Source organism: Oncorhynchus clarkii, chromosome 12 (assembly GCF_045791955.1).
Source record: "Oncorhynchus clarkii lewisi isolate Uvic-CL-2024 chromosome 12, UVic_Ocla_1.0, whole genome shotgun sequence".
In the NCBI taxonomy this organism is placed as follows: Eukaryota; Metazoa; Chordata; class Actinopteri; order Salmoniformes; family Salmonidae; genus Oncorhynchus; species Oncorhynchus clarkii.
In genome coordinates, this window is record NC_092158.1 from 60,544,177 (window position 1) to 60,607,128 (window position 62,952).

Here is a 62,952-nt window from a genome sequence, read left to right on the forward strand (position 1 = left end):
AATCCCCGAGCTGACAAGGTACAAATCTGTCGTTCTGCCCCTGAACAGGCAGTTAACCCACTGTTCCTAGGCCGTCATTGAAAATAAGAATTTGTTCTTAACTGACTTGCCTAGTTAAATAAAGGTAAAATAAATCCATTTAAAAAATGTGCTGGCCTGGTGTATCGTTGCCCATGAAAGGAAGTTAGGCTTGCGAGCAAGTATTTTAGCCAGGTAGCCTAGGACAACAAAAATTACAGGTGTGTACTGTGACAGTGTCATAGACAGTTTAGGCAACATGAAAGAGGATAGTACTGGCGTTTCTCTACAAGTAGGGTGAGTCCACATGTTTTTTTTCTACTTGCACGCAAGAAATCAGTACCATATTTAGCTTACGTTGATTGGACAGTAGTTTTTGGTATCTTTTAGTTGTCACTATATTAGACTAGGCATAGGTGATTAGATGGTGCTGGAATAGTGGAGGCAGATCCTGTTTTCTTTGACTTGCGATAACCCTGTGGTTCTAAATCAATAGTTTAGTAGTCCGAAAATGTCTGAAACATTACCTTACTTGACCATGCTATAGGTCATGTAACTGACAAGCAATTGTGGACTTCACCGGAGAGATGTTGCTCTCCGGTTTTGTAATGAAACAAATGTGTGGTTGAATTTATTCTGCCACTGTGTCTAATTGTCTCAGTCTTATATATCACGGTATATGAACTAGCAGGTTATAGAGCAAACAACGCAATTATCACAACACATTGGTTGTAATATGGCAATTTTTTTCCTGGATTGGCTTCCCCAGGGATTTTACCCACGTACCTCTACTGATTACACCCTAGATCAGCTAGATGCAGGCAAAAGTGTTTCTCTCGACCTGTGCACCTACGTTGTCAACATTCATAGGCTAGCTTGTAGCAACCTCATGATGGGTATAGAGAGAATTTGAGTATCATGTAGTAACTTAAACCTACCGATGTTACATTGAACTGGGTGAATGGAATATGAATGACTGTCATCCAATATGCTGTTATAGAAATAAGGCCATGTTCATTTAAAAAACAAAATCATCATCCCTCATCTTAAATGGCACAGACTGCCACTGGTGTATTGTGTGTGTGTGTGTGTGTGTGTGTGTGTGTGTGTGTGTGTGTGTGTGTGTGTGTGTGTGTGTGTGTGTGTAGTATGTGTGTGTGTGTGTAGTATGCAGTGTGTCTGTGTTGGTGTGTAGTATGCATGTGCTTGTGTGTGAATCAGGAACACTGATGCCCATGCACACACACACATCCATGTCGGAGGCCCCAGCAGGCAACGAAGCTTATCAGAGCTGTGTATGTAAATAACTCCTCAGAGGTGTATTTTCATTCTCAGGACACTTCCTCTTGCGATGTTCCCTACTACACTATCTACAGTATCTGCCTCTTTTCCAGGTACAGTATTGGAGCTATTTCCACCTTGACCGTTTTATCCAAGGGATGATATCAAACAAGACGTGTAGTGTGATTTAATTATTTATTTAATGTTGAATGTTTCTATTGACAGAAAATGACAAGTTAGAAATATTTTCTATTATGGCTGATATGGTTAATAATTTTAACAGATTTAGTTATTACACTTCTGAACAGTAAAGTGTAAACACAGAAGCACCCAAACAAGTTCCCATTGAGGGAGGAATTCATAACCAATAAAATAACAATTTACAGTAGATACATGTGACAAATCAAACTAGAGGGAGAATATATACCGTCCTGTATACACATTTAAAGTTCTCAAGGTGAAAATACAATAAATGATAATAATTTCCAAAATATGTAAAGACCTATATGAAGTGTATACATCAGTGCCTTGGTGTTTTAAACACATAGAAATACAGTGTAAGACCAGTTTCTTAAACAATATCACTGTGTTTAGACATCCACCCCAATTATATTTTTCACTAATTGGTATTTTGACCAAACCGTGCTGCTGTGAAAATATCTGATTTGATTGGTCCCCCCAAAACATGGCGGAAATGCAGCTTAAAAGCCCTGGTTTGTTGATAAACTTGTTTGAAACCCTTACCTCCATTCCCTGTCCAATATAACAGAACTAAAAGGAGACTCATTGCCCTCCTGTGAAAGTCTGTCGACTATAACAGGACAGCAGTGATCCCAGAGAGAACAGAAACGAAACACACTAGGCTTAGGGGTCAGGGGTGAAGGTGGATGCTGATAAAACAGGTAAGCGTAAGATAAGAACAGACAACGTGAAAGAATCTATCCTGTCTCTGTCCATGTCTCGCCTTCCCTTTCTCTTCATTATAATTTGATTCTCATAGTCACATTAATTTAACCCCCTAGATGTAATGTTTGCACCCCAAAGGAAATCAAATTAGAATAAAAAAATCCCGAAAAAATCTGTCCGTTTTAAGCTAGAGATATCTTGCATTGGATGTGTCTCAATCCCCCACATCAGCCGATGTCGCACTTGCGGTGAAAGGTGACAGAGTGGTGTTTGTCAGACCATGAGATATCCCGAAACACAACATTGTCTGTAGCATCCAAACGGTTTGGCCTACAAAATATCATGAACACGATGGTGGTCTCCGTTTTGCTCTACGACCCCCACAAGCGTCATGGGACTTATCTGAAGTAGTTACAGCCGATCTGCCAATTTCTGTCTGTAGCGTCCAAAAGGTTTGAGCTACACACTAATAACCCCTCTGTGGAAAGGTGAGTCTCTCACGAACACGTACATGTCAGTCGCACAGTGCCTTGCAAAAGTATTCATCCTCCTTGGCGTTTTTCCTATTTTGTTGCATTATAACCTGTAATTTATTTGGATTTCATGTAATGGACATACACAAAATAGTAAAATAATAAATTGGTGAAGTGAAATTTAAAAAATTACTTGTTTCAAAAAATTCTTACAAATAAAAAATGGAAAAGTGGTGCATGCATATGTATTCACCCCTTTGCTATGAAGCCCCTAAATACGATCTGGTGCAACCAATTACCTCCAGAAGTAATATAATTAGTTAAATAAAGTCCACCTGTGTGCAATCTAAGTGTCACATGATCTGTCACATGATCTCAGAGTATATACACCTGTTCTGAAAGGCCCCAGAGTCTGCAACACCACTAAACAAGGGGCACCACCAAGACCAAGGAGCTCTCTAAACAGGTCAGGGACAAAGTTGTGGAGAAGTACAGATCAGGGTTGGGTTATAAAAAAAAAATATCCGAAACTTTGAACATCCCACTGAGCACCATTAAATCCATTATTAAAAAATGGAAAGAATATGGCACAACAACAAACCTGCCAAGAGAGGGCCGCCCACCAAAACTCACAGACCAGGCAAGGAGGGCATTAATCAGAGAGGCAACAAAGAGACCAAAGATAACCCTGAAGGAGATGCAAAGCGCCACAGTGGAGATTGGGGTATCTGTCCATAGGATCACTTTAAGCCGTACGCTCCACAGAGCTGGGCTTTATAGAAGAGTGGCCAGAAAAAAAGCCATTGATTAAAGAAGAAAAATAAGCAAACACGTTTGGTGTTCGCCAAAAGGTATGTGGGAGACTCCCCAAACATATGGAATAAGTTACTCTGATCAGATGAGACCTAAAATGTAGCTTTTTGTCCATCAAGGAAAACGCTATGTCTGGCACAAACCCAACACCTCTCGTCACCCCAAGAACACCATCCCCACAGTGAAGCATGGTGGTGGCAGCATCATGCTATGGGGATGTTTTTCCATCAGCAGGAACTGGGAAACTGGTCAGAATTGAAGGAATGATGGATGGCGCTAAATACAGGGAAATTCTTGAGGGAAACCTGTTTCAGTCTTCCAGAGATTTGAGACTGGGACAGTGGTTCAGCAGGACAATGACCCTAAGCATACTGCTAAAGCAACACTCAAGTGTTTTAAGGGTTGCATTAAATTTAAATTTAAATTTCAAGACATTTAAATGTCTTGGAATGGCCAAGTCAAAGCCCAGACCGCCATCCAATTGAGAATCTGTGGTATAACTTAAAAATTGCTGTGCACCAGCGGAACCCATCCAACTTGAAGGATCTGGAGCAGTTTTGCATTGAAGAATTGGCAAAAATCCCAGTGCCTAGATGTGCCAAGTTTATAAAGACATACCCCAAGAGACTTGCAGCTGTAATTGTTGCAAAAGGTGGCTCTACAAAGTATTGACTTTTGAATAGTGAATAGTTATGCACGCTCAAGTTCAGTTTTTTTTGTCTTATTTCTTGTTTGTTTCACAATAGAAATGAATTTACATCTTCAAATGTTGTTGTGTAAATCAGATGAAACAAACCCCCGAAAAATCTATTTTAATTCCAGGTTGTAAGGCAATAAAATAGGAAAAATAGGAAAAATCGTGAATACTTCGCAAGCCACTGTACATTTGCTCTAGGATGCCCAGAGGCTTTCACAGGACTCGTCTGAAGGTCCCCCAGTACCAAATGAATGGAAGTATATATGGAGACTGTTTAGTTCCAAAAAATAAGTGGTTAAATACATGTAAAAAAAATGTGTTTAAAATGTATTTCTTATATATAGGACAGACACTTCAGAACAAACTTCCTTTAGATTTTTTACAGGGCTTAGACTGAAAGGTTTTTATGGCTGTGCAACAAATTCCTTTTGAAACTGCCTCGTTGTCCATTCACTCTGGCCACACTGCTGTGTGTTGCTGTGTTGGTTGGATCTCCCATCAGTGCATGGGGTTGTGGCCCGGGGGTGGGGAGTGCTGGCTTGGGAGATGGGTAGGTGGAGGGTGGCTAGTACTGCCACTGGGACAGTCTGGATGAGACACAGGGAGATGAGAGACACACTTGTTCTGGGTGCACAGCACCAAGACTGTGGCCTCTCCTCTGACACTGGCTCCCTCCAGCCCTACTGTATGTACAGAACAGCCTGGCCTCTACAGTGGTCAAAGGCTCTGGGTTTTGGGGCTGCAGGGAAAACTAGGGCACAGAGTAGAATAGGGGGAGAGTGAAGAACAGGAACCAGGTTGTAGTAGCGTAGCATAGATTCACCACAGAGGCTTCTTATACACACCATTTCCCTGAGAAAGACAAGGCAGAATAATTAGATTTTAAATCCTCCACCTTCCACTTATATACTTTTCACATTGTCGTGCCAACCCAAACTGTCCTGTGCAGGCTCAGATATGTTCTTTTCACATTGACTTTTCCAGAAACTATCTTGGATGCATAACCAGGCCAGCATAGTACAGCTCAGCTCGGCTCAGTAGTTTTAAAAAGGGAAAGAAGACAGCAAAAACACAATGGATGCGTATACTGTTGTGTATGATGGCAGTGAAGTGCTTACACTGACTGCCGGGGACAGTCCTGTGGTGGGTAGGGGCACTAGAGAGTGAGGCAGGGAGCTGCTGCTCTGGTTTAGAGGGGGGGCCGTGGCCCTGGGGAGGCCCGTCTCATGGGACTGGTCCCTCTGTAGAGAGGACACGCACACATAGAGAATTAAAAAACGGTTGGTTTCGGTATGTATTTCTTGGAGAATAACACTAGTGTGATAATGATATGAGGGTTTAAGTCAGTGTATTGGGTAAAACCCACTCACATTTGCCAGGCTCTTGGTGATTAGAGCTAGTTCTGTGGGCTGGTACACACAGCTGCGGAGCTGACCACTATAACCACCGTATGGAGATACAGGCTTGTTGGCTGCTAGGGAGAAGAGGGAGAGAAGAATGGAAGAAAGAAAGAAATTAAAATTAATTAAAACTTCAAAACTCAGCTGCAAGTGCTTCAATTGCTTTGGATCGCTGAGGGCTGAATGATCAAATACACACTGGGATTTTATAATAATGGGATTACATTTCTGGCCAGCTCCCTTAAAGTTACAAACTACCAGTTCATTACAAATAATTATAGTTTCAACTCTATCACTTGTGGTAAGTACATGTCACAGACAAAGATAATATAATATTCCATTTGGATATGTCACATACATCATTATCGGATACATCTGACATTATTTTAAGAAAATGCGTGAGCCACCGTCTCTATGGCAACATCATGGTGCGAAATACTGGGGAGCCGGGGGGGGGGGCTCAGCTCCCCCTAAATAATGCTAATTGAACCATGAACCTATTTGTTTAAAATGCAATGGTAAATATTAAAATAAAAGCTTCCAATGAAATGAACACCCCCACCTCTCTGACATGGTTTAAACCATTTATTTCTATGTGGTGGTGCTGTCCACTTAGTAGTGCTGAATTTCGGCTTCAGCTGAGCTCCTTTTATGCATAGATTTTCCTTTGTACTTCCTCATTTTCGCCTTTGTTTGCCATGTGTCTTTGATAAAAAAATAGCATATGCCTTTATTCCAATGCATTCAATTTATCCGTTGATTTTATCATTGTTTGCTTTTGTCAGTCAGCTGTTTAGAGTGCTAATTGTTTTGTTTTTCAGGTACACACGGTTACTGGTGTTCTCCATGCCATCTGTGGCCAGAAGTAGTAGACCACTGATTTTCTATAAATATTTGTTTTCTTTGCTGGTAGCCTAGTGGCTAGAGCGTTTGACTAGTAACCGAAAGGTTGCAAGATCGAATCCTCGAGCTGACAAGGTAAAAATCTGTCATTCTGCCTCTGAACAAGGCAGTTGTTATTCCCAGCAAAGACCAAAAATATCATGACTGGTTGTGTTTATGCCACATTAAAAGGTAATACATTTTTACAATTTAAATGACGTCTTTATTATTAGGCCCGTAAAATAAAATGCAAGAGCATGCCCTCAATACAGAGACCACCCCGAATGGCATGGGTTAATTTGCACTCTGGGCAACAGAAACATAAAAATGTGTGTTTAATTATAGCCGAACAGGACAGTCGATCAGCTCATTGTAACCCATTTACAGTCCACATCAAGCTGGGTATTTCCTTATAATATACTGTAATTTACAGTATTCACACAATCATTACTTCTGTGTTTCAAACTTACACAATCGCCACAACATTTTCATCCTGTTTAATACCGTAACCAAAGAGGTGTGTGTGTGTGTGTGTGTGGTGGTGTTGGGAGGGGGGATTAGGATAGAAGCAGACAATTACTGGGGTGAAAGTTCACAACCCAGCCCGCACATCCCCTCGTCCTGTCAAATGGAACCCCCAGAGCCCCGGTCAAAACTATTACACTATACAGGAAATAAGGTGCCATTTGTTAGGCAGCCAGTCTCTTAAATAACAGGTTATTATGCTATTAGGTACTGTAAAGCTCTACAAACAGAACAAGTAAACCTGACCATAGAATAGGTCAAACTGACCCTAGATGGAGAATAGCTTTTCTGTGTGTTCCATTACCATGTGAATAGTAAAACTGCATCCCAAATGGCACCCTATTTCCTACATAGCATACTACTTTTGACCTGGGCACATAGAGAATAGTGTGCCATTTGAGTCACAGCCTAGATCTCCTATTTGTTCCATTTGAATTTCAAGAGTATAACTGATACTGTACAGCTCAGATCACAAAAGGACTCTCTCCCTCTCTAGCCCAGGTTGGCAAATATACAGTATGAGATCACCCAGGCCAGGCTGTGTAGAGGGGAAAGGTCAAAGGTGATATAAATGTTATTAAAAGCTTTCATGTCTACATACATTAGTAAACAAAGCCAATAATGCTGTTTTCATGCGGTTATAGGTATTCCCTCCTACTGGCCAGAGAGACACCTGTATGTAGTAGGTAGACATGTACAAAAATGGATCCAACCAGTAGAAAATATGGAGAATTCTAGTCCCTACACATTGTTACTTAGAATTCTAGAGCAAATACGCTGAAATCCAACCAACACTAACCCCATTTTCCCAGCAAAGACCAAAATAAATAATGGGAAGAGAAAAAAAGGATACATTGTATGTTTCCCAAATGCCCCCATATTCCCTACATAGGCTGTGTTTTTCAGCCAGCCAAATTCTGATATGTTTTTCACTTTTGACCAATTCCATCAAATGTTTTCTCATCAGTTGATCTGATTGGTCAAAAGACCAATTTGTGAAAAAAATATCAGAATTGGGCTGCCTGTTTAAACGCAGCCCTAGTGTACTTCTTTTGATCAGGGCCCAGGTCAAAAGTACTGCACTATGTATGGAATAGGGTGCAATTTGGGGAACACACCTATGTTGTCTGACGACTGAGATCAGTGGAAAGGCACATGCTCTCCTGTGTGTTTTAGTGGGCAGGTGAACAGGAAACAGAACAGAGTGTTACATCAGAAACCAGAGGCGGTTTAACGTGTCAGTCAGGAGATGGCATCCTCAAACAGGTTAAGCTGCCGTGGGACGACAGAGGGGCACACTTTTCTTACTCCATATCTACTACTGATATACACTGAGTATACCAAACATTAGGAACATTGGTGTGTATTGTTAGATACTATTGCACTGTTGGAGCTAGGAACACACGCATTTCGTTGCACCCACAATAACATCTGCTAAATATGTGTATGTGACCAATAAAATTTGATTAGACATACATAATCCATGTCTCAAGGCTTAAAAAATCCTTCTTTATCCCGTCTCCTCACCTTCATCTACACTGATTAAAGAGGATTTAACAAGTGACATCAGGGATCATATCTTTCACCTGGATCTTTCGCCTGGATTCACCAGTACAGTCTGTCATGGAAAGAGCAGGTGTTCTTAATGTTTTATATACACTCAGTGTCCAGTCTATTAGGTACACCACCCGATTTACGAAAATGGTTCACTCCGAACATTGCGGTCGCTTGCTATATAAAGCAGGCAGACAAGCATCGAGTCGTTCAGTTACTGTTCGATTGAACGTTAGAATAGGCAAAACGAGTGACTGAAGCAACTTTGAGCGTGGTATTATTGTCTGTGCCAGGCACTCCGGTTCCAGTATTTTAGAGACGGGTGGCCTCTTGGGCTTTTCACGCACGACCCGGTACTAGATGGGTGTACTTAATAAATGTATATTTAAGTGATAATGCCTGAGAAGCCGGTGTTTGGAGGATATATTGCCATGTGTGTTGTTAGGCCAGTGCCAATATATCCTCCAAACACTGGCTTCAAGGGCATTATCACTTTTTATACAACGGGTTACCAACATATTCAAATAATGATTGACATATTTTCATTGAAAACGTTATTTTGATTAATGTATTCATTCTATTTCATCCTTCAACAAGATATAGTCCCGACACAAATCTAGACTTGCTAGAGACGCGACCCAGACGTTCAAACTTCTTGTTCTGCATCTATGGACGCGACCCAGTCGTTCGTTCTTAATGTTCCTTTAGTACAGTCGCGTCAAAAAGTGCAGCCAGAATAACAGCAAAGTAGCTGCATTTGCATAAACTGTTTTCTAGTGACATTTATTTGGGATACATCCATAACAATGACATAATGAGTCGCGATTTCGCCTGGAATAGAAAATGTGCTCCCTCGTCAGGAAACTGTTGTTCAGAGGAGCTAGCCAACAACATAGCCACATTAACACAATCACTTTAAACTGAAGCTGCAAAGACTGCAATTTAGCTGTGTTTCGTTTCACCTTTTTTCAACTGACATTTTTTTGTATATATCCATTCAAATTATGCCAGCTGATTCATGATATCGACTGGCTGAGAAACACTGCCTGCATGTCTGTCTCGCCCCAGCTCCTGACACGTTCATTACAATGGGACAGCAGGAAATGTAATTTGAATATTGAAACAATGTTGCAAATGTTGGAGAGATAGACAGCAAGGTTTATACAAATCCCCGCTGTTAAAAAAGAAATGTTGGTCTAAAAGAAATGTGAGATAATGTCTAGATGCTTTTTATAGTGGATATCAAGTGTATAACTTGCCTGTCTGGGTTGATGAGACAGTGGATTACGCAGTCAGATGGAACAGAGTAAATAGGCATTTTAAATCATAGATTTAGCCGTGGCAATTTGTGGAATAGACACTGGCTGGAATGGGGTTTTAACCAATCAGCATTCAGGATTAGACCCATCCGTTGTATAACATAATTGACATTACTGTAGGGTGAGAATGGGCGAATAATTGCTAGGACCAGAACAGATCAAACCTAGAAGAGCGCAAAACTATTTAACCAAGATTCATTGCTTGTCCGCTTTGAGTTGATCTCTGTCCAATCTATACATAATAACACTGTGTTACTGCGTAGACCCGTTATGTAACTTGTCACTCACTATACGAAAGTTGAAATACGGGGAAATCAATAAGATAAGAGCGTGAGAGACTGATACTATTATAGTATTATTAGATAATGATTAAGCCCTGTGATAAATAAACATGGATACCGATGTAACAGAAAATATTCCAGAAAATCAGATGGAACAGATTCAAATGATTAAACCTACATGAAATACATTTCTAGTGGATGGAAAAAATGTATTCATGATGCTATGATGGCACTGGCATTACTCTCTCTCTTTTTTAAAAGTTTGTATATTTTGTTGTTTTTATCCTGACTGCACTACAAATTTCCCAAATGGGACAACACAGATATTGATTGATTGAATGGTTGGCTGGGCCTTCCTACTGTACCTGTGTTGGGTTCGTCCATGGAGAAGGCCTTGTTCTCCATGTACATGTTCTGATGGGCTGCTGCTGCTGCAGTGTTCTGCTCCTTCAGAATGTTATCATAGACCAAACTCCTGACTGGGTAGATAATGTGTTCCCCATCGCTGGGCTGCTCATCCCCCTCCTCCTGCTCCTTGGTGAGGGAGCAGATTTCTGGGATGGTGTATAGGACCAAGAACACCCAGGCATTGCTGACCAGGGCAATGGCCAGGGTGGGGTCGTCCCAGCTGGGGTCCCCGGCCACCTGGTTCCCATGGATGTACATGACGATCCAGGCCACCCACACGGCCATGGAGCAGACCCCGGTGGCCAGGATGAAGGCTCCGTCTCGCCGCCAGGCCTTGTGTTTGTGTGTGAGCGAGGGCACGGCCATCAGCACCACGCCCAGCAGCAGGGCCATGACATAGATCAAAGCCATCACAAAGTCCTGGTTGGTGATACTGCAGGAGATGTCAGGGCTGCCACTGGCTGTCATTGGCCTCCTCTCCACCGTGATGATCAGCCACTCTGTATTGATGATGATCTCAACCAGCCAGAAGGCCAGGGCCCCCAGACACAGCATCCAGCCCCGGGGGCCCTGGCCCTGCCGGTTCAGGAGCACCAGCCACAGCCCATGCATCAGGAGGCAGGCAAGACCACCCGCAAACAGTACACCAAACAGGAAGCGACGCGCGGTGCAGCTTGTGAAGTCCCGGCCCATGATAAAGGCAAAAGAGAGGCCAAAGAGGCCAAGGGTGAAGACCAGAAAGCTGGCCTGCAGGGCCACCATACCTTTCCTCTTCCTGTCTGTCACGAAGGGAAGGCTGGCCATGAGGATGATGATGAGGACGAAGGCCGTCACCACGCCTAAAGCCGCCAGTGACTCCACCACGATGCCCCACACTGCAGTCAAGTCACACAGGTTGAAGTACAGGGAGCCCACGGAGGGGCCACAGCCTTTAGGAACGTTGGTGATGGGGGCCGCCATGGCACTGCTGGGACACACACACATCAGAAACACACATTCAGTACATCTAAAGCCTGAGCCTCCCTTTATCCCTTATTATGATTGAATCAGTCAAGTACTGGGGGTGGCAGGTACTCAAAGTGATATTTAACCATCGCATGGTAACCACTTAGCTACATGCAGTAACCTGGTCACTGCATCCTGTAGGTTATACAGAATATTCTCAGTGATTCCAACAGGTTATATTGAATCCTAGTGCTACCTATTCAATATTACATGAAACACTGTGTCTTACATAAGCTGGTACATGACAGAGTGGCTGACTGGATCAGAATGGCTTCAGTCCTTACAGTGAATACATCCCCCGCATGGCGCCAGCCAGGTAATGGAAGGTGCCACACACACACCTGTTTCCTGGATAATTCTACCACTGATCAAAGTCACCACTGACCAACAAATCCCACACAACTGAAAGTGATCACTGCTCAGCTTATCAAGGACTGTGTGTCTACAGGTCTAATCTTTGTGAGAAGAGACCCTTAAACAGAAAGCAACCTGCTGGGCACACTGATTGAATGAATCAACGTTGTTTCCATGTCATTTCAATGAAATTACATTGAACCAACGTGTAATAGAGGTTGAATTGACATCTGTGCCCAGTGGGAAGAGTGTACTGTACAGCCAATATGGAATATATGGGCAAGTAGGTGGCTAGCTAGCCTATATTTAAAAAGAACCAATGCATTGCCATAGTAACTATGTAGCAGGTAAGGAAGACAAACACACTGATACAGATAAATACTTGTGTGTCTAACATAAAGGATGGGTGACTGACAGCCAGGCCAAAGCATCTGCTAAATACATTTGTCCCGTTGAACTGCCTCCATTTGAGGCAGTTCAACTACAGAAACAACCTATTTGAATGGTATTGATGAATCAATAATGAGCCATTTGATCAACTGAATACTATTAATACTAAACTTCCATAGAACACTAGTATGCCATTTGAATAATATTATTTCCTTAACAAGTATTTCATTGTGTTAGTAGCATATAGCCTAGTTATTATTTGAGGACCTACTCATTAATGAGTAATACTATTAGGAATGATAGACTGGAAACTGAGTTGTAAATGTTATCATTCTACTACGCCCGTGTATTACCTGTCGACAGGGATGATGATGTGAATACGCGCCGCTCCTCTTTCTCGTCAAAAGCAGACAGAAGAATCCAGGTAATTTAGACTACAAACCTGTATTGATATTTAATCCAGAAAAATCTAATTCCTTTTCGCAACCGGTGTTTATTTTCTATTGATTTCAATATGTTTTGACTTGAAATAGTTTATCAAATCTACAAAGAACTATCCGTAAAGACATACTGCCAAGTTACACTCAATTTGACAGATTTTGCTCTACGTGTCCAAATGTCTTCCTTTGGTGGTCAGTGTTCGTCTCCAATAATTCGCAAAGATTTTGACGGTGTGACTTCTTGATAACAGAGCCAGTATTTTTTCTGCCCACTCCCATTCTGCTATGATCGCCGGCCTACCAGGGCCGGTTTACCAAACGGGCACGTACCCTGGGGCCCGACCTGTGCGTTTGGATTGTTGTGTAGTTTAAAAGTTCTCTAGCGCTATTTTGGAAAGATGGGGAGGCTGTAGGCGGCAGGGCAGGACACATCCAAAAACAAAAAACAATTATGCAATAATTTTTTTACATATTTTCCCACCAATATGCCTCTCTCTCTCGTTCAATCTCACCAATGGAGCCCCTGTTTAACTAAAGCACCCTTACACTTGAGCAAACTCTGCTACAGGTTTTGTTCGGGTTTGAGACATAAAATAGGGAATGTTTTAGTAAACTACCAAACATACATAGAATGAAGGGATACATTCAGCTGTGCATATTGGGACAAGATACATGTGCATGTTATTAAGTACTTATTTTAATCTCCTAAAATATCTTAATTCAATTAAGAAACATGCCTTTAGCCCTCTTTTTAAAATGTCATGATATGGTATAGAATACTAGGCTAATCCATAGATTTGCAAGGTGTGAGCATTTTGCAGGGCCACCTGGTGGATGATTATGATACAGGATTAACTGAGATTTGTCACGAATCTCGCCAAAGATGATGCCTCTTCCTGTTCGGGCGGCGCTCGGCGGTCGTCGTCGCCGGCCTATTAGCTGCCATCGATTCCCTTTCCGTTTGTTTCTGTTTATTGGGTAATTGGGTACACCTGTTTTGAGTTAGTGTTTGTTTGTAGGCTATTTAAGGGCACTAGGCCCGCTGGGTATTTGTGCGGGCTTGTTTTCTGTTATCTGGTGTATAAGTGTAAAGAGTATCTTTTCCGGACAGTTTAGTCCGTTGTATTTTGGGACGGGTTGTTTCATGCGCCCTGGTGTTTTGCATGTCGTGGCTCCACAGTCTATGGAATAAAATATCCACGAACTGAATTACCTGCTCTCTGCGCTTGACTCCTCCACTCACCATTGTAGAAGTTGTAACAAGATTTTTCAATATGCCAGACATTTGATCATAACCACCTGTATTGAGCTGTCTTCAGCCTTGCTCATACCTGGGGCTATGTGTCCTTTTTCCTGATCTCATATACAGTCAGAATGTCAACTGTCTGTGACAACTTTATTACATTTTACATGTAAAACCTGAACATTTCAGGAACATTTGCAACCCTATTCCTTCCGTGTCATTCTGCCAAAGAGTAGGAAACTAATCTAACCATCATCATATATCAATTCAGAAGTAAAATTGTCACTCAATTAAAATCATAAGAAAATATAAAGAATACATTTGAGTATGTGACTGTTATGAGCAACACAAATGCAAATATTTGTGCCTCTCAAATTTCTTTAAGGTAGGATACATGTATTTGTACAGAAAGGATATACACATATCCTGTCTAAGATCACTGTTGTATCCAACCTGAACGTTCAACACCCTCCTGTGGATAGACTATTTTTTTAACCACTGTGATGTTTTTATGCTTAGCACTCCTGTAATGCCAAACTTGATTTTTCCTAAACCAACACATGTGTTTGTCTCTTGGAATCACTACCATGATCACAGATTATTATAATGATGACGTGAAGATTGTGTCGATTTCACTTTGTTTTGGGGGGTGGTCCTACACTACCGTTCAAAAGTTAGAAATATCCTTGTTTTTGAAAGAAAGGCACATTTTTTGTCCATTAAAATAACATCAAATTGATCAGAAATACAGTGTAGACATTGTTAATGTTGTAAATTACTATTGTAGCTGGAAATGGCAGATTTTGTTAAGGACTATCTACATAGGCATACAGAGGCCCATTATCAGCAACCATCACTCCTGTGTTCCAATGTCATGTTGTGTTAGATAATCCAAGTTTATCATTTTAAAAGGCTAATTGATCATTAGAAAACCTTTTTGAAATTATGTTAGCACAGCTGAAAACTGTCATCCTGATGAAATAAGCAATAAAACTGGCCTTCTTTAGACTAGTTGAGTATCTGGAGCATCAGCATTTGTGGGTTCGATTAATTCCTTTTCGCAACCGGTGTTTATTTTCTATTGATTTCAATATGTTTTGACTTGAAATAGTTTATCAAATCTACAAAGAACTATCCGTAAAGACATACTGCCAAGTTACACTCAATTTGACAGATTTTGCTCTACGTGTCCAAATGTCTTCCTTTGGTGGTCAGTGTTCGTCTCCAATAATTCGCAAAGATTTTGACGGTGTGACTTCTTGATAACAGAGCCAGTATTTTTTCTGCCCACTATCATTCTGCTATGATCGAGTGGAGTGGGAGGCCCCGGTGCACAACTGTGATGGTGTATGGCAGGGCTATTCTAATAACAAAGCAAAACAAAATGTTTTCATCCAAGTTAAATGGAACATAATAACAAAGCAAAACAAAATGTTTTCATCCAAGTTAAATGGAACATAATAACAAAGCAAAACAAAATGTTTTCATCCAAGTTAAATTGGAGACCAGATTGCTTTGAGACTAGAAACATTACATCACCTGTTGATGTGTACTGTACCTATAAAGCGGAGGGATGCTGTCGATAGTCGAGGCACCCGCGGGTCAACACCACGATGAAGCTGTCACTACAGTCATGAGACGTGGAGGTGGTACCTGGGGTGGCGATTCTCCACCACCACGAGCTCCGCCCACCCGTGGGTGAGGTAATAACACGTCATGCCTTCCCGATTTTTATAAAGTATTTTGTATGAAATGATCACATCTTATGTGTGTTTTTGCTCATGTACAATGACCTTAAACAGGAACGTTAATATGCGTGTGCATCTTAATGGCATCAACATCCAAAGGTGTCCAGGTATAACCTGGACTGAAAAAGAACCTGATTTCTGTAACAACTCCACCTCGTGTCGCTCCACCATGGTCTCGGTCAGTAGAATAATGGCGTCTGATATGTTGTTGGCTGAACCCGTGACCTGTTCCACCATCACCTGTTTGGAGCTGTAGATAGCCAGAATATATACATTTTAACATATATTGATATACAGTTGAAGTTGGAAGTTTAGATACACTTAGGTTGGAGTCCTTAAAATTCGTTTTTCAACCACTCCACAAATGTCTTGTTAACAAACTATAGTTTTGGCAAGTCGGTTAGGACATCTACTTTGTGCATGACTCAAGTAATTTTTCCAACAATTGTTTACAGACAGATTATTTCACTGTATCACAATTCCAGTGGGTCAGAAGTTTACATACACTATGTTGACTGTACCTTTAAACAGTTTGGAAAATTCCAGAAAATTATGTCATGGCTTCTGACAGGCTAATTGACATAATTTGAGTCAATTGGAGGTGTACCTGGGGATGTATTTTAAGGCCTACCTTCAAACTCATTGCCTCTGCTTGACATCATGGGAATATCAAAAGAAATCAGCCAAGACCTCAGAAGAAATGTCTGGTTCATCCTTGGTATTTCCTTGGTTTGCAACTGCACATGGGGACGAAGATCATACTTTTTGGAGAAATGTCCTCTGGTCTGATGAAACAAAAATAGAACTGTTTGGCCATAATGACCATCGTTATGTTTGGAGGAAAAGGGGGGATGCTTTCAAGCCGAAGAACACCATCCCAACCGTGAAGCACGGGGTGGCAGCATCATGTTGTGGGGGTGCTTTGCTGCAGGAGGGACTGGTGCACTTCACAAAATAGATGGCATCATGAGGCTGGAAAATGGAAAATCTTGAAGCAACATCTCAAGACATCAGTCAGAAAGTTAAGGCTTGGTCGCAAATGGGTCTTTCAAATGGACAATGACCCCAAGCATACTTCCAAAGTTGAGGCAAAATGGCTTAAGGACAACAAAGTCAAGGTATTGGAGTGGCCATCACAAAGCCCTGACCTCAATCCTATAGAAAATGGGCAGAACTGAAAAAGCGTGTGCGAGCAAGGAGGCCCACACTCACAATTAAAGTGGAAAACCACACTACAGGCTGATCCAACTTTGATGTAATGTCCTTAAAACAAGTCAAAATGAGGCTCAATAGTGTGTGTGGCCTCCACGTGCCTGTATATGACCTCCCTACAACGCCTGGGCATGCTCCTGATGAGGTGGCGGATGGTCTCCTGAGGGATCTCCTCCCAGACCTGGACTAAAGCATCCGCCAACTCCTGGACAGTCTGTGGTGCAACGTGGCGTTGGTGGATGGAGCGAGACATGATGTCCCAGATGTGCTCTATTGGATTCAGGTCTTGGGAACCGGCGGGCCAGTCCATAGCATCAATGCCTTCCTCTTGCAGGAACTGCTGACACACTCCAGCCACATGAGGTCTAGCATTATCTTGCATTAGGAGGAACCCTGGGCCAACCGCACCAGCATATGGTCTCACAAGGGGTCTGAGGATCCTAATGGCAGTCAGGCTACCTCTGGCGAGCACATGGAGGGCTGTGCGGCCCCCCAAAGAAATGCCACCCCACACCATGACTGACCCACCGCCAAACCGGTCATGCTGGAGGATGTTGCAGGCAGCAGAACGTTCTCCACGGCGTCTCCAGACTCTGTCACGTCTGTCACATGTGCTCAGTGTGAACCTGCTTTCATCTGAGGAGCACAGGGTGCCAGTGGCGAATTTGCCAATCTTGGTGTTCTCTGGCAAATGCCAAATGTCCTGCAAGCTGTTAGCACAACCCCCACCTGTGGATACGTCGGGCCCTCGTACCACCCTCATGGAGTCTGTTTATGACCGTTTGAGCAGACACATGCACATTTGTGGCCTGCTGGAAGTCATTTTGCAGGGCTCTGGCAGTGCTCCTCCTGCTCCTCCTTGCACAAAGGCGGAGGTAGCGGTCCTGCTGCTGGGTTGTTGCCCTCCTACGGCCTCCTCCACGTCTCCTGATGTACTGGCCTGTGTCCTGGTAGCACCTCCATGCTCTGGACACTAAGCTGACAGACACAGCAAACCTTCTTGCCACAGCTCGCATTGATGTGCCATCCTGGATGAGCTGCACTACCTGAGCCACTTGTGTGGGTTGTAGACTCCGTCTCATGCTACCACTCGAGTGAAAGCACCGCCAGCATTCAAAAGTGACCAAAACATCAGCCAGGAAGCATAGGAACTGAGAAGTGGTCTGTGGTTACCACCTGCAGAACCACTCCTTTATTGGGCGTGTCTTGCTAATTGCCTATAATTTCCACCTGTTGTCTATTCCATTTGCACAACAGCATGTGAAATTTATTGTCAATCAGTGTTGCTTCCTAAGTGGACAGTTTGATTTCACAGAAGTGTGATTGACTTGGAGTTACATTGTGTTGTTTAAGTGTTCCCTTTATTTTTTTGAGCAGTGTATATAGTTTTGGCTTTATGAGGCACAACCTAATTCCTCATTCATCTAGATGTGGGTGTGGCATGGCCAGAAGCATTAACACAAGTGAAATTCCTGAGAACCCACTTCCAAAATGAGCACCTTCACCACAACGCATACACACACGTACACATGGATTTTGTATCATATATATGTAGTAGTAGAGTTTTGGCCTGAGGGCACACACTTAATGTGTTGTGAAAAGTGTCATGAAATGTAATGTCATGTAATATTGCATATAACTGGCTTAATGTTTCTGTACCCCAGGAAGAGTAGCTGCCTAGGCAGCAGCTAATGGGGCTCCTTAATAAATACAATTACAAACAACATCTAATGTATTTGGCACACAGGAAAACACATCATCAACATCAAACCAGCTTCCACAAGGATGTTTATGGATGTGTGCTGTTGGTGAGACTGTAGAGTTAAAGAGGTACTCACACTCAAAACCATGAAAATGAATAACCCAGAGGCTGAAATGCAAAAATAATATAATTAATTTAATCCATGCTCAAAAGATTGCAAAAATTGCAATCCTTGTATAAACAGTAACCATTCACAACATGTGCAACAGACTCCATTACATTTGACTCATGTAGAATACAAAATGGGTCCATGGTTTGCAGTGTGTTGATGAAGGCACAACTGCGCCTCTTCAACCTCAGGAGGCTGAAGAAATTTGGCTTGGCCCCTATAACCCTCTCAAACTTTTACAGATGCACAATTGAGAGCATCCTGTCGGGCTGTATCACCGCCTGGTACGGCAACTGCACCGCCTGCAACTGCAGGGCTCTCCAGACGGTGGTGCGGTCTTCCCAACGCATCACTGACACCTATAGCACCTGATGTCACAGGAAGGCCAAAAATATAATCAAGGGCATTAACCACCCGAGCCACAGCCTGCATAATTGCGCACCCAGCTCACGCAGGTGCTTCCCTATATCACATTTGACATGGTCCGTAAGCTTGAGTTCATTCACAAACAAATCATACAATGATGGAAAGACCTGTGTGTTGTCCTTGTTAATGTAGACAGAAAAGAGCTCCAACTTCTTAATCATAGCCTCAATTTTGTCCCGCACATTGAATATAGTTGCGGAGAGTCTCTGTAACCCTAGATTCAGATCATTCAGGCGAGAAAAAACATCACCCAGAAAGGCCAGTCGTGTGAGAAACTCGTCATCATGCAAGTGGTCAGTCAAGTGAAAATTATGGTCAGTAAAAAAACTTTATGCTCTTCTTTCAATAGAAAAAAACATGTCAATACTTTGCCCCTTGATAACCAGCGCACTTCTGTATGTTGTAAAAGCATTACATGGTCACTACCGAAATCATTGCATAATGCAGATAATACACAAGAGCTCAGGGGATTTGCTTTAACAAAGTTAACCATTTTCACTGTAGTGTCCAAAACATCTTTCAAGCTGTCAGGCATCCCCTTGGCAGCAAGAGCCTCTCGATGGATGCTGCAGTGTACCCAAGTGGCGTCGGGAGCAACTGCTTGCATACACGTTACCACTCCACTATGTCACCCTGTCATGGCTTTTGCGCCATCAGTACAGATACCAACACATTTTGACTATGCAAATTCCATTGGATGTCACAAAGCTGTCCAGTACTATAAAAAAAAAATCCTCTTATGTTGTCCTGGTTTTCAGAAGAGGATGTCTTCCTTAATTGACCCCTCATAAACATAACAGACAGATACAGCAGCTGTGCCAGGCTCGACACGTCTATTGACTCATCCAGCTGTAATGCATATAATTCACTGGCTTGTATGCAAAGCAGTAATTGTTTCAAAACATCTCCTGCTATGTCAATGATGCGTTGTGAAACAGTGTTGTTTGATGAAGACATTGTCTGTATAGTTTTTTGGCCTTTTTCCCCAGCCATATCCACGGCAGCAGGAAGAATTAAGTCCTCCACAATAGTATGGGGCCTGCCTGTCCTAGCGACTCGGCAGCTCACCATATAACATGCTTCTAGCCCCTTCTTATTAATGGTATCTTTTGCTTTTACACATGCCTTTATTCTCGCTCAAAAAACTTCCGTGGCTTATTTTTCAAATTGTCATGTATCGTTTCTAAATGTCTGTGCAAGAGTGAAGGTTTCCCGCGAGAGAGTAACAGTTAATGTGATTGGATGTTAATTATTTGATTAGGCTACCTGTAATCGATATTGTGTTGTTATTCTGCTGAACACTAGATGGTTTAATTTATTTTTGGCAGTGAAACGAGGCTACTCGGGTGAGAAAAAAAACCTCACTCAAAAGTATACCCCTGTTGGAAAATATAAATGTACTGTTTGAAAATATGAAGAAACTCATTTTTATTTGGCGTGCCCCCCGACGCCAGTGAGGGTACTCTGGTTTGTGAATATCTGATCTAGAGAATACAAAATGCGAGACAAGTTTTTGAGTGGACTATTGCATCACTTTTAGTCACTCTTAGGCCCAGAGCATAGCGGAGCAGAGTAGCAACATCAGGGATTTTCACCAACCAATTGGTGAAAAGAAAACAGTTGTGTGATAAGAGTCTATTATAGTATTATATTAGATACAGCAGATATTTAATTAATTCTATAAAGGAAGTAAAATCATGCTTAAACGTTGTACCTTGTTTAGGGTTTGGGAACGTGGGGCATTTAACCCTGTGTTTGTACTTGAGCGATGGTCAGACTTGAATAAAGCATAAACAATTCCAGTGTCTAACAAGCAATTGTGAGCTCACAGCCAAAAAGGCATCTAATTATATAGCTATGTCACGTTCCTACACAATTTCCTGATTTTCACAGGCCGACCACAGAGATGTTAAATCATGGAAAATTTGAATTTTACCCACTAATAGAACATAGGCTTTCACCAAATTGACAGGAGTTTTATGATTTTATTTATTGGGGTGGATTATCCCTTTAATAGACTAGTTTTATGCATAACAACTTTCTATCCAAGCTGGGAGAGATCGAGAACAGCTCATGTCATGCAGGTTCCGGTAGCCTATACTGGACAGTTGTACAATATATTTTTAAAAATCAATTGGTAGCTGATTAGTATGCTGTTGCATCGCAAATACATTTTACACTCTGCAATCTGAATTTACATCAGCCAGCAGTAAAAAATGTCAGCATTGCGACACCGTGTATAGCTTTGTGAAATGTTAGGCTTAACATGAGAAAATGATGACCAAATAGGCCTACCAATAAACATTGATCCATTAGCTAAAGCAAAGCTTTACATGCCCTGGCACCACAGAAATCCTATCATCGATTCGATATGCATGCAGCTGCATAGATATGTCACAATTTCAGCACCATGGACAACGATCGGTAGTCTATACTTTATGAGTGGCTGTCTGGCTGACACTTAAGATTTTGTTTTATTTTAGGGAGGGATCTAACCCTGAGGGGGTCCAGAGAAACTGCGTTACCCCAGTGCTATGTTCCCATGTATCAAACAGATTATTAAAATAATTTCAATGCAGTATATGTTGTGTTAAGTGTCTTAATGCAAAATGTCAATAAAAATATAGCACAAAACTATTGAATTCTATACTGTAGCATTTTACAAGTGGCTCCATTTTACCAGGGTGCAGCTCAAATAGCACCCTACATAGAGCACTTCTTTGTGCTACATCCAAAATTCTTCTTATAGAGTGGTGCCATCTAGGGTCTGAGATAAGTGTCCAGCACAATGCAGCCAGGCATTGATGTGTCCCAAATGGCACCCTATTCCCTTTATGATGCTCTGTTCTGGTCAAAAGTAGTGCACTATTTAGGAAATAGGATGCCATTTGGGACATGCCCATTTGATCCACGTGGGCGGGTGGGGCAGCGGTGGGGGACTGATTATTATGATGTCATTTCCTCCACACTTCCTGGCCTGCGATGTAGGTGGCTCTGACATTGATAGCATCATCCAGCAGAACGAGATCTAACGGGGGAGAGAGGGGGACATGTTTTACTATTTAGTGCTTCTTCCTACACCACACACAAGACCTAGACCAGTTGTTTTCAAAAATCTCTTTGGGACCACCAGACATTTCTTTTCTAAAATTTATGGAATAGTCAAAAAACATAGAATAGCTGGGGGTCCCCGAAGAGAGGTTTGAAAACCCCTGACCTACACAACCAGTTGAGGAGACTAATCAATGACCTTAATCAAGGGGGGGGAGAGAAAACCTGTAGACATTCAGCCCTCCAGGAATTGAGTTTGACACCCCTGGAGTAGACAGAGCAAGACCGCCCTCTGCTGTTTACTTTCTCACCTGCATCTGCCCCTAGTCCAGGGGGCCTTTACAATCGCTTACTTTAGATGTGTGTGTGAGTGTGTGTGTATCACCTGCGTCTGCCCCATAGTCCAGGGTGCCTTTACAACGGGTGATGCCCAGGAGCTGTGCCGGGTGGAGTGACGCTGCCTCCAGGGCTTGCTCCACACTGCAGCCTGTCAACACAAACACACACAGGGCCGGATTACCGAATGGGAATGCAGGGCACGTGCTCCGTGGCCCCCAACCTTCAGGGAGCCCCCAACCAAATGTTATTCATTCAGGGGCCCTGGAGGTCGGGGGCCCTGGAGCACATGCCCTGCATAAATGGCAAAATTCTCTCAGCATCAAGGTAAAATGTTTAGAACAGCAGGACATTAGCTTAAAACTGCTACAATAGCATTATAAAAGTGCAACAAAAAATGTTTTGTGTTAAAATGCAGTAAGTTAGCCATTTTCCTAAAAGGGGGTGGGGGGCCCCCTGGAGGTCGATGACCTTAGGGACCCAAACGTGGTAGTCCGGCCCTGCACGCACACACACACACACACACACGTGTGCACACATGTAGTAAGTAACCACATATTTAGAAGGACTGAATAACTTTTGTAAGACAGCCCTTTTACTAACACGCACACTCACCTGAAGCCTGTTTGAAGTGCCTGACACACATGTCCATTGTGGCTATACTGCCACTGAGCGTCTTGGTGCCTATGAGTAAAGACCGTTTTAGAGACAACTTCGGGAAAAAGTTGTTTACACCTTACAAAAGAGATTCTGACCTGCTACATAAGCATGGAGCCCCTGGATCTCAATGACTTGCTGACCCAAGGTGTGGCGGCCCGGAGGTAGACCCATCGCTGTGATGGCATCAGTCACCAACACTAGACCTGTAGGACAAACACATTAAGCCAACACAAGCATTGCCATAGATTTCTTGCAATTAGTATGCATATTATACCTGACATTGCTTGAACAACTTCTGGTTTCAAGACTGAAACTCACAGCATTACAACAGAAGACTCCAATAAACACTCCAACACAACCCCACACACACACACAGAGACACATCAGAGCACACACACACACAGAAGCCGTGCGTGTAGTTCTTACACAGACCTGTAGGGTGTGCTCGGTGGGCGATACGCAGGGCGGCAGAGTTGGTGTGGATGCCATCAGCAATCATTCCGTAGAAGACCGTCCGGTCCTGGGGAACCTGGTCGCTGGTGAGGAGACCCACAATGCCCGGGTCTCGATGGTGAAACTAACCCATCACGGTCACCATGGCAACAGAGAGAAATGGCCATCATCTTCCATTACATTATTACAGTACAATTGTGAAACTGTAGTTGAATAGACTTGGCAAGGCATCTGAAGCATGTGTCCAACAGTATAGTGTAGACCGTATGTCTGTGATTTGGCTGACCACACCCAGAGGTGGACAGGTTACTCATTAACCACATTTACACTTCTCTCCTATTATTACTGTATGGTTTGAGAAACAGAAACACTATCAGTGTAGTGATGCAGGTCTTCAGATGTTGTACACATGAAATTGTGTCATTCCAAATTTTATAAGCAACGTTATATTACATTTTGTACGTCTCCAGCCGTTTCCCCTATCCAGCTGTTCCATACTCCGTGTAGCCTGCTGCTAGAATGGACGGAGATGTATCGTTCAAGTTGCAAAAAAATGGATTATAACGTTGCAGATAAAGTTGAAAGTGAAATGTGTCTTTGGTGGTAAAAAAGCAAGATTCTCCTATAAGGGTTATCCAGTAAAACGTCAGACAGCGATGTTACTGGAGGGAGAAACAGAGGATTGTACTACACTCACATACGAAAACTAACATACAGTACATACTAAAAATGTACAGTTGAAGTCGGAAGTTTACATACACTTAGGTTGGAGTCATTAAAACTCGTTTTTCAACCACTCCACAAATTTCTTGTTAACAAACTATAGTTTTGGCAAGTCGTTTTTGTGCATGACGTAAGTAATTTTTCCAACAATTGTTTACAGACAGATTATTTCACTGTATCACAATTCCAGTGGTTCGGAAGTTTACATACACTAAGTTGACTGTGCCTTTAAACAGCTTGGAAAATTTCAGAAAATTATGTCATGGCTTTAGAAGCTTCACATCATTTGAGTCAATTGGAGGTGTACCTGAAGATGTATTTCAAGGCCTACCTTCAAACTCAGTGCCTCGTTGCTTGACATCATGGGAAAAGCAAAAGCAAAGCCAAGACCTCAGAAAAACAATTGTAGACCTCCACAAGTCTGGTTCATCCTTGGGAGCAATTTCCAAACACCTGAACACCACGTTCATCTGTACAAACAATAGTATGAAGTATAAACACCATGGGACCACGCAGCCGTCATACCGTTCAGGAAGGAGACGCGTTCTATCTCCAAGTGGTGAACGTACTTTGGTGCGAAAAGTGCAAATCAATCCCAGAACAACAGCGAAGGACCTTGTGAAGATGCTGGAGGAAACAGGTACAAAAGTATCTATATCCACAGTAAAATGAGTCCCATATCGACATAACCTGAAAGGCCACTCAGCAAGGAAGAAGCCACTGCTCCAAAACCGCCATAAAAAAAGCCAGACTACGGTTTGCAACTGCACATGGAGACAAAGATCGTACATTTTGCAGAAATGTTCTCTGGTCTAATGAAACAAAAATAGAACTGTTTGGCCATAATGACCATCGTTATGTTTGGAGGAAAAGGGGAGGCTTGCAAGCCAAAGAACACCATCCCAACCATGAAGCACGAGGTGGCAGCATCATGTTGTGGGGGTGCTTTACTGCAGGAGGGACTGGTGCACTTCACAAAATAGATGGCATCATGAGGAAGGAAAATTATGTGGCTATATTGAAGCAACATCTCAAGACATCAGTCAGGAAGTTAAAGCTTGGTCGCAAATGAGTCTTCCAAATGGACACATGACCCCAAGCATACTTCCAAAGTTGTGGCAAAATGGCTTAAGGACAACAAAGTCAAAGTATTGGAGTGGCCATCAAAAAGCCATGACCTCAAACCTATAGACAATTTGTGGGCAGAACTGAAAAAGTGTGAAATGAATCATTCACTCTAATATTATTCTGACATTTCACATTCTTAAAATGAAGTGGTGATCCTAACTGACCTAAGACAGGGAATTTTTACTAGGATTAAATGTCAGGGATTGTAAAAACAACTGAGTTTAAATGTATTTGGCTAAGGTGCATGTAAACTTCCGACTTCACTGTGCTAAATGGAAAACATAATACAATATGATGCTGTGTTATATTACTCACAGGCAGCATAGCATTGAAGAGATGTGTGATGAATGAAGCTCCGTTCTGCACAGCCTCCTCAGCTTGGGACAGGTTGGCTACAGAGTGTCCTACACGTGGAATCGGTCGACAGGTACACTTAGTGGTATCACATCATCCTACACAGTGTGGCAACCTCCTGCTTACAGACAGGAGATGTCTATTGGATTGAATAAACAGCCTGGTTTTCTGTTGTTTAAAATAAGTCTTCATAAACCCTTTATAAGGCCTATATAGATGCTTAATAAAACATTTAGCAGCAGATGTAATACATACAGTATAAAGGCTATGTCATTCCCAGCATGCACACAAAGAGGAGTATCTAAGTCATACATATAAATTAGATTTTATTCCCATTCCCAGAATACTACACCTACCTAGAGACACAGTGATGCACAGTGATGATTCATAAAACATGCATAAGGCCTACATAGATGCTTCACAATTAAATCATGCATAAGCAGACGTCATAGGCCTACATATCCTATTCCCAGTTTAATTCACCTACCTAGAGAAACAGTGATTCCCCTCTGAGCCAGCTCTCTAACCACCTTCTCGCTGTTGGGTAGCTCGGGGGCCAACGTCACCATGGCAACGTTATCAAGGGTCCCGTAGGTCTCAATCAGGTCCAACATGCCGCCCGACTGGAAGGAGCGCAGGTACTGCTCCGGGTGGGCTCCCTTCTTCTCTAAACTGATGAATGGACCTTCTAGATGGCAGCCTTGAGAGAGAGCGAGTGGGTGGGGGTAGAGACGGCGAAATGGACAAAAAAGGGCAGAAATATGAAATATTGACAGAATGTGTAATGGAGTAAAAGAGACAACATATTTCAGCATATCACACTGTTTTATAACATTTCCTCTATCACCATACAGTTATATGGAATACAGTATTGGATATCATGTCCAGATATAAGGACCAATCAGACATATGAAGATGTGTCTACATCCTTCCTGACTGCATCTTTACCCAGAACTCCAGCTCCCTCCACTCCTCCACTGTGAACTTTAACCTCAGACAAGACCTAGAAAACAGGTATTTTACTTGAAAGGTACGTGCATCAGGATTTCATAACACATGCATAAATATTGCATTCATAAGCAATACATAAGAATTTGATCGAGCCTGCCTGGAGTGCCAGGCCAGGTGGGTGTGGTTTGCATATTTGAAACTATTTGGATCCAAATCAAATCACATTTTATTGGTCACATACACATATTAAGCAGATGTTATTGTGGGTGTAGCGAAATGCTTGTGTTCCTAGCTCCAACAGTGTAATAGTATCTAACAATTCACATTGCGCCAGACAAGATCAATCCACCACAGCTCAAGTATTTGAAAGAAAACCAACACTATTTGAAACACATTTGAATGGGAGTCACTAATGACATACACTATATATACAAAAGTATGTGGACACCCCTTCATATTAGTGGATTAGGCTACTTCAGCCACATCGGTTGCTGACAGGCATATAAAATCAAGCACACAGCCATGCAATCTCTATAGACAAACATTAGCAGTAGAATGGCCTACTAAAGAGCTCAGTGACTTTCAACATGGCACCGTCATAGGATGCTACCTTTCCAACAAGTCAGTTCGTCAAATTTCTGCCCTGCTAGAGCTGCCCTGGTCAACTCTTTCCTGTTTCAGCATGACAATGCCACCGTGCATAACGCAAGGTCCATACAGAAATGGTTTGTTGAGATCGGTGTGGAAGAACTTGACTGGCCTGCACAGAGCCCTGACCTCAACCCCATCGAACACCTTTGGGATGAATTGGAATGCCAACTGCAAGCCAGGCCTAATCGCCCAACATCAGTGCCCCGCCTCACTAATGCTCTTGTGACTGAATGGAAGCAAGTCCCTGCAGCCATGTTCCAACATCTATTGGAAAGCCTTCCCAGAATAGTGGAGGCTGTTATATCAGCAAAGGGGGGACCAACTCCATACGCCAATGATTTTGGAATGATATGTTTGACGAGCAGGTGTCCACATACTTTTGGTCATAAAGTGTATGTGAGACAATGGTGAGAAACGGGACATGTTGAGAGGACAGGTGTAGAGGTGGTGCCTACCTTGTGGTAGATGTTTGGAGGGGAGGTGACTAGGGTGGGTAAAAAAGAGGTGACACCATGCTCCAAGATTTTCTTGGCTACTAGGGCCACACCTCCTCTGACATTACTGGTTGCTTGCGAGAAGTCGATGCCATATCCTCCTGTGGGTGTAAAACAATGGATAATTGATTGAGTTTGGAAAATCCTGTATCCAATGGCTTCCTTGTTCTGGTGAGAGAAACAGCTCGCAGGCTGTGTTAGTTTTCGCAAGGAACACTCCTCCAATAAAGTCCATACCTGCAATACCTGCAATTGAATTGGGGACAGTCCCTGGAGTGAATTGACCCCCCCCCCCCCCAAAGAAAAGACTAACCATTGATCTGAACGTCAATGAACCCAGGAGCGATGATGAGGCCTTCACAGTCAACACGTTGATCTGCGTAGCCTTCCTCATCAAAGAACAACTTCTCTGGGTCTAGGATCCGCCCTTCCCGCACCCACAGATCCTCTCTGGAGGAAAGACAGGAACAATACACACATTATTAAACAAACCCTGTCACACACACAGTAACATACATCGTAACAACGCTTGTTTTACATGTAATGGTATTTATTTTACATGTGTGTGTGTATGTTCATATCCACGTGCTTGTGTGTTCATTTGTGTGTACCGCTGCAGCTTGTGATCTCTTAGTATCCTGCAGTTGACGAACTGGGTGATCGGCGCCTTCGACACAGACTTATTGGTAGGCATCTTCCACAAGACGCTATGTCACCTCTATGACACCTCTCCTGAAGTGTAGTCACTTCAGAAAGACTCGCTCTATAAATAACAGTCAAAGAACAGTACAGACAAGTTATCAAAGAAAGCCTTTGAAGAGTTACACTATTACAGTACACTATTACAGTACCAATCTGTAAAACCTTGAATAGCCAACTGTTCCGTCTTTATTCTTCAGGTTACATATCACATCTGGGATAATCAGTACACCAACCCACCACCATAAACAGACACACCAATGTAAGAACCTTCCTATAACAACATTGTACAATGCTGAAGGTGCAACATTTGACTTTGACCCCCATGTTGTCATTGCATTTTATTTCACCCTAGAACAGATCTGATAAGAAGCTAACACTAAAACCATTTGAATACAGTGTTGTTAGTCTATTAATGAATAACAGTGTGTAGGAAGGCAAAGACACCATAAATTACATGATAACAAGAAATATATGTATTTCCATGACAGAATAAAAGCAATGTTGGACTTACCTTGCAGAGAGCATAGTTTCAAACTACATGCAACTTAAAAGTTACATATCACAAAATGTGTATTTGAAATCTTTTGGACCTCAGATCAACCTAAGGGAATCTTATTTGAGTCAGAAATGTATGTTCATATGACAGAGAAGATATATAACAACCTTGCTGAGAGTATTTCCAACTGACAATCTCTTAGGAAAAAAATTTAAACTATTGGAACCAAGACTTAATAAAAATAACTGATGTTGGCACAAGGTGGAGGGAAAGTTGGAGCATAACCAACTAAATTAAAGTTAAAGAAAATGTACTCTTAATCCAGTATGAACGAATGTATAGAATTTATAATACAAAAGACAAAATTCAGAAATTCAACTGCACAAAGGCAGTCATATCTTAAAAGTGCAAACTATACTGACCAAAAATATAAATGCAACATGTAAAGTGTTGGTCCCATATTTCATGAGCTGAAGGAAAAGATCCCTGAAATGTTCAATACGCACAAAAAACTTCTCTCAAATGTTGTGCTATTTTTTGGGGCATCCGTTAGTAAGCATTTCTCCTTTGCCAAGACAATCCTGACAGGTGTGGCATATCAAGAAGCTGATTAAACAGCAGGATCATTACACAGGTACACCTTGTGCTGTGGACAATAAAAGGCCACTCTAAAATGTGCAGTTTTGTCACACAACACAATGCCACAGATGTCTCAAGTTTTGAGGGAGTGTGCAATTGGAATGCTGACTGCAGGAATGTCAACCAGAGCTGTTGAATGTTCAATTCTCTACCATAAACTGCTTCCAAAGTCGTTTTAGAGAATTTGGCATTACATCCAACTGGACTAAAAACCACAGACCATGTGTAACCACACCAGCACAGGACCTCCACATCCGGTTTCTTCACCTGCGGGATCATCAGTGACCAGCTACCCAGACAGCTGATGAAACGAGTATTTGTCTGTAATAAAGCCCTTTTGTGGGGAAAACAAATTCTGATTGGCTGGGCCTGGCTCCCCAGTGGCCGGGCCTGGCTCCTAAATCATGTAAAATCCATGGATTAGGGCCTAATGAATTTATTTCAATTGACTGATTTCCCTATATGTACTGTAACGCAGTAAAATCTTGAAACTGTTGCATTAATATTTATATGATGCATACTTTCAGTTTTTCCGAGCACACATCACTCGCGCATAAGAGGGAGTCTTGCGCTGCTCGTCTACCGTTGTTCTGCACATGCGCAGAATAAATATACCGCTGGAACGCGGATTAAGCGGTCCGAATAATTCGAAAGATTTCGGTGTACGTTTATTTCAATTTTTACCTTACACCGATTGAGATAAGCAGAGTAAGGTTTTACATGACCATTTCCATAGTCGGTGTAAGCAGTTTAATATAGGATTATTAATATGCATGTAAACGTACATCAATGTCTTACATGAAAACGTTGGTCTGATCTCAGCTGTAAACGAATAAGATAGCTCATCTTTCTTTTGAATAAATCGAATACTTGCCCCATAGAAGACAGTCAAATCGCAGTCAGTGAGAATTCCAACAACGGTAGACGGATGGAATCATGTGAGAATGCTGCAGTCAGCTGATCAAAACAACGAACGGACTCGCGGAAGCGAGAACAATGACGTTTTAGCGGATGTATAAATCTGAAGCATCCGGTTAGCGTTTCCACTCGGAGCAAAGCTCTTGTAGAAACTTGCGGATAGGAGGGTCTGAGGACTGGCCGAGAGCGTTAGCTCCAGAGGCGGAGGAGGGTGGTGGTTGGAAGAGCGCCACGGCAGTTCTTGATAAAGAAGAACTTCTAGGCTGCGTTTCAAAGTCAACATACGGTCAAAACACTTAAAAGACACACCCTCGCCCACTTACCCTTAGGGGAATCCTCGTCGCCATTTTTGGTGGGTGGTCCAAATGATTAGCCAAGCAAGGGACGTTTGCAACGTAAGCCCCTCAGCCCTCGTTTTTTGTCGGCTTTGCGAGTGTACAATTATGTTCACTCCGGGGCCTGAAACTCCCCATAATTCAATTCGCGACTATTGTACAATTGGCGTCACTACAGTCCCTGGTTCAAATCCAGGCTGTATCACATCCAGCCGTGATTGGGAGTTCCATAGGGCGGCGCACAATTGGCCCAGCGTCGTCTGGGTTTGGCCGGGGTAGGCCGTCATTGTAAATAAGAATTTGTTCAAGACTGACTAGCCTAATTAGATCAAGGTTAAATACAATTTTTTTAAATTCCGGGAAAACTTAAAAACAACATCAATGGAGAAGTCAACATAAGTATAAGTGAATGCAAATAAGTTATACATTGTGGTACTAATGCAAAAAGTAAACACTTTTGTTTGGTTATCATTTTCCTTCAGAAGTTCCAGATAGGCATTAGCTAATTAATTTGCTAGCTATCATACAGTGCAGTAGGTGAATAGTAATAATGATATATTTAGTAAGTAAACCTGCACTCATAATTGACTGCAGGGCATAAAAGCACCCACAAGCTACCGGTGCCTGAAAACACAATCATTGCGGGATGAACGAGTGACGAATTACCAAGGTAAAGTTGGTTTTATAGTCACACATTCAGACGATTCGGATGTTTAGAGATGGATTTTGGCTGACATTCTGCACATTTTCTCATCAATAAAACATTTGACCTCAATAGTTTTATGTTCCCAAACTAAAATATGTTACAGAGTGGACTATGTTTGTGGACTTAACCCTTTGCCAAAGTTAGATTTTTTTTAGTTGATTAGGATCTAAAGGGTGAATTGAGTTATTGCATACATGCAATTCACAGAGTAGGCGTTCCCTAACGGAAATATGCAATACATGCTCGATCTCAATTGATGCCAGGCACAACACAACTGGGAACCCTGGAAATCTTTGACTTCTGACTTCATTGTGTTGAAGACAACTGGGAACTGGGACAGCAACGACCACCCACTGGCAAAAATAATTTTGAACGGTCATCCAACTCAGGCCTCTTTCTAGAGCTCTGAGCTTCTGACCTAAAGATCACTGACATCATGATTTGACCTCGTATTTTTCAGAATTTCCAGTTGTCTTGAAAGCACCATGAGTACCACAGTATGAATCATAATACCCATAAACCCTAGCTGTAAAACCAATAAATGATTACATTTTTTTTGTTGCCACATTTCTGTGTCTGGGATTTTAGAACTACTTCATATAAGGTCTGTGTTTCATGTAGGCTTACCCTGGCATGACGTTTTAATAACCATTCAAATCTCTCTCAGACAAGGTAACATAGTAGGATTTTAGATGTGCAGATAGACCTAAGCCCAGACTATTTTACCGATACTATAGTAAAGTCTGTGGGTTATGGGAATATATAGACGTTAGCATTTTAGCATTCAACCTAGCTAGTAACTTTTTTTTTGGTCTTTCAGATTGGCGGACCGGAAACCCAGTGACAACACTCGGGTCTGCAGCTGACATTTTCCGTTGGGAAAGAGAAATGGCCCTGTATTTGCCAGAAAATGTTGCTCATCCATCATCGCAGAGGTAGATCCAGACACATTCAACATGGCAGACGAAGTTCCAGGCGCCTCGGCCACTGAAGAATGTAGGATTCTGCTGTCTACACCGTTGCGGAATGTTCTCACTGAGGTGCATCTTATTAAGGAAACAGTGCAGTTGAAGGCTCTACAGGAGAATCAGCTGTATACCTGCAACGGGTATTCAGCATCGTGGCTGTCTGATAAAGTACTTAGGAAAAAAACAGGACTTCCAGACAAAGACATGTTCAACATCGTTGTTGAATACTTGGAATGTTAAAAGGACTGCGTTGTCTACTTTGCCAAGTGGAGGGTGAAGATGTTGTCATTTGAGGATCAAGTGTTTATGGCTCTTATGAAGTTGCATCACAACTACACCAACTTGCACCTGGCTCAACTATTCTGTTGTGGTGCAATCACTGTCCGCAATATTACCATCACTTTCATTCACGTGATCCACAAGCTTGTTTTCATTAGCATTATGAAGACTTCCAAGTTGGGAACCAAACGTGCTTGTGTCTTTTCATGGGTCCAGCGGAAACTGCAGGATGGTCATTGACTGTACTGCCATGGAAATTGCTACTCCAAGTCAGATGGATCTGCAGAAGCAAACCTAATCTGTGTACCATTCAATTACCTTCTAGCTACTCCTGGGTGTTGTACCTAATGCATTTTAGATGTGCAGATAGACCTAAGCCCAGACTATTTTAGTAAAGTCTGTGGGTTATGGGAATATATAGACGTTAGCATTTTAGTAATCAACCTAGCTAGTAATTTTTTGGGGGGGTCTTTCAGATTGGCGGACCGTGGTGCTTTCAATGTGATCTGTATCGGACAAAGCAATTGTCCAGGCTCTGTCGCAGCCGGCTGCGACTGGGAGGTCCATGGGGCGACGCACAACTGAGAAGATTTTCATGTCTTCATGTCTGGAGACATGATTTTTGTCAGACAAAATATTCTTTTTTTTTAACCCCTTTTTTCTCTCCAATTTCGTGGTATCCAACTGGTAGTAGTTACAGTCTTGTCTCATCGGTGCAACTCCCGCACGGATTCGGGAGAGGTCGAGAGCCATATGTCCTCCGAAACCCAACCCAACCAAGCCGCACTGCTTCTTGACACAACGCACATCCAACCCGGAAGCCAGCCGCACCAATGTGTCAGAGGAAACACTGTACACCTGGCGACCTGGTCAGCGTGCACTGAGCCCGGCCCGCCACAGGAGTCGCTAGTGCGCAATGAGACGAAGATATCCCTGCCGGCCAAACCCGGACGACGCTTGGCCAACTGTGCGTCGCCCCATGGACCTCCCGGTCGCGGCCGGCTGCGACAGAGCCTGGGCTCGAACCCAGAAACCCAGGAGGCCCAGACAAAGGCTTCTTGATCCAGAGCTTGACGCATGCAGGAATTACTGTGAACATTCCTCCATTCCTGAACCACAAAGGTTCATAGAGCGTGAGATGCATCTCACAAAAGACATAGCGAGAAATGGGATCCATGTTGATAGGGCAAATGCTTGACTAAAATATGTAAAAATCCTGAAATTCATCCCACCTTGTCTGCGTTATAGTAATGTATGCTGGTGCAGACTTGCTGTGCACTTGTTAACCTCCAAGGCACACTCATCAGAGAAGTAGCTGTTGGTTGGGAAACGAGAACAACGAGGCATGAGGGTTTGGTGTTAAGGGACGAGTTGTCAAATTGTCGAAGGTGGGGTTGTGTTAGGATAAACAATGCATTGTCTGTACAGATAATGTTGATACAGCATTGAAAAATACCCACTATTGACCAAATGTCTCTTTGTTTTCCATTCCAACAGGAGTGCGTCTCCCTCAGACCATCCGGTGCATGGACATCCTGTGCCAGTGTGATGTGGTTGTGGTGACTACAGCACATCAAGCCTGTGGACGAACAATTCAGTAACTCATCAAATATGATACAATATTGTGTAAAACATTGAATTTGTAGATGTCTCAGTTTTGCCTGTCCCCTTTTCCACATGTTTTATACATGAGACGTGACATGCGGAACATCAGGCTCACCCCACGAGAAGTAAGATCAATGCCACCCTCAGCAAGGAGAAGTGATGTCTCTCCCATCCTGCATTTAGCAGAAACTGAAGCTCCACAAAACAAAGGGGGTAAGAAATAATTTAAACTTCACAGATATAAATTCCCACTGTGCCCATGATAAAAATGCAATGTGAATTGTGTTGTACTACTGAATGAAACTGTGAGGAGATGCACTCAGACCAGCCCTTGTGATTGAACTTACGTTAACTACCTTACTTTAGTTGGCTGCTTTGCGCAAAACTTGAATGTAATATAACCTATTATGGGAGCCAAGTGTGTGTGTGAACTATGTGTAATATTTTTGGACCATTTGCTTCCCAGAAAACAGGTACTGACAGGTGGTGCGAAGAAGACGCTGATCCAGTGCCCCCCAAAAAACATTGGAATAAAACTTCGGTAAGAAGGTAAGAAAAACTAATATGTGCAAAAAGTATTTACAAGATATTTACAGATGTTCACTGTTGCGGTGCCAACTTTGGAAGCATGTGGTACTTAAAAAACTCCTCCAGTCCAGTAATATGAGTCTGCCAGAGGTTGTCACACTGGATGGGGATGGTAATGGAGGCTTTGGTGGTCCACACAAAGAAGAAGCAATTGTCCCTTCCAGTGATGTGGCGCTGCCCTTGGACCTGGTGCTGGTAAGGATGGTCTTCACGAAGGCTGTAAGACCCTCCCTCCTCCTGGATATAGAAATCCTTTGACATCACTGCCTCTTCAATGGAAAGGTCCCTGGACTTCCTGATGCCCCCAGGTGGTAAGTTTATGTAAAAACACATCTGCCACGCTGATCCTCAACACGGGGGCCCCTCAGGGGTGCATGCTCAGTCCCCTCCTGTACTTCCTGTTCACTCATGACTGCATGGCCAGGCACGACTCCCAACACCAAGTTTGCTGATGACACAACAATATGACAGCCTATAGGGAGGAGGTCAGAGACCTGACCGTGTGGTGCCAGGACAACAACCTCTCCCTCAATGTGATCAAGACAAAGGACATGAATGTGGACTACAGGAAAAGGAGGACCGAGCATGCCCCCATTGACAGGGCTGTAGTGGAGTAGGTTGAGAGCTTCAAGTTCCTTGGTGTCCACATCACCAACAAACTGACATGGTCCGAGGGCACGACAAACCCTATTCCCCCTCAGGAGACTGAAAAGATTTGTGTTCCTCAGATCCTCAAAAGGTTAAACAGCTGCACCATCAAGAGCACTGGTTGCATCACTGCCTGGTATGGCAACTGCTCGGCCTCTGACCGCAAGGCACTACATACGTACGGCCCAGTACATCACTGGGGCCAAGTTTCCTGCCATCCAGGACCTCTATACCAGGCAGTGTCAGAGGAAAGCCCCAAAGACTCCAGCCACAGTCTATATTTATAGTCATTGACTGATCTCTCTGCTACCTCATGGCAAGCGGTACCGGAGTGCCAAGTCTAGATACAAAATGCTTCTCAACAGCTTCTACCAGCAAGCCATACGACTCCTGAACAGCTAATCAAATGGCTACCCAGACTATTTGCACCCCCCCCCCCCCTTTACACCTCTGCTATTCTCTGTTTATTATCTATGCACTCCACTGAACCTGCCCCGGAGAGGGTTCCTTAGACTCTGAAGATCCTTCTCTGTGGGCTCTCGGGACAGAGGGTTGTTGTCTTAAGCCAGGTACAGATCCTCCACTGACTCCAGCTGGTTGGGCACGGCTGGCTCCCTCCACTTGCATTCCACATCCTCACAGCCGATATTGTGAACTGCAAAAATAGCCAATGGTGCCGCCTGGCTACACTTATAAGCTCTATGGGGACATTCACATGTGGTAGAGAGAATCCCCTGGTCACCTGTAGAGATCTGCCAAGAGGAAAGATGTTAAGTGCCATATGCCTTTCAAAGCATGACTTTGAACAGCTTGAAATGCATTTGTTTTCAGAAATGTGCTATATAAATAAAATTTGATTTGATTGATGACATTACAGCTGTAGAATTTTTAATAAACTGTCATTTTCACAAGGACAGTTTTTTTGCAGTTTTTCCATTACATTTTTATTGAACATTTGAGATTGTATCACTTGATATCAATTTGTAGATGCATTGAAATGTTGACTTTATGTCCCCTTTTCCCCACATTTTAGAAATGAGGTGTGGCTTGCGGAACATCCTGCTCATCCCATGAGAAGCAGAGCATGATCAATGCCACTTGCAGATAATTTAAACATCCCAGATCTATAATCCTACTGTGCCCATGATAAAATGCAATATGATTTGTGTTGTACTACTGAATGAAACTGAAGAGATGCACTCAGACCAGCCTTTGTGATTGAACTTACTAGTTAATGACTTGAACATAATTAACCTTAAACTCTTCGAAATTTGACTTTTGAGAAACATGGATGAACGTCTACTTCTAACTTGAGACTGCGAGAGCTTGTTGGCTTTTTTTTTGCATGTGACTACTCATGTTTGTTAATAACAAATAAACATAAATAAATGTGCACAATGAGCACTTGTTGTCTTTCAAATACGTCATTAGAGTTGTTGGTTAGCTAGTTAGTGAATTTGACATGGAGAAAATTGGGCTACTGAAATGAAAATGGATGGCCCTCCCCTTCAGCAAAATACATTTGACCTAAACCTCCCTGAACACTTGAAGAAGAAAAAATAATAATACCCAAAATAATAATTAAAACAGGATGCAAAATACCAAAATGGTATTCTAACAATTTCAGTCTCTCGATGTGCAAAACTGATAGAGACGTACCCCAAGCGACTTACAGCTGTAATCGCAGCAAAAGGTGGCGCTACAAAGTATTAACTTAAGGGGGCTGAATAATTTTGCACGACCAATTTTTCAGTTTTTGATTTGTTAAAAAAGTTTGAAATATCCAATAAATGTTGTTCCACTTCATGATTGTGTCCCACTTGTTGTTGATTCTTCACAAAAAAATACAGTTTTATATCTTTATGTTTGAAGCCTGAAATGTGGCAAAAGGTCGCAAAGTTCAAGGGGGCCGAATACTTTCGCAAGGCACTGTATATATATATATATATATATATATATATATATATATATATATATATATATATATATATATATATATATATTAATACAGGGAACATAAGGTTGAATATATTATTATAGACCTGCTAGATCTACTGTCTATTTTATATTATGACATTTCAGCTAGATCTACTGTCTCTATTATATTATGACAGACCAGCTAGATCTATTGTCTTTATTATATTACAACAGACCAGCTGTATCTACTGTCTCCATTTCACTTTGGCCATTGTTGTGGGCCTGCCCTCCCCTCAACAGCCTCAAATAGGCTATTTCATTTCACAAATAATATTTTGTATTATTAATTTCTAACCACGGCATTGGCATGAGAAAAACTTGCCAGTCCAAAACAATGTCCTCTCCGTTCAAAAAATATTCCTCCATTTGGGAATCGCTAAATGAATCGTCCTCCAACAATCTCTGTCTAATTTTCCCGATCAATTTCTTCTAAAATTGTGTGTACATCTGTATATCTAGACTTAGATTTAGCTTTCCCTGACTTAGTCGCCATACTGATTGATATATAAACAGCTGAAGATGCGCTTTACCAAAACAACGCTATGCGTAACATGCATTGCTCCTTCCGGTATGAAACTTCAATGGCGAATGACCCTCTTTACGCCGGAGTTTACTACATGGATTGGTCTTCCAACACATAAACATTACATATTCCCATTTACCTCAGCTCATTGGCTATCTACCCAGCTAGATTTCAAGACGATCAGTGGTCATTGGGTTAAAATACAGTCAATCAACGAAACAGCGGTCATATCATTGGTGCACAATGATGTCATTACTTGTTGTCTTCAAATCGGTTTCTTTCAGTCAATACGTCCCGCGAAATGACCCATCAGGTTTGGTTGTGTTACAAACAAACCAGTTGCAATGAAACCAAACATGACTGGAAAAGTCACGTTTCATGTGTGTATTTACATCGAATGTGTCGTTGAAAATGGAATGAGACGGAATTCACGACACAAGCGGTTCACAAAATGTTTTGTGTTAGGCTATAAAAATTGATTTTATCAAACAAAATACCATTCATTGTGTAACAATGAGCATTGGGATTGCAAACAGAGGAAGATCGTCAAAGGTAAACAATTTATTTTATTGCAGTTTGTGATTTTGTTGCGCCTGTGCTGGTTGAAATAGTTGTTTTTTATGGGGCTCTATCCTAAGATAATCGCATCGTATTCTTTCGCAGTAAATCCTTTTTTAAATCTGACAACGCTGTTGGATTAGCAAGATTCTAGGCTTTTTGAAACATGTGAGACACTTGTATTTTCATGAATGTATAATATAACTATTTATGTAGTGATCACCGTATGTTGTCGAATTTCATCCCGCTAACGGTTTCTGTGCGCAGAGAGGTTAAGATGATGAGGAAGGCATTTTTTAAAAATTACCAGGCATCCTCTACTGACGGGATGAGGTCAATGTCCTTCCAGGATACCCAGGCCAGGTCGATTTAGAAAGGCCTGCTCGCTGACGTGTTTCAGGGAGCGTTTGACAGTGAGTGGAGGGCATTTGACCGCTGACCCATTACGGATGCAGGAAATCAGGCAGTGATCGCTGAGATCTTGGTTGAAAACAGCAGAGGTGTATTTAGAGGGCAAGTTGGTTAGGATGATATCTATGATGGTGCCCGTGTTTACGGCTTTGGGGTGGTACTTGGTAGGTTCATTGATAATTTGTGTGAGATTGAGGGCATCAAGCTTAGATTGTAGGATGGCTGGGGTGTTAAACATGTCCCAGTTTAGGTCACCTAGCAGCACGAGCTCTGAAGATAGATGGGGGTACCTCTATATCTGATAGAGAATTGACTGTGAGATGTGGCAGTTGGGAGAGTGAATGTTATCGCAGAATTAACCTGGAAGAATCCATTAATGGATTTCGGTAAGTTGTCTGGGAGGTATGAGTATTTGTAGATGAATGTGCATAATTGGTGTACATGTCGTAAATAGACAAGATATTGAGTTTCTTAAACAGTGTTTCAGATGGAGCCAGGTAATTGGAGGGGGCTAGTCTTGCAAATTTATTTTGTATGATGAGTCATTTGTGTAGGTAGGAGGCATATGTACTGGCACTGACAGTCCTTGCCAATGACAAGCATACACATAACATGATGCAGCCACCACCATGCTTGAAAATATGAACGAGTGGTACTCAGTGTTGTGTTTTGTTAGATTTGGCCCAAACATAACGCTTTGTATTCAGGACATAAAGTTAATTTCTTTGCAACATTTTTTTCAGTTTTACTTTAGTGCCTTATTGCAATCAGGAAGCATGTTTTGGAATATTTTTATTCTGTACTATCTTCCTTATTTTCATTCTGTCATTTATGTTAGTATTTTGGAGTAACTATACTGAACAAAAATATAAAAGCAACATGTAAAGTGTTGGTCCCATGTTTCATGAGCTGAATTAATAGCTTAAGTGGGCAAATGCTCACCTTCGATGGCCACTGGTACACTGTGCTCTGCATCGATGAATCCCAGTTTCAACTGTACCGGGCAGATAGTGTCTTGTTGGTGAGCGGTTTGCTGATGTCAGTGTTGTGAACAGAGTGCCCCATGGTGGGGGTGGGGTTATGGTATGGGCAGGCATAAGCTACGGACAACGAACACAATTGCATTTTATCGATGGCAATTTGAATGCACAGAGATACCCTGACGAGATCCTGAGGCCCACTGTTGTGCCATTCATCTGCTGCCATCACCTCATGTTTCAGCATGATAATACATGGCCCCTTGTCACAAGGATCTGTACACAGTTCCTGGAAGCTGAAAATGTCCTAGTTCCTCCATGGTCCTGCATAGTCAACAGACATGTCACCCATTGAGCATGTTTGGAATGCTCTGGATCGACAGCGTGTTCCAGTTCCTGGCAATATCCAGCAACATCGCACACCCATTGAACTGTATTTATTTATTTTACCTTTATTTTACCAGCTAAGTTGACTGAAAACACATTCTCATTTACAGCAACGACTTGGGGAATAGTTACAGGGGAGAGGAAGGGGGATGAATGAGCCAATTGGAAGCTGGGGATGATTAGGTGGCCATGATGGTATGAGGGCCAGATTGGGAATTTAGCCAAGACACTGCAGTTAACACCCCTACTCTTATGATAAGTGCCATGGGATCTTCAGGACACCAGTTTAACATCCCATCCTAAAGACGGCACCCTACACAAGGCGATGTTCCCCAATCATTGCCCTGGGGCATTGAGATATTTTATTTTAGACCAGAGGAAAGAGTTCCTCCTTAAGACTTCCTCTTAAAGACTTCTTCCTAAAAAGTTCCTCCTACTCCTCTCCCATCCAGGGACCAACCAGGAACAACCCTGATTAGCTTCAGTGGCAAGCCAGCAGTGGGATGCAGGGTGGTATGCCGCTGGCCCGTTGAAGAGGAGTGGGACAACATTCCACAGGCCACAATCAACAGCCTGATCAACTCTGTGCGAAGATGTCGAGCTGCATGCTGCAAATGGTGGTATCACCAGATACTGACTGGTTTTCTTATCCACACCCCTACTTTTTTAAAAGTATATGTGACCAACAGATCCATATCTATATTCCCAGTCATGTAAAATCTATAAATTAGGGCCTAATGAATGTGTTTAAATGGACTGATTTCCTTATATGAACTGTAACTCAGTAAAAGCATTAATTGTTGCATGTTGCATTTATATTTACAATTGGCTCATTCATCCCCCCTCCTCTCCCCTGTAACTATTCCCCAGCTCGTTGCTGCAAATGAGAACGTGTTCTCAGTCAACTTACCTGGTAAAATAACGGATAAATAAATAAAAAAATTCTGTCCAGTGTCGTAGAATTACAACATTATGTTAATCACATTACTTTTATATTAGAATGTATCCCTATATTAGTACATTCCCACTGTCATATCTAATAGGCAACATAATAGTGTTCTTAGAACTCTGTGTCTGTGAATTTGAAAAACATAATTCCACTGACCTTATCTGTGTAGGCGAGTGCCCCCCAAAAATCTCAATGTAACACATTTTAAATGCAGGCTGTAACACAACAAAATGTGTAAAAAGTCAAGAGGAGTGAAAACCTTCTCAAGGCACTGTAGATCTATTTGTTAGAAAGAATAGAATAACTTCGTCAAGGGAAATATAGTATTATTTCTAACAAATAGGTCTACAGGCCTTGAGAAGGTTTTCACACCTCTTGACTTTTTACACATTTTGTTAGCCATTTTTTTTACATTCAACATTACTTAATCAAGGGAAATATAATATTCTTTCTAACAAAGAGATCTACAGTGCCTTGAGAAGGTTTTCACTCCTCTTTTTTGTAACGCATTTAAAATGTGTTACATTGAGATTTTTGGGGGGCACTCGCCTACACAGATAAGGTCAGTGGAATTATGTTTTTCAAAATGTTTACAAATGTAAACAAATATTCAACCCCTTTTATGGTAAGACAAAATAAGTTCAGGAGTAAAAATGTGAGTAACAAGTCACATAAGTTGCATGAACTCACTCTGTGTGCAATAATAGTGTAACATGATTTTTGAATGACTACCTCATCTCTGTACCCCACTCATACAATTATCTGTAATGTCTCTCAGTCGAGCAGTGAATTTCAAACACAGATTCAACCTCAAAGACCAGGGAAGTTTTTCAATGACTCGAAAAGAAGGGCATCTGTTGGTAGATGGGTAAAAATAAAAAAGTAGACATTTATTCACCAATGTCAAATGTGACATGTCCATTATGTTGTGCTGAAGGATGGCACATGCTCTAAAGTAAAGCTCCCGAGTGGCACTGCATCTCAGTGAAAGAGGCATCACTACTGTCCCTGGTTCGAATCCAGGCTGTATCACATCCGGTCATGATTGGGAGTCCCATTGGACAGCGCATATTTGGCCGGGGTAGGCCATCATTGTAAATAAGAATTTGTTCTTAACTGACTTGCCTAGATAAATAAAGGTTAAATAAAAAAATATATTAAAAAAAAGTCATCTTAATTTAACATTTCATCTTCAATTGATGTCCCAAGGACCAACGCATCAAACGTGGCCTTCGTTAACCAATACAGAGTGCCGAGAATCTCCCGGCACATTGCTCATTGGCTTAATCTACAAACCAATCATCTCCCACAACACCTTCCCCCATGTGTCTTGTGCACCTCTGTCGTATTGGCAATAAAGATATTGTGTTTGTAACTCTGACACACATCGACCACAGTTTCTAAGGGTGTAGTCTTTCTTCTTCTCGGTGGAGCCATTAACTAGCTAGCTCTGTCCCCTGCTAATTAGCTAGCTGGAAGGTAGGACCTGTTTTTTTTTTAATAACTAAATAACACAGACACAAAGTCAAAATTGACTATATCGTACAAATTCATGAAAACTAAAATGTGCTTTTTGGTTTTAATTTAATATGGAGGACCAAACCTGTCATTCTAATTATTTAATTAGAATTAAATAAATGCACACATACAGTGCCTTTGAAAAAATATTCAGACCCCTTGACTTCTTCCACATTTTGCTACGTTACAGCCTTATTCTAAAATGGATTACGTAAATAATTTCCTCAGCAATCTACACACAATACCCCATAATGACAATGTGAAAACAGGTTTTTAGAACTTGTGACAAATTTATATAAAAAACAGAAATGCACCGAAAATCACTGTAAATAGATACATAAATACATCGAGACATAATTCAATAAATGAGAAAGGAAATAAGAAAAAAACTGACGACAATGTATTAATTTGCTATACATATCTCTATTTATTTAATTATTTATCTATGTATTATCTAATTATTCAAACTTTAATTTAATTAATTTATATATTTATTAATTTATTTCTGTATTTCTTCCTCCAATATGGGTGTGTCACCATTGGTTGATCGATGTCACGATGCATTGCTCGACTGATTTTGCCTGCTTTTGCACAATGGAAACAAGATTCATAGGTAAGGCTGTATATGTGTGTAAACTATTCACAGTTGTGTTCTGTGGGTGTCACTGAATAGGCTGATTCACAATTCCATTGATCCACAATTCATAGGTGAAGTTCTGCAGTGAAATATACACTGAGTATACAAAACATAACATGGGCTGACCAGGTGAATCCTATGAAAGCTATGGTCCCTTATTGATGTCACTTGTTAAATCCACTTCAATCAGTGTAGATGAAGGGGAGGAGGAAGGTTAAAGAAGGATTTTTAAGACTTGAGACATAGATTGTGTATGTGTGCCATTCAGAGGGTGAATGGGAAAGACAAAATATTTAAGTGCCTTTGAATGGGGTATAGTAGTAGGTGCCGGTGCACCGGTTTGTGTCAAGAACTGCAATGCTGCTGGGCTATTTCACAGTCAACAGTATACCGTGTGTATTAAGAATGGTCCAGCACCCAAAGGAAATTCAGCCAACTTGACACAACTGTGGGAAGCATTGGAGTCAACAAGGGCCAGCATCACTGTGGAACGCTTTCAACACCTGGTAAAGTCCATGCCCCGATGAATTGAGGCTGTTCTGAGTGCAAAAGGGGGGTGCAACTCAATATTAAAGTGTTCCTCGTGTTTGGTATACTCAGTGTAAGTTTGCCCCAATTCAATTATGAAGACTAATACATCCACAGTGCGATTTAAAATTATTTTTAATTTTTGTCAAATTAATTCATTACTGTCTGTTGTTGAATTTATATAAAAACATTCCAAACTTGTTAAGTATTATCTAGCACAAATTTGGAACTGATTCCACTATTTGTATCCGTTTCAATCAGGGACTTTTATTTTAAAGGTGGACTGCAAATTCCACTATTGTGGCTGATCTTTATTGTGAATAGCTTCACATACAAGTGCTGTGCTGGCCACTGCTGAAAACGGAGGTTATGTACGTAACCATGGCTATGTGAGCTATTGGATCACTCCAATATGGTATCCTTCTGCACGGCAGGATGCATTCCGAGTAAGAATTTCAAATTTGTCCCGTGTACTGGGTAGTTCTGCGGCTGACCCCCTTAAAGAGCTGCTGCCGCACTACTTCCACCTCGTGTTATTTTCGAGGCGCTGTAAATCACTGACAAAGAGGATTGGAGTGATCCAATAGCTCACATAACCGTGGTTACATACGTAACCTTCATTATGTAGCACTATATTGGATCACTCCAATATGGTATCACAATACCAGATTAATCGGTGTCTGTGATCAGGCTCACCCCCTTTAGCAGGAAGGAGCGGGATAGCCACTTTGATGGGGTCCTCAAACATGCACTCATCACCAACAGTTGAAGGTGTTGTTTTGGGTGCTGGCCGTGGGAGTGGCCTGATTGAGAATGCCCAGCGGAACCAACAGGATCGGTCACCCCTGCTGATGCGTGGGAACCTGTCGCCGGCTGGGACGTGGGGACATTACAGATTGGCTGAGGCAGGGGAGTATCTTCTGTTTCCAGAAGGTGTCAAAGTTATCAATAAATGTGACTCCAGCAGAGCTACAGTAGTCTTTTAGCCAGATGTGTAATGCCAGCAGTCTGCTGAATCTTTCACACACAACGATGGTACTAGACCTGAAATTATTGGCCATTTTGGAGTCTTTTAATGCTGAAATCAGTTCTTTAAATCAATTTTCAAATTGAGGTGACATCATTAACGTTTTCTGTGATTGTATTGACTAGGTCCTGAGCTCAATAAGGGGAATTTCAAATGCTGTCGGATAACTTAAAATATTATGCTGATATTTTATATATTTTGTGATATATTGAGTCTTTTGGGGTGTCTTACGCCTAGAATTAGCCAAGGAGATTGTATGGTTCATTTGGTTCCTACTCTGAAAGTTTGATAAATTGTGCACAATGACATGTATATTTAATTGTGCAACAAATGTATTTAGGGTGTCAGACTCATATACTGTATTTCAATGCACCGAGCTGTCTGTCTAAACTACTGGCACACAGCTCGGACACCCATGCATACCCCACAAGACATGCCACAAGAGGTCTTTTCACAGTCTCCAAGTCCAGAACAGACTATGGGAGGCACACAGTACTACATAGAGCCATGACTACATGGAACCCTATTCCACATCAAATAACTGATGCAAGCAGTAAAATTAGATAAAAAAAAAAACTTTTCTGACTTTTCGGACACGTTATGGAACAGCGGGGACTGTGAAGCAACACAAACATTGGCACAGTGTGTTGTGAAATCTGTGAATGTATTGTAATGTTTTTTAAAATTGTACAAATTTTGCTGGACCCCAGGAAGAGTAGCTGCTGCTTTCACAGCAGCTACTCAGCAGCTACTCTAAGTTGTCATCATTTTGCTGTAGGCTACACACATTATCATGATGAAACTGTGTGAAATTATATCCAATGTTATGTAAGCTAGTTGGACAGAAAACTGAATATTGTCGCCCTATGTGTAATAGCATACCAGGCAACATAGGCTAACAAACATAAGTGTTATACTAGCCAATTTCATTACATGCATAATATAATAAACACATAAAGAGATGACATAGCTGCGTACCTTTTATTTTTTGCGCGTTTCTCCTCTTCTTCTTTCCTCTTTTTGCTAAACTGGGCACCTGATGGCTTAGACCTTTTCTTATCCATTTGTTTTGATTTGGCACCCAAGCATCAATACATTACCCATCCCCCAACACTGTCAACCAAGAGTCAAGACTAAACCAATTCACCTTGGTGGTGTGCAGACCGGTTTTATATTATTCTTAACGATTTCGCACAAACCAGAAGAAAATGCAACAATATGTCTGTGAAACTATATATTCACAGTATTATGAATTAATTGTGGTTTATTTGGCAGCATTTCTTAGTGTGACTGATTTTACTAATTGTTTGATAGATTCCTCCGCTCCCCCTCCCTCGGGCTTCCAGTGGGGAGACCTGAGGTCAACCAACCCCCACCGCCCTCCCCATCTCGTACTTCTGAGTGGGAGAGCTTCCCTGGCAGTAGCCTGCCTAGCTCACAAACTAGAATCAGGGCGCCCACTCCGACAAGGTTAATTGACCCACAGTCCCACACAGTGACATGATATCATTGACGTGATGTGCAAATGAGCGATAGAAACCCTAACGCGCAAATGTCACCATTCAAAAAAAAATTGTGCGGGCACCCCGTGCCGCCTCCGGCAAGATGCCGCCCTGGGCAGCTGCCCATGTTGCCCATACCTAAATCCGCCGCTGCCGGTGGGGGAAAAGGTGTTGTGCCCTCTTCACAACTGTCTTGGTATGTTTAGAACATGATACTTTGTTGGTGATGTGGACACCAAGGAACTTGAAACTCTCGTCTCGCTCCACTACAGCCCTTTCGATGTGAATGGAGGCATGTTCGGCCCTCCTTTTCCTGTAGTACACAATTAGCTCCTTTGTCTTGCACACATTGAGGGATAGGTTGTTGTCCTGGCACCACACTGCCAGGTCTCTGACCTCCTCCCTATAGCCTGTCTCATCGTTGTCGGTGATTAGACCTACCACTATTGTGTCGTCAGCAAACTTAATGATGCTTTTGGAGTTGTGGGTGAACAGGGAGTACAGGAGGGGACTGAGCACACCCCTGAGGGGCCCCAGTGTTGAGGATCAGCGTGGCAGATGTGTTGTTGCCTACCCTTACCACCTGGGGGCGACCCTTCAGGAAGTCCAGGATCTAGTTGCAGAGGGAGGTGTTAAGTCCCAGGTTCCTTAGGTTAGTGATGAGCTTCGTGGGCATTATGGTGTTGAACGCTGAGCTGTAGTCAATGAACACAATTCTCACATACGTGTTCCTTTTTTCCAGGTTGGAAAGGGCAGTGTGGAGTGTGATTGAGTCATCTGAGGATCTGTTGGGGCGGTATGCGAATTGGAGTGCATCTAGGGTTTCCGGGATAATGGTGTTGATGTGAGCCATAACCAGCCTTTCAAAACACTTCATGGCGACCAACGTGAGTGCTACGGGTCTGTAGTCATTTAGGCAGGTTACCTTCGCTTTCTTGGTCACAGGGACCTATGACACATGCATGCAAACACAAAATAGCATATGCACTATGGATTTTGTGTTGTAGATTAGGGGCCTGAGAGCACACAATTAATATGTGGTGAAATCTGTTGTAAATATATTGTAATGATTTAAAAAAAATTATAACTGCCTTCACTTTGCTGGACCCCAGGAAGAGTAGCAAAATGGGGATCCATAATAAATACAAATACAAGCATAGTAAGTACACTTTTCCTCAATAAAGTAGCATGGCATACAAGTGAATTCATAGCTGGCTAATATAATTATATTTTGACCCCACGTCTTACCTCACTAACAATTGCTAATGCGAACAGCAAATTCCACTATTGTGGCTAATCGATATTGTGGCTAGCTTCACATAGAGGATTTATTCCATCATGACAACATGCTCCTACTTATTTGACTGTAGTTAGGTAGTTGCTAGCTCATTAATTAAGTAAATATATTGCTTAATAAGTGAAATAGTTAACGTGAGCTAGCCAGCATGCATTGCTTCTGACATGCCACGATCCTGCTTGCTTTACAACTGACAGATATTTAGCTATCGTAGCTAGCTAGATAATAATGGTTTATGGTAACTGTAATTTAGGTAATTAACTGGCTGTAAAATGCAGCAAGTTGCCAACTCGACTTTATCAGTTGTAGCCAAGCTAGCTAGCTTGATACTCAGTAACGTTAGCTTACCATGCTTTTCTGGCTAAACGGACATTCCTTTCGCTCATCGCGATCGACTCCTTCTTCCCTACTCCCCTCTCTTGGTCTTCTTCTAGGTTCAATAATAGTCCGGTGCCTTATTGTCAAAAGCAACCCATTCCACACAGCCACCTGGTGCAGGCCGTCCATGGCTCAGTGTTCCAAAACTGTTAATATGTTTATATGCAAGCAAGGACAATGTTACATTTGTTTTTTTGTGTGTGTTTTTATGGTGCACGTGTGGCACAGCAGCATACAATTTCCCCCGAAAAAGTGACTTCATATTGATACATAGCTATATGCGCTACACGTTATTGTTTGGGGGTTGCTAATGTGAAACATGGCCTTTAAACTTTGAACACGTTCTGTCATACTGAATGCAGCCCAGGCAAATGCAATTGATCAACGTGCCATGGCACTGACCTCATTTTCAGGAAGTAATACAGAAATAACTAAATTAATAAAATGAAAGAAAGTGTGATTAATTATTTAAATAGTTATTTATCTATTTATGTGTGCAATAATTCGTCCATTTATTTATTTATCTATTTATGTGTGCATTTGTTTATTTATCTATTTATAGGTGCATTTATTTATTAATGTATTAATCTATTTAAGTGTTCTTTAGTTTATTTATTTGTTCATTTCATTTAATTCTAATTAAGGCAGGTTTGGTCCTCCATAATTTAACCTTAGAGTTAGGCATAAGGTTATCCATGTGGTTAAAGTGAGGGTTAAGCTTCGGGTTAGGTTTAAAATAATGTTTTAAGAAGGTAATTGTGTAAATGGGTGGGATTTAACCGTAATTAAGCCCCCTTCATAAGGAAATGTAAAGTGATTTTCTTCTGAAACCAAGTTACAATATAATGAGCCATACCGTGTGGTGCTTATTTAAATGTGCAACAGAAAGAGGCGTGAAGACCTTTGCAATCAGTACTTCTTTGTTTCGTTTTTCATTCATTAAAAAAATCTATAATTTGTCTTGGACCAAAATATTGGAGTCGGTTGTTTAGATCAAGTTGGTTGTTTAGATCCCAATTGACTACCTTTTTAGAGGCAGCGGAGACTGTGCAAGGGTGTATAGACTTAACAGTACACCAGTAACACTATTAGGTCATATTATGTTAAACTAGACCTTTCATAATGAGGGTTAATCTAGCATCTTTCTTAGCCTTTTGGGTTAATTATATGTACAGTAGTATCATCAATGTACTATTAGGAGAGGAGCACTTTAAAATAATCATAAAAGAGAACATCCCTAGCTCTTGCCCTGACAACACTATTACCAAAGTCATACTGATACAATATAAAATACTGTAGAACAATAAAATGTAGCCATATAGTTATTCTGGTTATTTGTCTGTATATTTTGTTTATTGTCAAATTCCTGGTACATGTAAATGTCTTTAGTGAATAAAGATTATTCTGATTCTGATTTTCAGAGTTTTATTTCATTCTGTGGAAATGACTCCTGAGTGGCACAGTGGTCTAAAGCACTGCATCTCAATGCAAGAAGCGTCACTGCAGTCCCTGGTTCAAATCCGTATCATATCTGGCTGTGATTGGAGTCCTGGGTGGTGCACAATTGGCCCAGCATCGGCAGGGTAGGCCATCATTGTAAATAATAATTTGTTCTTAACTGATTTGCCTAGTTAAATAAAGGTTAAATAAAATGTGTAAAAAAAAAATTATGGACAGGTCCTGTCCTCTTCCCTCTGGACAGACGTGGTGAGTGACTGTGTGGCGCGAAGATGACTCAGCCACAACTGCGTCACTGGGGCCCTGAACAACCCTGCAGCCCATCATAGGCCATCACCGAGCTCGCCTCAGCAGCCAGAGTGGCAGACCAAGCGTGGGGGTGTTAAAGGTGAGTGGTGCCACTCAGATCAGCAGCTTCACACACTCCTCAGGGGCTGACACACACATTAGTGTGAAATTTGATTAGACTATACAGGAGGGGTCCTCTGTCCCAAATGGTACTACTTTGACCAGTGCCCATAGGGAGCTTCCTTTCCGTGGATGCGTCCTAAATGGCACCCTATTCTTCTCATTCTTTATTCAAACAGGGAGTCACCATTGAGACCAGGGTCTCTTTCACAAGGGAGTCCTGCACACACAATTCATCAGACAAAATTAAATTAAAATCAGATACAATGTAAAACAAACTAAAATACAGCACAAGAAAAACAATTACATTCATCAGTAAGAAGGTCCCCAATCAAAAAAAGAGGATTCTGAAAGTAGACAACGCAAGGCTGAAATTTAAAAATCATATTGAAATCTTTCAACAAAATGTAAATCATGGATATTTGTATTTTTGTATTTGTATTTACTAAGGATCCCCATTAGCTGCTACTCTTCCTGGGGTCAAGCAACATTAAGGCAGTTATAAACAATTTATATCACATAACATTACATTTCATAACAATACATTTAATGTGTTCCCTCAGGCCACTACTCCAAAATCACATATTTACAATACAACATCCATGTGTACGAGTGTAGAATGCGTGTCTTATCATGTGTATGTGTGTCTGTGCCTGTGTGTGTCTCAAAATAAATCAAACTGTATTTGTCACATACACATGGTTAGCAGATGTTAATGCGAGTGTAGCGAAATGCTTGTGCTTCTAGTTTCGACCATGCGGTAATATCTAACAAGTAATCTAACCTAACAATTTCACAACAACTACCTTATACACACAAGTGTAAAGGAATTAATACGAATATGTACATAAAAATATATGAATGAGTGATGGCCGAACGGCATAGGCAAGATGCAGTAGATGGTATAGAGTACAGTATATACATATGAGATGAGTAATGTAGGGTATGAAAACATTATATAAAGTGTCTGTTTAAAGTGGCAAGTGATACATTTAATTACATCAAGATGGCTAGATGCAGTAGATGGTATAGCGTACAGAATATATACATATGAGATGAGTAATGTAGGGTTTGTAAACGTTATATAAAGTGGCATTGTTTAAAGTGGCTAGTGATACATTTATTACATACATTTTTCCATTATTAAAGTGGCTAGAGTTGAGTCAGTATGTTGGCAGCAGCCACTCAATGTTAGTGATGGCTGTTTAACAGTCTTATGGCCTTGAGATAGAAGCTGTTTTTCAGTCTCTCGGTCCCCGCTTTGAATGATCCTGTACTGACCTCGCCTTCTGGATGATAGCGGGGAGAACAGGCAGTGTCTCGGTGGGTTGTTGTCCTTGATGATCTTTTTGGCCTTCCTGTGACATCGGGTGGTGTAGGTGTCCTGGAGGGCAGGTAGTTTGCACCCGGTGATGCGTTGTGCAGACCTCACTACCCTCTGGAGAGCCTTACAGTTATGGGCGGAGCAGCTGCTGTACCAGGCGGTGATACAGCCCGACAGGATGCTCTCGATTGTGCATCTGTAGAAGTTTGTGAGTGTTTTTGGTAACAAGCCGAATTTCTTCAGCCTGCTGAGGTTGAAGAGGCGCTGCTGCGCCTTCTTCACAATGCTGTCTGTGTGAGTGGACCAATTCAGTTTGTCTGTGATGTGTATGCCGAGGAACTTAAAACTTGCTACCCTCTCCACTACTGTTCCATCGATGTGGATAGGGGGGTGTTCCCTCTGCTGTTTCCTGAAGTCCACAATCATCTCCTTAGTTTTGTTGACGTTGAGTGTGAGGTTATTTTCCTGACACCACACTCCGAGGGCCCTCACCTCCTCCCTGTAGGCCGTCTCGTCGTTGTTGGTAATCAAGCCTACCACTGTTGTGTCGTCCGCAAACTTGATGATTGAGTCGGAGGCGTGCGTGGCCACGCAGTCGTGGGTGAACAGGGAGTACAGGAGAGGGCTCAGAACGCACCCTTGTGGGGCCCCAGTGTTGAGGATCAGAGGAGATGTTGTTGCCTACCCTCACCACCTGGGGGCGGCCCGTCAGGAAGTCCAGTACCCAGTTGCACAGGGCGGGGTCGAGACCCAGGATCTCGAGCTTGATGACGAGCTTGGAGGGTACTATGGTGTTGAATGCCGAGCTGTAGTCAATGAACAGCATTCTCACATAGGTATTCCTCTTGTCCAGATGGGTTAGGGCAGTGTGCAGTGTGCAGATTGCATCGTCTGTGGACCTATTTGGGCGGTAAGCAAATTGGAGTGGGTCTAGGGTGTCAGGTAGGGTGGAGGTGATATGGTCCTTGACTAGTCTCTCAAAGCACTTCATGATGACGGAAGTGAGTGCTACGGGGCGGTAGTCGTTTAGCTCAGTTACCTTAGCTTTCTTGGGAACAGGAACAATGGTGGCCCTCTTGAAGCATGTGGGAACAGCAGACTGGTATAGGGATTGATTGAATATGTCCGTAAACACACCGGCCAGCTGGTCTGCGCATGCTCTGAGGGCGCGGCTGGGGATGCCGTCTGGGCCTGCAGCCTTGCGAGGGTTAACACGTTTAAATGTCTTACTCACCTCAGCTGCAGTGAAGGAGAGACCGCATGTTTTCGTTGCAGGCCGTGTCAGTGGCACTGTATTGTCCTCAAAGCGTGCAAAAAAGTTATTTAGTCTGCCTGGGAGCAGGACATCCTGGTCCGTGACTGGGCTGGATTTCTTCCTGTAGTCCGTGATTGACTGTAGACCCTGCCACATGCCTCTTGTGTCTGAGCCGTTGAATTGAGATTCTACTTTGTCTCTGTACTGACGCTTAGCTTGTTTGATAGCCTTGCGGAGGGAATAGCTGCACTGTTTGTATTCGGTCATGTTACCAGACACCTTGCCCTGATTAAAAGCAGTGGTTCGCGCTTTCAGTTTCACGCGAATGCTGCCATCAATCCACGGTTTCTGGTTAGGGAATGTTTTAATCGTTGCTATGGGAACGACATCTTCAACGCACGTTCTAATGAACTCGCACACCGAATCAGCGAATTCGTCAATGTTGTTGTCTGACGCAATACGAAACATGTCCCAGTCCACGTGATGGAAGCAGTCTTGGAGTGTGGAGTCAGCTTGGTCGGACCAGCGTTGGACAGACCTCAGCGTGGGAGCCTCTTGTTTTAGTTTCTGTCTGTAGGCAGGGATCAACAAAATGGAGTCGTGGTCAGCTTTTCCGAAAGGGGGGCGGGGCAGGGCCTTATATGCGTTGCGGAAGTTAGAGTAACAATGATCCAAGGTCTTTCCACCCCTGGTTGCGCAATCGATATGCTGATAAAATTTGTTGTCTTGTCTTCAGATTAGTCTTGTCTTCAGATTAGCCTTGTTAAAATCCCCAGCTACAATGAATGCAGCCTCCGGATAAATGGTTTCCAGTTTGCAAAGAGTCAAATAAAGTTCATTCAGAGCCATCGATGTGTCTGCTTGGGGGGGGATATATACGGCTGTGATTATAATCGAAGATAATTCTCTTGGTAGATAATGCGGTCTACATTTGATTGTGAGGAATTCTAAATCAGGTGAACAGAAGGATTTGAGTTCCTGTATGTTTCTTTCATCACACCATGTCACGTTAGCCATAAGGCATACGCCCCCGCCCCTCTTCTTACCAGAAAGATGTTTGTTTCTGTCTGCGCGATGCGTGGAGAAACCCGTTGGCTGCACCGCCTCGGATAGCGTCTCTCCAGTGAGCCACGTTTCCGTGAAGCAAAGAACGTTACAGTCTCTGATGTCCCTCTGGAATGCTACCCTTGCTCGGATTTCATCAACCTTATTGTCAAGAGACTGGACATTGGCAAGAAGAATGCTAGGGAGTGGTGCACGGTGTGCCCGTCTCCGGAGTCTGACCAGAAGACCGCCTCGTTTCCCTCTTTTTCGGAGTCGTTTTTTTGGGTCGCTGCATGGGATCCACTCCGTTGTCCTGTTTGTAAGGCAGAACACAGGATCCGCGTCGCGAAAAACATATTCTTGGTCGTACTGATGGTGAGTTGACGCGGATCTTATATTCAGTAGTTCTTCTCGACTGTATGTAATGAAACCTAAGATGACCTGGGGTACTAATGTAAGAAATAACACGTAAAAAAACAAAAAACTGCATAGTTTCCTAGGAACGCGAAGCGAGGCGGCCATCTCTGTCGGCGCCGGAAGTAATACCTTGGCATACATGTGTGTATGTCTGTGTGTGCATTTGAATGCAAGTGTGTGTATATGCATGTGTACACGCGTTGAAACACCTGCGCGGCATCAGCCTCAGGCAAACAGGTATCAGATGTAACAACGTCGCCCCTCAGTGTCATTCAAACTTACTTTTACTTTTTACTTTTTTTACTTTTATCTTTGACTGTCATACAATCCCCCAGCCAGAAACTACACATCCCAAACCTCAGCTTCCCTCAGCCCATCCCATCTATCTCTGCTGAACACCCTCTTCCAATTACTATGTGCCATACAGTGCATTCAGGAAGTATTCAGACCCCTTAACTTTTCCACAATTCGTTACATTACAGCCTTATTCGAAAATCTATTCAATAAAAAATAAAAACATCAATCTACACACAATACCCCATAATGACAAAGCAAAAACAGATTATCATTTTTTGCTAATTTATTACGAATAACAAAACAGAAATACATACAGTTTACATACAGTTACAAGAAAAAGTATGTGGACCCTTTGGAATTACCTGGATTTCTGTATAAATTGGTCAAAAAATGTGATCTGATCTTCCTCTAAGTCACAACAATAGACAAACACAGTGTGCTTAAACTAAAACACACAAATTGTTGAATTCTTCTTGTCTATATTGAATTCATAATTTAAACATTCATAGTGTAGGTTGGAAAAAGTATGTGAACCCCAAGGCTAATGACTTCTCCAAAAGCTAATCGGAGTCAGGACTCAGCTAAACTGGAGTCCAATCAATGAGACGAGATTGGAGATATTGGTTAGAGCTGCCCTGCAATATAAAAAACACTCACAAAATGTGTTTGGCACGCACATGAAGCATTGCCTGATGTGAACCATGCCTCAAACAAAAGAGATCTCAGAAGACCTAAGATTAATAATTGTTGACTTACATAAAGCTGGAAAGGGTTACAAAAGTATCTCTAAAAGCCTTGATGTTTATCAGTCCACAGTAAGAAAAATTGTCAATAAATGGAGAAAGATCATCACTGTTGCTACTCTCCTTGGTAGCAGCCGTCCTGTTGACGAGTCTACAATATGTAAAACACTAAAACAAGAATGGTGTTCAAGGGAAGAATTCACTGCTGTCCACTAAAAACATTAAGTCTGAAGTTTGCAAAAGTGCACCTGGAAAAATATTCTGTGGACAGATTAAACTACAGTTTAGTTGTTTGGAAGGAACACACAACACTATGTGTGGAGAAAAAATGCACAGCACACAATCATCAAAACTACATCCCAACTGTAAAATATAGTAGAGGGAACATCATGGTTTGGTGCTACTTTGCTGCCTCAGGGCCTGGACAACTTGCTATCGACAAAAAAAATTATTCCCATGTTTATCAAAACATTTTGCAGGAGAATTTAAGGCTATCTGTCCACCAATTGAAGCTCAACAGAAGTTGGCGATGCAACAGGACAAAGACCCAAAACACAGAAGAAATCAACAACAGAATGGCTTCAACTGAAGAAAATATGCCTCTGGAGTGGACCAGTCAGAGTCCTGACCTCAACCTGATTGAGATGCTGTGTCACGACCTCGAGAGCGGTTTACACCAGACATCATAAGAATATTGCTGAACTGAAACAGTTTTGTAAAGAGGAATGGTCCAAGATTCCTCCTGACCGTTGTGCAGGTCTGATACTAAACTACAGAAAAAGTTTGGTTGAGGTTATTGCTGCCAAAGGAGGGTCAACCAGTTATTAAATCCAAGGGTTCACATACTTTTCCCACCTGTCACGTTCTGACCTTTATTTCCTTTGTTTTGTATTTATTTAGTATGGTCAGGGCGTGAGTTGGGTGGGCAGTCTGTTTGTTTTTCTATGATTTGGGTATTTCTATGTTTCGGCCTAGTATGGTTCTCAATCAGAGGCAGGTGTCATTAGTTGTCTCTGATTGAGAATCATACTTAGGTAGCCTGGGTTTCACTGTGTGTTTGTGGGTGATTGTTCCTGTTCCTTGTGTTATTAGTTTAAGCAGACTTTGTTTGTGTATTGTTGTGACTTAGATGAAGATCAAATCAAATTGTATGACCAATTTATGCAGAAATCCAGGTAATTCATATGGATTCACATACTTTTTCTTGCCACTAAGTATTCAGACCATTTGATATGAGACTCGAAATTAAGCTTCAGGTGCATCCTGTTTCGATTGATCATCCTTGAGATGCTTCTGGACTGGGCACCATTGCCGGACACTCTGGACTGGGTACTGTCGCCGGACGCTCTGGACTGGGCACTGTCGCCGGACGCTCCGGACTGGGTACTGTCGCCAGATGCTCTGGACTGGGCACTGTCGCCGGACGCTCCGGACTGGGTACTGTTGCCGGATACTCTGTACTGCCAAGGCGCACTGTAGGCCTGGTGCGTGGTGCCGGAACTGGTGGTACCGGGTTGGGGACACGCATCTCAGGGCGAGTGCGAGGAGCAGGAACAGGGTGTACTTGACCCTGGAAGCGCGCTGTAGGCCTGGTGCGTGGTGCCGGAACTGGTGGTGCCGGGTTGAGGACATGCACCTCAAGGTGAATGCGGGGAGAAGGAACAGGGCGTACTGGACCCTGGAGGCGCACTGGAATTCTGGTGCGTGGTGCCGGCACTGGTGGTACTGGGCTGGTGACACACACCTCAGGGTGAGTGCGGGGAGGAGGAACAGGGCGTACTGGACCCTGGAGGCGTACTGGAGGTCTGGAGTGTAGAGCTGACTCAACCCGTCCTGGCTGGATGTTTATTTTCGCCCTGAAAATGCAGGGCGCTGGCACAGGACGTACTGGGCTGTGTAGACTCACCGGAGACACAGTACGCAAAGCTGGCGCAGGATATCCTGGTCCAATGAGGTACACTGGAGACCAGGAGCGCTGAGGCGGCACCCTCCTTCCTGGCTGGATGCCCATTCCAGCCCGGCCAATGCGAGGAACTGGAATAGAGCGCACCGGGCTAGAGTAGAGCACTGGAGACACCTTGCGCTGCACCGCATAACACGTAAGCACGAGGAGTTGGCTCAGGTCTCCGACCTGACTCATGCAATCTCCTCGTGTGCCCCACCCCAAAAAAATATTGGGGCTGCCTCTCGGGCTTCCGTGCCAGCCGTGTACCCTCATATTGACGCCGTTCCTCCTGTGCTATCACCACCTGCTTCCATGGCAGGGTCTTGTCCCCTGCCATTACCTCCTCCCAGGTCCAGGGTGTCTTCCACTCCTCTTTCTCCCAGGTCCACTCCTTTTTAGCACGCTTCTTGGTCCTATTTTGGTGGGTTGTTCTGTCACGGTCGTCATAAATAGGAGACCAGCGTTGTAAGCGAACATACTTATTTAATAGAAGAACAAACACTGAACAAAACTAACAAAACAACAAAACGAACCGTGACGCAATATGGCTAGTGCAGAACAGGTAACTAAACATAGAATAACAACTCACAAAATAACCAAGGTATATGGCTACCTAAATATGGTTCCCAATCAGAGACAACGATAAATAGCTGCCTCTGATTGAGAACCTATCTAGGCAACCATAGACATATAAACACCTAGACTAGAAAAATCCCTAGACATACAAAAAACCCTAGACAATACAAAAACTAAACAAACCACCCATGTCACAAAACAAAGATCACGCCCTGATAAGGTCAGGGCGTGACAATTCCTTTTGCCTCATCCCTCTCAACCGTACAATTTTTCAATTCCTCATCAATCCACTGGGATTTAACATGTTTTACAGTCATTTTATTAACGGGCGCATGCTTATTAGTAACTGGAATAAGCAGTCTGGTTGCTCCTCATTACACACCACAGACCAACCAATATTCTTTACATCAACATAGGAATCATGACAAAACTTATTGCTTGACCTCTTATACACTATATTAGGCCCAGCCTTTGGAACTTTGGTTTTCCTAGATATGAATACTATATTGTCATTATTACATCCGATGGGTTTGGATACTGATTTAAAGCAAATTTCTGCAGAATTAGTAAAGATGTGATCAATACATATTGATGATTTCATTCCTGTTCTTTTTGTAACTACCCTGGTAGGTTGACTGATAACCTGAACCAGGTTGCAGGCACTTGAGTGGGCAGCTTGATGAAAGCCAGTCAATATTTAAATCACCCAGAAAATATACCTCCCTGTTGATATCACCTACATTATCAAGCATTTCACACGTTATCCAGATACTGACTGTTAGCACTTGGTGTTCTATAGCAGCTTCCTAAAAGTTTGCTCTTTAGGTGAGGCAGATTAACCTATAGCCATATCAGAGTAACCTACACTTTTAGTAATCTTGCATGATACCTAAAGACTCACTTTAGCATCTGAGCGCATGCCTATCCCTCTTAGAGAGCTAACACAGTCATGTGGCGCGTAGGGCACGGGACCTAGGTAATGTCCCAAATAAGCCACTCTGGTCAAAAATAGTGCATTGGGAATAGGGTGCCATTCGGGACTCAGCCCCAGGTTTCGATCCCATTGGTTTGCAGCCCCAGGTTTCGAACCCATTCACACTGGTCACTATTGCTGTGAGATAGGTCTATTCTGGGCTGCTCAAGGCTGTCTGGAGTTGCCAATGCCCTCTGGAGCGTCCGGGAGCTTCACTAAGCTGCAGCCAGAGCCCTATAAACTGAAATTAGTGCAGGGGTGCTAACATAAAGAGCGATGATCAAACAACTTCTATCTTTTGTACTCAACTTTGAGGCTAACTTTAGCATTAAGCATCAGGGTATTACTGCTAATATTCACACACTCGCTAGGAAATAAGTGGAAAATATGCTCAGTGTTTGATGTTTTTTGGTGTGTGTTCCAGTGAATATCCATTGAGGATTTTGGGTGGATTATTGGATTATTATCCTTCTGTTTTCTTCTGTGTGTGTGTGTGTGTGTGTGTGTGTGTGTGTGTGTGTGTGTGTGTGTGTGTGTGTGTGTGTTCTCCATTGTGGTGCGTCTGTTTCAGGGAGTGGGGGAGGGGGGCTGGAGATGAAAGAATCAGAGATCAAGGGTGTTTGGGGTGGTGGGTCACAGGGGTGGGGGGGGGGGCTTAACCCCTTTATCCTGTATGGGGGACTTCAGCTGTCCCCTGCCCTGACTGTCCCCTTCAATATCTGTCTGTCATGCTACCCCCATCATCATCCAATTTTATGTATGTCTCTGTCCCCTCTCATCTCTTTCTCTCCCTTTTCTATCCCCTGTCTCTGTCCCCTCATTCATTCCTTTTTCTCTCCCATTTAGACGTGTCAGTGTGGGACGGGTTGGCCTTCCTAGTATATCCTGGTAAATCTATTCTTCACTGCCACAGCCAAACCACCATCATCCATCTACATCTACGTATCATAAAAGTTATATTAAGATCCACCACTTCCTCTTCAGCACCTTTTTACACACGGGCCACGCAGACGCGGCCAAGCAGAAACCTGAGTCCACCACCCACTCAGACCTTGAATGTCACAGGAAAACTGGGTATCTGTGCTGTTTTTAGTGACACGTCTTCACCGTGGCATTATGCACCGGTGTTTATTGGAGCTGAACAGCTAACAATTCTAGGATGAGAGAACGTTTTGTAATGTTAGACGTAATGTTCCCCTAATGTTTGAGTATCCAGCTTTCCTTTAGTTAGGGGAAGAAAAACCTGCAAACATTTTTATTATGTTGTGATGTTAAAATTAGAACATTCCCTTAATGTCAAGCTGAACTTATCTAGAACGTGGTTACAATGTTCTCAGAATATGCAATACTAATGTTCTAGACACGTTTTATGGGACGTTGCAAGAACAGACAGCACCTGTTAAAAGTTTGGACACACTTACTCATTCCAGGATTTTTCTTTATTTTTTACTATTTTATACATTGTAGACTAATAGTGAAGACATCAAAACTATGAAATAACACATATGGAATCAAATAAAATACATTTTAAATAAAAAATAATTAGTCACACGCCGAATACAACAGGTGTAGACCTTACTTACTTACAAACCCCTAACCAACAATGCAGTTTCAAAAATGTGAATAAGAATAAGAAATAAAAGGAACAAGTAAATGTGTACATGTAGGTAGAGTTATTAAAGTGACTATGCATAGATAATAACAGAGAGTAGCAGCGGTGTAAAAGAGGGGAGGGGTGTGGGGGGGCGATGCAAATAGTCTGGGTAGCCATTTGATTAGATGTTCAGGAGTCTTATGGTTTCGGGGTAGAAGCTCTTTAGAAGCCGATTAGACCTAGACTTGTCGCTCTGGTACCGCTTGCCGTAGCAGAGAGAACAGTCTATGACTAGGGTGGCTGGAGTCTTTGACAATTTTTAAGGCCTTTCTCTGACACCGGCTGGTATAGAGGTCCTGGATGGCAGGAAGCTTGGCCCCAGTGATGTACTGAGCTGTATGCACTACCTTCTGTAATGCCTTGCGGTCGGAGGCTGAGCAGTTGCCATACCAGGCAGTTATGCAACCAGGATGCTCTCGATGGTGCAGCTGTAGAACCTTTTGAGGATCTGAGGACCCATGCCAAATCTTTTCAGTCTCCTGAGGGGGAATAGGTTTTGTCGTGCCCTCTTTACGACTGTCTTGGTGTGCTTGGACCATGTTAGTTTGTTGGTGATGTGGACACCAAGGATCTTGAAGCTCTCAACCTGCTCCACTACAGCCCTGTCGTTGAGAATGGGGCCATGCTCGGTCCTCCTTTTCTAGCAGTCCACAATCATCTCCTTTGCCTTGAATCATGTAGTAACCAAAAAGGTGTTAAACAAATCAAAATATATTTGAGATTTGAGATTTTTCAAAGTAGTCACCCTTTGCCTTAATGACAGCTTTGCACACTCTTGGCATTCCCTCAACCAGCTTTATGAGGCAGTCACCTGGAATGCATTTCAATTAACAGGTGTGCCTTGTTAAAAGTTAATTTGGGGAATTTCTTTCCTTTTTAATGCGTTTGATCCAATCAGTTGGGTTGTGAACAGGTAGGTATACAGAAGATAGTCCTATTTGGTAAAAGACCAAGTCCATATTATGTCAAGAAAAGTTCAAATAAGCAAAGAGAAATGACAGTCCACCATTACTTTAAAACATGAAGTCAATACAGAACATTTCAAGAAAGTTTCTTCAAGTTCAGTCGCAAAAACCACCAAGCAGGAAACATGCTTTCACGAGGACCGCCACAGGAAAGGAAGACTCAGAGTTACCTCTGCTGCAGAAGATAAATTCATCGGAGTTACCAGCCTCAGAAATTGCAGCCCAAATAAATGCTTCACAGAGTTCAAGTAACAGACACAAATCTCAACATCCACTGTTCAGAGGAGACTGCATGAATCAGGCCTTCATGGTCGAATTTCTGCAAAGAAACCACTACTAAAGGACACCAATACGAAGAAGAGACTTGCTTGGTCCAAGAAATATTAGCAATGGACATTAGACAGGTGGAAATCTGTCCTTTGGTCTGATGAGTCCAAATTTGAGATTTTTGGTTCCAACCACCGTGGCTTTGTGAGACGCAGAGTAAGTGACTGTCATTTATTTAGAATTCAAGGCACATTTAACCAGCATGGCTACGACAGCATTCTGCAGCAATACAACATCCCATCTGGTTTGCGTTTAGTGGGACTATCATTTGATTTCCAACAGGACAATAACCCAACACATCACCAGGCAGTGTAAGGACTATTTGACCACAATCACCTGAACTCAACCCAATTGAGATGGTTTGGGATGAGCTGGATCGCAAAGTGAAGGAAAAGTGCTCAGCATATGTGGGAACTCGTGGTTGAGAGAATACCAAGAGTGTGCAAAGCTGTCATCAAGGCAAAGGGTGGCTACTTCGAGGAATCTAAAATATAAATATATTTTAATTGTTTAACACTTTTTTGCTTACTACATGATTCCATATGTGTTATTTCATAGTTTTCATGTCTTCATTATTATTCTACAATGTAGAAAATAGTAATGTCACATCAAATCCCGCTCCTCCCCTCCAGCGTTCGACGTCACCGGTTTACTAACCACCCGTCCTGGCTTTCATCATTACGTGAACCTGTGCTTCATCAATAGGCACACCTGGACTCCATCACTTCACTGATTACTTCCCCTATATCTTTCACTCCCTTAGTTCCATTCCCCAGGCAGTATTGACGATGTGTTTCATTTCTGTACACTACTCGTGTATCTTGCACTGTTGCATGTTTATTATTAAACTCACCACTTGCACTTGCTTCCCGACTCCCAGTGTCCACATTACAAGTAAAAATAAAGAAAAACCCTTGAATGAGTAGGTATTCATACTTTTGACTGGTACTGTACAGTTTTCTGAGG

General features: G+C 42.4%; 2 protein-coding genes and 1 long non-coding RNA gene across 4 annotated transcripts; 1 reads left to right on the forward strand and 2 right to left on the reverse strand.

The window, feature by feature from the left end:
• Nucleotides 1-5,007: 5,007 nt before the first annotated feature.
• LOC139420910 (G-protein coupled receptor family C group 5 member C-like) lies at nt 5,008-11,517 on the reverse strand. Its single transcript, XM_071171328.1, has 4 exons — nt 10,515-11,517; nt 5,559-5,662; nt 5,307-5,429; nt 5,008-5,040 (listed from the first exon to the last, which is right to left on the reverse strand). Exons 1-4 carry the CDS (start codon nt 11,515-11,517, stop codon nt 5,008-5,010), a joined length of 1,263 nt encoding a protein of 420 aa, XP_071027429.1.
• A 7,308-nt stretch (nt 11,518-18,825) lies between these two features.
• LOC139420909 (amidohydrolase domain containing 2) lies at nt 18,826-30,882 on the reverse strand. 2 transcript variants are annotated; one of them, XM_071171327.1, is made up of 13 exons: nt 30,759-30,868; nt 28,659-28,810; nt 28,361-28,497; nt 28,009-28,148; nt 26,900-26,954; nt 26,439-26,651; nt 25,913-26,001; nt 23,726-23,870; nt 23,389-23,496; nt 23,249-23,317; nt 22,683-22,784; nt 22,159-22,274; nt 18,878-22,069 (listed from the first exon to the last, which is right to left on the reverse strand). In XM_071171327.1, exons 2-12 carry the CDS (start codon nt 28,739-28,741, stop codon nt 22,201-22,203), a joined length of 1,215 nt encoding a protein of 404 aa, XP_071027428.1. In that variant the 5' UTR covers nt 28,742-28,810; nt 30,759-30,868; the 3' UTR covers nt 18,878-22,069; nt 22,159-22,200. The 2 variants fall into 2 exon arrangements, with proteins under 2 accessions (XP_071027427.1, XP_071027428.1); XM_071171326.1 differs by having other exon boundaries at nt 18,826-22,274; nt 30,759-30,882.
• A 7,912-nt stretch (nt 30,883-38,794) lies between these two features.
• On the forward strand, nt 38,795-60,658 carry LOC139420925 (uncharacterized). The gene is made up of 5 exons (XR_011635568.1): nt 38,795-38,983; nt 47,668-47,812; nt 50,022-50,183; nt 50,303-50,446; nt 59,887-60,658. It is a non-coding gene; the product is annotated as an uncharacterized lncRNA (long non-coding RNA).
• Nucleotides 60,659-62,952: the final 2,294 nt, after the last annotated feature.

Coding starts and splice junctions, on each gene's coding strand:
- LOC139420910 (XM_071171328.1), bottom strand. CDS start 11,517: ATGGCGGCCCCCATCACCAACGTTCCTAAAGGCTGTGGCCCCTCCGTG. Junction 5,663..10,514: donor CATGGACGAACCCAACACAG/GTACAGTAGGAA, acceptor TCTTCTCCCTAG/CAGCCAACAAGCCTGTATCT. Junction 5,430..5,558: donor TCACCAAGAGCCTGGCAAAT/GTGAGTGGGTTT, acceptor TCCTCTCTACAG/AGGGACCAGTCCCATGAGAC.
- LOC139420909 (XM_071171326.1), bottom strand. CDS start 28,741: ATGCCTACCAATAAGTCTGTGTCGAAGGCGCCGATCACCCAGTTCGTC. Junction 23,871..25,912: donor TCTTCAATGCTATGCTGCCT/GTGAGTAATATA, acceptor GTGATGGGTTAG/TTTCACCATCGAGACCCGGG. Junction 22,275..22,682: donor GGACTATGGGGCAGACGCAG/GTGATACACACA, acceptor CTCCCCCGTTAG/ATCTCGTTCTGCTGGATGAT.